Source organism: Taudactylus pleione, unplaced genomic scaffold (assembly GCF_031769625.1).
Source record: "Taudactylus pleione unplaced genomic scaffold, aTauple2 ptg000637l, whole genome shotgun sequence".
Lineage (NCBI taxonomy): Eukaryota > Metazoa > Chordata > Amphibia > Anura > Myobatrachidae > Taudactylus > Taudactylus pleione.
In genome coordinates this window covers 1,063,179-1,135,267 of record NW_028285039.1, presented here as the reverse complement: position 1 = coordinate 1,135,267, position 72,089 = coordinate 1,063,179, and the positions used below count along the sequence as shown (strand labels likewise).

Genomic DNA, 72,089 nt, shown 5'->3' with positions numbered 1-72,089 from the left:
CAAGGAAAGGACAGAGATACAGAGACTGAAAGACTACAGTGTCTAAAGGAGGATGAGAAGAGAGAACTGACACTTGGATTTAGCAATAAGCTAGATCATTAGTGAGCTTAGTGAGGGCTATTTATGTGGAATAGAGGGAGTGGAAGCCAGAATGTAGTGGGCAAAGGTAGGAGTGGTAGGTAGTGAGGTTGCTAAAGACATGTCTCTCCAGGATTGTGTAGGCAAAGGGAAGGACAGAGAAATGGTGATAGTTATAAAGAGAGTATGGGTACAGAAAGGGTTTTTGATGATGACATTGACTAGAGCATGCTTGATGGATGAGGAGAATGAAAGAGGTGAATGAGATGAGAACAGGCTACAGGAAAGAAAGAGCAGAAGAGGTGTCGAGGAGAGAAGGAGCAGAAGAAGTGTTTAATTTTTAACCCTCAAGAGGGCAGGTAGAGGACTATAGAAGGACATAAACTTCAGCCCCAGTAGTAGCCAAGAAGGAAGACAGAGTGGACAAGCAAAACAAAAAGATTAGCAATCTCTGAAACTTGCTCTAAAATATACATTGTATCAAAGGTTTGTCCCTTGGAAAAGCTAATTTGGTCTCGTTTAAAGCATGTGTTCCAATCACCTGGAGTAGGATACCAATTCAGTACCCACAAATGCATAAGAAAGAAGGGAGATATAGATAGTGAAGATCAGTTTTAATATACAAAAACATCAACAGATATAAGTTGCACATGAGAAGTGGTATCCTCCAGTGGCTGTAAAGGTAACAATTACCGAGTGAGAATAAGTCCTGACAATGGACAGTCCTTATGAGTGTGTGCTGTTATACAACTGTGTACTTTCCAGACACTGCAGTGGTCTCTCCACTCCAGTCACCCAATAAGTAGCCTTCTATTGCCACCTGGTGTCCCCTGTACCAATGCGTTTCGACCCCCACTCTGTGGTCTTTTTCAAGGTATGGTCATAAGTGGATATAGGGCCTGATTCAGAGCTGAACTCTCTGACCAGAGCGCTCGCTCTGAATCAGGGCCCTCCTACCTGTTTTTGGAGCGGCCTCATGGATGCTCGTATAGCTGTGGGTTACCACCCACAGCTATAGCAAGCGTCCATGATGATGGTCACGATGGTCTTGACCATCGTGACCATCGGGCTTGCGACGGAGACCCTGCGGTAGGGTCTCGCTGCCACAAGCCCTGGAGTGATTTTAGCTCTATCACTAGTCATGTCAGTGGGGCCGGCTTCAGACGGTAGGCATTCCCATGGGATTGCCTCCGTCTGGCAGGCACGCCCCTGGCACGCCCACCAAAGGGGGCGTGCTGTCAATTGACATCGACAGCACACCCATTTTGGTGCAAGACCCGGAGCGATGGAGAGCCCGTTGCTCGCCGGGTCTCGCGCATGCACATGACGGAGCTCTCTCCATTGTGTGCATGGGCAGTGGGGGAACATTGACCCACTTGTGAGCATCCTGCGCTCGCGAGCGGGTCTGAATGACCCCCATATTTCGCTCCCACAAGAGTCCCTTAAGAATTCCCAAGGTCCAATCACAGCAGCATTGGCATGGCTGGATCCCTATACAGTGGTCAATTACAAGTCCCATGATCCCTTGCCGTGCTGGGCCAATCATTGCACCTTGCTTCAGAAGACTTCCAGATGTGTCATTGTAACCACAACATCAACTTCCCCCTTTGTATCTCCATTTGATGTCTCCTGGTTTTTGTTAGCTGAACATCACTTACGGTTGGTAACTATAGGGATCAGCTGGATGGGGGGAATTCCATATCATAGGTGGATTACCCGGTTCATATGTGGGTTTCTTTTAAAGCACCCGTATATGGTGATGGCCATTTATGTTTCAGTAAAATAGATCCTCGATAGATAAAAATAAAAATAATAATACTATTAGAAACACCATTACAAAAACAGAATGATACAGTACATGTTATAAAAACATTGTAGTGTATAACGGTGCAGAGGCAAGGTGCAGCAAAAAAGTGCAAAGTGCCAAAGTGCAAATAGGAGGCTGCTAAAAATGCGGAACAATAGAGTGCAGACTGGGGACCACTTTATGAACCATTTAATCTCAAAATTGAGATTTAAATCTCCCGGATATAAAGAGCCTAGTTAAGAAATACTCATCATTTAGGCTTTAGATAACTGTGTTGCCAAATCCTTTCAGCGCCAGTGCCCTTTTACATTTACAATAAAACATTTAATTTCTTATGTATTACTGTTATGGTAATTTTTAAAATGGTTGGACAGAGCATGGGTCTCCAAACCTTACATGTCCCACACCTAAAAAATCTCTTGGATTTAATGCTTATATTACTATCTTTCCTGGTTAAAGCACTTCTGACTAGGCGGGAACCTAGGGGCTTTACTATAAATACAATTGGGTATCTGAGGGAGGTGAGGACCACTAACAGGATCCTTCCTCAGAATTCCCCAATGTTTCCAAGGGGATTTTTCCATGGTTGAGTGTTGGCTGTTATAGGAACTTATAAAGGCCCACTCAAAAGGGTAGTATGTCTCTCTCTCTTTCTCACATTTTTCTAATAGTTTCTCTCTAGGAACATTTTTAATTTTTCCCATGGTGTGTTCAACTTTTTTGTTGTAAATAACCCGATGCCATGAATTTTGCTTGCATCTCCTTAGCTTGTACCTCATTTGTAACAGGATTTGCACAGTTTATTTTCAATTGGCTTAATTGTCCTCCTGGGATTGAGTTCAACCAATTAGCATGATGACAACTCCCAGCTTGATTATAAGCATGGGAGTCTGTGGATTTGGAATGATTTGTTGTTTGAATTTGTTTATCCTCTATTAGCACTGATATATCCAGGACGTTGACCATATTTGCACTAGGTGTAAAGGAACATTCTATATTTTAAATGTTAGTATTAAGATAGATAAAGAAAATTGTGCTTTCGCCTTTCCATATAAAAAATGCATCATCAATATATCTGGACCAGGAACCAGGTTCGCTCCAAAGGGATTATGGTCCCAAATGAAATCATTCTCCCATTGCCCCATAAAAATGTTTGCATAACTAGGAGCGAACCTTTTGCCAATAGCCGTCCCAATTTTTTTTAAATAAAAGACATAATTAAATACAAAATAATTGTTGGTTAAAATAAATTGTACACCTTCTATCAAGACATTATGGAAACCTTTACTAATTTCGTTATCTTTTAGGCATTATGCCACTGCTTTTATGCCGTCTTGCTGATTGATGATGGTGTATAGCGTAACGATACTGCCTTTGAACCTCTATACACCCCTGCCTATACCTTCTGATATCCTGCCTATAAACCTATAAGGATGGAGCCGAAATCACTCCAGGACTTGTGGCTGGGAAACCCTACCACAGGGTTTCCGTTGCAAGTCCAATGGTCGCGATGGTCAAGACCATCGCGACCACCTTTTTAGATGCTCGTATATGCTGTGGGTGGTCACCCACAGCTATACGAGCGTCCAGGGGGACGATCCATTTTAATGGAGGATGGCCCTGATTCAGAGCGAGCACTCTGGTCAGAGCGTCCGGCTCTGAATCAGGCCCTTAGTTCTGCTCTTGTCCATGCACAGTGCATTACCACTTCCCTCGTGGGCACTACATCGTTCGCATTTGCATTTCCATTCAGAGCAGTTATAGTCCGAATGGGATGCAGACCGGCAGCGCTGCTACCTTTGACCTTGCTACCTGGCTGGGGTTTTAGTCTGCTGCTGCTATGTATGATATTAACAACTTTCTCTATGGGTGCAGAGGGGGCTAGCACTTCCCTTACTGTTACTGATGGAGATGACGGCAACACTCATGATTGTTGTGCTGCAGCATCTATCATCTGTACAGTATGGGAAATGGCAGACATTACAATAGGCTCATCATCCACATCATGAACATTTTCTTTATGGTTGCTTAAGAGAGGGTACAAATTGCTTGATACATTTTTATGGGTATTTTTGATAACTGTACTTGCACCTCCATCCACATAAGGTGGAGGTGGTGTGCGTGAACTGCTGGCTATAACTTCTACAATGCTACCTTGCTGCACTAGCGCACCATTTTGCGGCTTGCTCGTATTGCAATTTAGCGTCTCAGATTCATTCTCTGGCAATGCGCTCACAATGCTAGTTTGCGACGCTTGCGCATTTTTAAGCTACGCATCCCCTTCATGCTGCCACAACTTGAAACATTCAGAATATTTTACCTTTTTACCTCGAGAGCGCATCAGACTGATGTGGTCTCGGACATTACTCAATACATCTTTATCAAAACTACCAATTCTAGGAAATGGTTTAACACTCTTCCTCGTCATATTAAACCATAAATCACAATACCTGGTTGCATTGGCACCATACCTAATATGCATAATATGCCGCACCAACCCAAGTGGCGCTTCCAACAGCAGCAAATCATTTAACATTTCTACCATTTGCTTGGCCCTCATCCTGGGAGAACCCTAAGTTTTTCAATAAAGATTTAAATTGGTGAAAGACAGTCTAGATACTTTCACTTACCTACGGATGAAATTTCCAGATGCCCCTGCTCACCTACGGAAGAAATTTCTAGATGCCCCCGCTCGCCTACTAAATAAATTTCCAGATGCCCCCGCTCACCTATGGAAGAAATTTCTAGATGCCCCCGCTCACCTATGGAAGAAATTTCTAGATGCCCCCGCTCACCTATTACCTCTCAGCTCACAATCACAAGTTTCCTAGTGTGGCTCAACTACAATGCTCAAATAACCCAACCTAATTATTGAACACTGCAATTACACTGAGAGCCGGTCCCTACAGCAAAGACAACATGTACACCTGCTGATGTGTATAGAATGGTAAGCTACTTACTGAGCTACTAGGCCAATGCCTGTGCCTAGTACTTAAGGGTCATACAATACCTTTAACCTTTAGGTCCCGTGTTACACCCTAAACAAATACTCACAATCACACACTCTTTTTTTCTGCGCAGAAAACTACACGTTAACCCAATTATTGGCAACAATTGATAATGTAAACTCCATGGCTTTGTTTAAAAATGTGGCAGCACATCCGGAAGTATGTATACGCTATTGTGCGACCAGTTGCATACACAATAATGTGACTACCACACAACCGTATGACAATCTTTAGCTGCATACACAAAAGTGCATCTTTACTGTGCGCAAAACTGCGACTCAGCCGCGTGTTCAATACTGTGGCACCCCTTTAAATGTTAGGTTCTATCAACAAGGGAAAACAAACTTTTTCCTCTCTTGTCCCTGGATTCTAGTCAGCTTTCCTGGCTCACGCGAAAATGGGTAGTGATCTCTCAGCACTGAGCGGTTGCAGGTAAACCCTGCATGCGGCAACTCCACCCTTTGGTGAGATATCGATAACCGTATGTGCCGTGTGAGTGGGTAAGTGAGTTCACTACAAGCCCCCAACTAACGATACTGTCTTTGAACCTCTATACACCCCTGCCTATACCTTCTGATATCCTGCCTATAAACCTATAAGGATGATGCTATTTTGCGTATGCAGTTATACAGTAAATAAAGACTCCAGAGCTAGAACCTGTGGTTCCAAAGCACAAATTATTATTCAAGTAAAAGTACAGTCAGTTATACGCTGGTTATAAGTACAATTTGGTGCAAAGGAATTAAACAGACCCAAGTACAGTTATACATACGCAGCGCTCTGGACCAGATGTAGGCATCAGCAAGAAACCCCTCGTCAATCAGCATTCAGCATGAAGACTAGGAACCCAGGGTCAGAGCACACATATTTATACCCCCCAGAAATAAACAACACAATAGAGAAGTTTGTTGCTAATACCATTGGTCCTAAAGGAGAGGGCATATGTTACAAGGCATTTAACAGGTTGGTTCAAATAGACACAGTCCAGCCTCTAACAACTGGTGGTCTCTGGTTTTCCGCCTCATGCAAATCCTAACAGTTGGTCATATAATGTACATTTTGTTGCTTGAAGTCTCTGCGGTCCATAAGTTGAGAATGCATGTTGCGATCTCTCCATCAATATTACCGGAATACTGATGAGAGAGTACGCAACAGTACAATACCAAACATGGCTTACTTATCACGTATAAAACCTTTGTTACGAAATAATCTTTATTTCCTAGCAATTATAATAAATCTGCATACTTGAATCTCATACCTTAAAGCTTATGGAACCTTGTATGTGAATATGTAATGTGTGAGTATGTGGGGTTTGATGTAAAGATGCTAGTTAACTTGGGGCAGATGCGTGTGCATGAAGCTAATATGCAACGTTTTCATACAGGATCTTATGCATTCGCTAATATGCAGCTAGTTAACAGCGCATTTGTGCGTATTAATCTGTGTATGAGAAATGGTGAAAGATGCAATCGCATGATGCTAATAGTAATATCGCCACATGTACTAAAGTGTGAGTTTATCTAAAATGGCGCTTGGGCGGCCTTTCACAAAATGGCGTCTTGCGATCTCATTTCCAAGATGGTGTCTTGCGGCCAGTCACAAGATGGCGTCGCTGTGATCCAATGTTAAACTGATCTTGTCTCAGCCAATTATCCAGCTTCGACAAACGACTTTACATCCGCTGTAACCATAATATAGTTCTCTTTCCATTCAATGGTCTTAAGCAAGTTAAAGAAGGAAATAATACAAAAATAGAGGGTGCTGTGGTATAAATAATAAATTCTAAATGCAGCTCACCAAAAAGGGTGGCTAACCCCTGATTGAAGGTAGAAATTTGCAAGAGATGGGAGCACAAATGGAATTTTTTAACATATAATAGGAAATTTGTATTGGGTAAAATGAAGTATAAAATTAAAACTAAAAAAATAAAGACATGGAATACACAATGGTATAAGTATGAACCTCAAATCTGCATAAATAGTGAGATCAGAAACAACAATATATATTGCTGTACAAACATAATAAGTAGCACATTTGCTAGAATGGTGTACACTGTTACTAATGCCTCAAATGATTAGTGTTGTGATCGATCACTTGAATATATGGATATTTCAGTTCCCAAATGGCATAAACAGGTCAGACATGGTTAGAAAAGTTCAATCCATGAACCATTGCTACCCTTAGAGATATCCCTGCAGTTAGACGGTAGGAAAAAATATCCAGAAAAACCCGGTATAATAAAAAGGGTTTGAGCCAGTAAGAGTGGTGTCTGTCAATTTTAAAAAATCAATCAATGGTACTTAGTTTGACGGTGTTGTTTGACCATCTGTGTGAGCCTGATCGATATCCCTCCCAGTCTCGTCCTGATGTAAACAGAGGGCAGTGTCTGGATTGCCGCTCTGAATGGTGGCCATGTGGAGGGAATCTGATCACCTGGTCTGTGCTGGGAAGGCTCTCCCCTGTCTTGTACCAGTGTGTGGTGTGGTAAGACAGGGATGTGCTACCACTCTAAACCTGCTGTGGGGATGCAATGAGGCCGACAATGAGACAACTCGTGGGAGTCTGTGTTGTCTAGTGTGGCAAGTTGTCCATATGAAATAGAAGTAAGTGTCCTAAAATGCGTTTCTCTGCCCAAGATCATTTGGCAGTTTCCTCAGAGGAAGTCTTTAGTGTCTTTTAAATGTGATTGGTTCTGTGCCACTAGAGGCTGCAAATAGCAGTTAATAAACTCTGACAAAATTGTGGTCACAGATTCTATCCCAGACACTATAAGCCTACCTGGAGGATGTAAGGTATATTTGTGTATTTTTGGTAACATGTAGATCACTGGAATTACTGGTTCCAGATTATACATAAACTTATCTTCCTTATTTTCAAGTGTACCATCATTTTTATATTTTTTTAATAAGGCCCTCATTTTATCTTAGATTCCCTGAATGGGGTCTGTTCTTAATTCATGGTAAGTCCCTCTGACCTCTACTTGTCTGAGGACTTCTTCCACATACTTACTTCTATTCAAAACAACAACCCTGCCGCCCTTGTTGGCGGGTTTAACTACAATATCTGTGTTCAATTCTAAGTCCTTTAGGGCTTGACTTCCCTTGTACATATGTTAAATTATTTTATATGTTTTAGTTGGCATAGATTAAATATCATCATATACCATTTAACATTTATCATCATATACCAGAAGCACTGGAATGTACTTACAAACGACCCAGTGCTAAAACTCTTTATTAAAAAAACACCAAGATTCACATATAGGAAAGCTTATAATATTAAGCACAGTTTAGTCAGAAGTGCCATTGCAGTTCCCACCTTATCTTCTATAAACCAATCAAAAGGTTTTTATAGCTATGGGACATGTAGCATGTGTAAATAATGCAAAAGTCCAGTCACCAAAATCACCCAATACAAATCTACTCAAACAAATAGAATCTTTCAAATTGATGTTTTTAATTACATGCCATGCTAAATATTGTGTTTATCTGCTGGAATGCTCCCATGGGAGCCAATATGTTGGCAAGACTACTAGAATGTTAAAAGATCGTTTATCTGAGCATGTGAGAAATGTGAAAAAAGGCTTAGACTCACACAATGTATCATTAAATTTTAAAACAAAGCATCAATGTGATATAAAACATCTAAAGGTAAATTTACTAAGAATTATGTTTGGGCGAGATTAAACTCAAACAGATTCCCACAAACACACGTGACTTTCCCAGACCAAACTCGCAAATTTACCAAGAAGTGAGTTTTGCAAATTTGTGTTTTTCGAAGGTGAATGCAAACGTGTTTTGTCATGTTAGTTTTAGGCAAAACACGTGTGAGAATGGATGTGTTTAAAAAACACGTATGAGAATGGGTTTGTTTGTAAAACACGTGTGAGAATGGATGTGTTTATAAAACACATGTGAGAATGGATGTGTTTATAAAACACATATGAGAATAGTTGTTTTTATAAAACACACAGGAGAATGCATGCATCATCCTAGAAACATGTTCTGATTGAAGCAGTCACATCACCTACACACTGTCTAAGCATATAAAAACATCACAAACAGCCCAACTTTTGAGTGTTTTGTTGGTTGGAGGTTGCAGAGAGACAGTGAGGAATGTATTTAGTGGTGTAGGAGAGTTTTTTGCTACTGGAATAGCTTGCTGCTTGGTATGTGGAAATAGTTTTGTGCTTATTTATTCTCTTGTCATATATCTGTTTGTCACATTTTTCTGTTTTTCTTGATTGTGTTTTTTTCTTTTGCCCTTTCAGTGTGTTTTGCATCTGTATATGGAGAGGGAAAGGAATATGTCCAGCGCAGAGGAGAGGCAGGGAAGAGTGAGATGGAGGAGGTTGCATCTCAAGAGGCCCTATAAGGTAGTACAGGCAACAGTGATGAGTCTCCCAGGCAGAGGGGCAATACCAAGATGGGGTGCAATATGAATGTGGAGTAGAACCATGGTCCTTGTGCAGGAGGTCATGAAATCCCACCATGTGCTCTTTGGACGAAAGGCTGCCAGCAGATTGACCAACCGCAAGAATGCCATATCACCAAGGACATTAGACATGCCTGCAATGCTAAAAAACTACCCTGACTGCATGCCACATTGCCTCCTGGCTAGGGAAGCAGATGTAGGTATCCATTAGTGGTTGAAATGCTGCCATTACCTGAGTTACCTCTAGGTACTATGAGAATGTTGACTGGGATATCATGAGAACACTACTGGTCACAGACTAAAAATTACCAGCAGCCAGAGACAGAGTGGGAATGTGCTGTATTAGTGTCTAGGTCCAGTTTTACTTGGTCATATAAATTGAATATATTGTTACAGTTCATCTGAAACATCTGTTTGACTTTGCCATCGGCCAATGCGTTCAGGTTTAAACAATTCCCAAAAATTTAGCCTGAGCAGCCTTTGTGATACCTGTATCACCTCCATTTCTGCTCAGTGTCTTTCTCCTGGGTCCTTCCAGCCTGGTGGTAGAGCCTCTGAAATTATAGCCACATGCAATGAATACCAATGGTAGTATATTTTGCCATTTTTGCTTCACACAAATCAATGCAGCTCATTTAGCCCCTTTAATAGATATCATCATTTTTTCCCACTAATTGCAACTTGAAACACCTGTGAACACACGCAAACACATCCAAACTCACACAAACACTCACCTCAGGAGGTCTTCTATTTGAAAAGTCTATTTTGTTGAGAGTTCGGTAATTTCTCATGTGAGTTTCAAAACTGAATTTTTTTATTAAATTTGTGTGTTGTATTACTTTTTATGGAAAGTACTTGCGAGTTTGGGAGATGGTGTATTTAGTCATGGTTTGTAAACTCATGCGAGTTTTGATGTCTGTTTCCTGTGAGTTTACATGTGTTTGCCCTTAGTAAATTTGCGAGTCGGGAAAACAGGCAAAACTCGCATGAGATTGCAATCTCGACCAATCTCAAAGCTTAGTAAATTTACCCCCTATTCTCCTTTTGTGGCATTCAAACAGATAAATCTGATTGGAGAACTAATAACAGAGATAACATGCTTGCCAAGATGGAAATTAAAACTATCTATTTGTTAAAGTCACTGACTCCAAAAGGTTTAAATGTAGATTTTGAGATGAAGAAGTTTTTATAAGTTTGTTTTTTTAATTATTATAACCTTTTAATTGTAATGAGGTTTTATTCTTGTATTAATTTAATTTATTTTATCTTGCATGTATATCTCAATATTTATAAGGATTCCCGATCAATTTACACCCATTGACCTATGAACACTCAGGATCTTAGTGTATCATCTTTGAAAGAATTTTGATTGGCATTTGTACTCTGCACTTGTCAATATTTCCAGTTAATGCGTTCCAAAGATTGAAGTATCATCTTCCTGTTTCCCACTATGAGGAGTATCCTACTCACTTGTTATGACTGAAGGAACTAGATCATGGCCCTCCTGTATCCAACGGACCAGATTTAACTTTGCACGGATGGATGGGGGGAGATGTGGACATTCTGTTGTGACTATATGAGGACTTCCGGTAATACGCTCCAAACACAAGAAGTTAGGAGTGATTGTGTCTCTAACAAGGGATACTTCCTGGTTTTGTTTTGCACACAAATATACATCTAATAATGATGACAAGAATAAATCATGGTCTTAATGCACTGGATCTATTTTAAAGTATTGATTGAAATGTATATTTTATGGTTATTTTTTGTGGGTTTATTTTACAGTGGGTATTTTTGCAGTTAATAATTGTTAGAATTATATCTTAGGGATTTATTTTATTAATTTTAATTACTAAACCAGAGTTTGATGTGAACCTATTCCTTATGTTGGTCATGTGACCCAAGTATGGGTATATATACCCTTCCTTGTGCTGATTCTCATTACACCTGAGGAAGGACCTAAGGTCAGAAACACATTGGTATTTAATGAAAAAGGACTTTCTTCTACCTCTGGATTTTTCTTCCTGTTAACATCTTGTACATTTCTATCCAATATACCCATAAGTGGAGGAGGTGACATGTTTTTTCATTGATCCAAACTGGGAATGTAGAGAATTTCCAATTAATTACGCTTGCTTGTTTTAAAATATATATATTTTTTTGGAATTCCCCATGGTATTTTTTACTGTTATAAAATAAAACCAAATTTTTATTTACTCTTGTTTGTAATACATTCTCATACAATCCATGTGTGGAGAAAATCTTTTTTTGATCAAGAAGGATCACCCACAAAGTTAAAAGAAACCTAGGTGAGTGTTAATTAGAGATGTGCACTGACCCTCATGTTTTGATTTTAGTTTTGGATGTGGATCTCCCCTGGTTTTGGATCTGGATTGGTTTTGCCAAAACCTCACCTCCGTTTTTTGTTTTTGGTTTTGGATCTGGATTTTTTTCTTAAAAGATCATAAAAATGGCTAAAATCACATAAAATGGGCCTTTTTTTTGATCCTACAGTATTATTAACCTCAATAACATTTATTTCCAATCATTTCCAGTCAATTTTGACCACCGCACAGCTCACAATATTGATTTTATCATCTAGTTTAGGCCCCAAATTTGCACCAAAATAGCTGGCTCACTAAGCTAAGCTGCAGCAGTGGGCGGCACAAACACATGGCAGTTCAACTTCAAACATGGCACATCAGAAAAAAATGTTTATTTATTTTTTGGGCAGCAGCCCTTTGACAGACAGGAGCACAGCACCCCTGCGCACCTACTCCAATGTCAGGTGTGGCTAACATGCACACACGCACACAAAATATTTATTTTTTGGGCAGCAGCCTATGACAGATACCAGCTACACAAATGACAGTGACAGCAAGGTCTGGCTAACAAGCACACACAAAAAAGTGTTTGTTTATTTTTTTAGAACACTGGGGTGAACTCCTGAAAAGAGGCAGCAGCCCCTCAATAGACAGCAGCACAGCACTCCTGCACAGATGTGCAACACTCATTTTTTTTCACACTGGGGGTGGGTGAAGAGCACCCCTGAAGGACAGAGCACCCCCTGGACAACACAGCACTACTGCCAGCCAGCCCCTCTGGACAGGACAACAGTCAGCCCCTATTGACAGGACAATGACAGTCAAACAGCCCCTGTGGACAGGACAATGACAGCCAGCCAGCCCCTATGGACATAACAACAGCCAGCCAGTCCCTCTATAGACAACAGCCAGCCCATATGGACAACAGTAGCCAGCCCCTGTGCACAGCATCAGCGTGCAATTAATAATAATTAATAACAACAGGACAGCACAGCTCCCAGCTCCTTCTCTCTTCATTCTCCACATGCGGAATTAAAAATGGCGGCGAATCGCGGGACCTTTATAGAAGCCAAAACCCGGGAGAATCCGACAGCAGGATGATGACATTTTGCCTCGCTTTCAGATCCGAGTCAATCGGGAAAACCCGAGCCGACTCATATTTGCCTCAGATCCCCGAAGTTCGGGTGGGTCCAGTTCTCATGAAACTGGACCCGCTCATCTCTAGTGTTAATACCAAAGGTTTCAAGTGGGGAATGTATAAATAAATACTATAGAACTATTGGTTGACCGTGATAGAAAGAAACTTTTATGTGAACGCATTTCTTTATTAAGAGGTGAGTCCCTCAAGGAAGACTCCAGACAATTGATGTGTTCCTATCCATTGGCATATTTTGATGTATATTTCTTTTCTATTTTTGAGGTGTAGTCCATATCAAGGAAGACATCTACTCACTATTTCCAGAAGACTGCACTTATTTGGACCACTTAATTGTTTGTTACATCTTATAAAACGTTTTGTCCAGATTTTATAAAATGTATCTACATAATTCCCCTTCATATGGACTGGATTGAAGATTGATTTTGGCTTAAAAGGTGTTTTAGCAGCATAATTATTCTCAGCTATATTTCCTTCATCTTTAGTAAGGAAAACCTTTTCATGGTCAATTTTCTATGAATGTTGAAAACTTGTTTAAGGGTATGACGGCTGCATATTTCAAGCCCTTTTCTAATACTTTTATTTCTTCTATTTATAGTATGTGGGTGCTAAGATTGAAGATTTTAACTTTACCCCATCATGATTCACTATGTTTGTTTCGTTATTACTATCTTTTCTATTTGCTATTGATGTTTTCTTTTTCTTAGTCCATTCACATTTCTGGATTTTCTTTTTTAAACCTCCCCTACAGCATCTCCTATTTATTGTAGATGGTATTTTGTTTTCTTCTTGGAAAAAAAAAATGGAGAAGGGATAAATCCCTCATCTGGGAGGTTGAAGCAGCCTCCTTTTTGCACTTTGGAACTTTGCACTTTTTTGCTGCACTTTGCCTCTGTTCCTTTATGTTATGTATACACTACAATGTTTTTATAATATGTATCATTCTGTTTTCATCATGGTGATTATAATTGTGTTATAAACGGTCATCACTATATATGGGCGTTTAACAGAAACCTGCATATGAACCGGGTAATCCACATATGATATGGAATTCCCCCCTTCCAGCTGATGAACAAAAGTTTACTCACATCACTATAGTTACCAACCAGAAGTGACATTACACTAATAAAAACCAGGAGACATCAGATGGAGATACAAATCTTTTTGTTTTACTTTGGTTATGGTGAAGGAGTGGGAACACCTTCTATAGTGATTTCTAAACCTGCTGTCGTCTTTTCCACACAGTTAATTCCATCTGCTTTACTTGTGAATAGAGTTGGCAAGCAATTTGAGTTGAAAGAGGATGAGACAGAGAAAGAATGAGTGGAGTAGATGTTCTTGTGGATAACATCTATTTTGTAAGTGAAATGTTTGTCAAAATCAAAGGCACTGAGGGTGAAAGGTAAAGGAGGAGGGGGCCAGTGGTGTGTATTACAAGGAGCAAAGAGGGTGGGGATTAGAGGACTGCAAGCAGATGTGTGACTTGATGTAAGGTTGTTTGGATAGATAGCGGGCTGCATGAGGATATAATTAATTTGAAATGAATGAAGTAAGCAACAGAACATGACTTCCTCCAGTATTGCTCAAAGCTGCAAGAGCATTTCTGGAGGTAAGGGATGAGTTTAGAATGTCAAGGTTGGGGAATGACTGGTGGAGGCTATGAGTGACAGCTGGGTGGTGGAGCCCATGGCAGATGAAAGGTCTGGTTCTTTACTATCCAACCTCTCAGTGCTATTCAGTATTGGCTTGGTTACCTCCATGAAGTGCACACATTAATTTGTTTTTTTCCTAAAGGACAAAAACTGAAATAGAAGTCTTTCAGGTCTTTTAAATGTAATAATGACACAGATGTGTTTGTTTAGTAGTCTATATGGCTACAATGTCAATCAGTAATTTCCCTGCACAGCTAAATAGCTTCCATCTTCTTTTGGTATTTTTAAGCATTTCTTATATACAGTATTTTCAGTATTTATACTTACAGTATTTTCCAATACCTAGCATCACAGTTGATAATCTTGCAGCGCAGCATGTGATAGATGAGACCAGGATCATCTAATAAGGAAGACAGTTGCAGTAACAACTTTCCAATTCTTGCCTGACATTTTCTCTTTCTCAGTAAATAGTTGCAATAATTTGCTGCAGCTCTCTGCTGGCACCCTAGGTATGTAGAACTTCCATTGCCAGTTCATATGAATTACATACAATATTTGGATAAAGTGCCACTCAGGTAGAAAAAGGAGGGGGGTTTAACCCCCTAATGTTCCTCAGCACACTGAATAATACTTGCAACAATATATGAAGACTATATGGTCATAGAAATTCACAGATATTGGTTGCATGCATTTGCAAATACATGGGAAGCTGCTAGGGGTTAAACCCCTTCCTTTTTCTTTTTAGTATGACCCCTCCCTTTCATGCACCTGATTAGTACTGCTAGATTGATTGAGCAGCTGCCATTTTTGTTTGTTTGTTATGAGTTGCATGAAGGAACCAGCATTAGTAGGGCATGCTGGTTCTAGTAGTACTAGTTGGAGTTCTCAGGGGTGAGTCCCAGGGAAGCTGGCTCTCAATTTGGATGCATTTATGTATGTGCCTTTATCAGGAGGCCTTACATTTGTCAAAATTTATATGTGCCTTTATCATGAGGCCTTATAATTGGTATATTTTAAATTTGGGGTGAGCATTTGGGGGTAGGGCCCCCAGGGGCTGTTCTGGCTGGTAGTCCTCGGGACATCACCACTTAATACTCATAGTTGCTTTTCACATCACCTGGTATGTTTGTATTTTATTCATGTAATATTTCACATATATTTTAACCCCTTTTTTCAACACTTATTAATTAGTCTTACATATCTATACTTTACACTACACTGTCTCTCTTTTTCCATTTTTTGTGTGATGCCCTGGGGGGGTCCTGGGCTGGATGTTTTTCGGGGTGCACTGTGCCCTGGACATGAACCCCTTAGTGTTAGGGACTGCTAGTGACAGAGAAGCTGTGAAGTGGCCTAGCAGCTTCCCATGTATTTGCAAATGCATGCAACCAATATCTCTGAATTTATATGACCATATAGTCTTCATATACTGTTGCAAGTATTATTCAGTGTGCCGAGGAACAATAGAGGGTTAAACCACCTCCTTTTTCTACTATTGGGAGCATGCAGCAGGGGCCTCAAAGTAGAATATAGTCAAGCATGGCAATGGTCACAGATTCCCAAAATTGCTGCCACCTGGAACTAGCAGTCTCAAGGCAAACTGCTGCTAGGGAGCTAGCGACGGCATGCATTTCAAGTGAGCATCAGCAATGCTCATGCATTTTAGTACATGGCAAAATACAGGCTGTATAGAGTATGATTTCATAAATATAAATACTTACAGATCGAGTATGAAGAAACTGTAGAAAAGAGCTGGAACAGGTACTGTAGAGTCAGCAGATATTCAGACAGCAAAATTAGCAGGAGTATTCTCAAAGGCTCGAGATGATAAAAACAGCAAGTCTGCACACGAAGCAGAGTGGTTTACTGGCTGCATCTGAGCTGCCTTTTCAACCTGATTCAAACAAAGGAAAATCTTCCCGCTGAAACCCTACTCTATGATTGGTGCATGCGAACGTGCATTTTTCAAATACACCAATCACAGGCCAGTCACTTTTTTTTTGTTTGAATCAGGATAAAAAAAGCAGCTCAGATGCAGCCAGTAAACCTTTCTGTGAATCTGTTGCTTCGTGTGCAGACTTGCTGTTTGGATTATCTCGAGCCTTTGAGAATACTCCTCGTGATTTTGTTGTCTGAATATCTGCTGGCTCTAACTGTTCCAGTGCTTTTCTACAGTTTCTTCTTACTCAATCTGTAAGTATTTCTATTTAATATTTATTAAATCATATACAGCCTCTGTTTTGCCATGTACTAAAATGCATGATCAGCATTGCTGATGCTCACTTGAAATGCATGCTATCGCTAGCTCCATAGGAGCAGGTTGCCTTGAGGCCACAAGTCCTGGACAGTGGCCATTTTGTGAATCTGCAACCATTGCCATGCTCAGCTATATTCTACTACGGGGTCCCTGCTGCTTACTGTATACTCCCCATAGCCTCTGTTTGCCATGTACTAAAACACATGAGAAGCATTGCCAATGCTTACTTGAAATGTATGCCATCGCTAGCTCCATAGGAGCGGGTTGCCTCAAGGCCGCTAGTCCTGTGCGGCAGCCATTGTGTTAATCTGTGACCATTTTTTTACTGTTCACACTGTATCATATACCTTAGATAGACAGTCGTAGACATACAGTACGGTACTGTACAGTACTGAGAAAATACTTCTTTTGGTAACTTGTCTAGAATATTTTATTGTCCCATATTGCGCTTTAAATGTTTTTTTTACAGTACTGTACTTTGTGTTTTTCTATTTTAGACTAAAGTAAAGTGAGAAGATGAAGACTTCAAAATTCTACAGCAGTGCCAAATTCCATGCACCCTCAATGGCACAAAGACTGGGTGCATCAATTCCGCAAGCTCCAAAAAAAAAGTGCAAAGAAGATAAAAAAAGAAAATGTTGTTAAAGTTAGAAAAAATGCAAAGGCCAAGGTAAGTGTTTTGATGCAGGAAAATGGGAAGATAGCAAACAAATTTCAAGTGTCTTTTGTTGCTGGTACAGAAGTTGAGACTGCAATGGGCATGGAGACTCCAGTTGTCAGTAATATACCACCAATGCTACTGGATGTGACCAACACACTCAATCAAGAAGTTTTCATATTGGAGCTTTTTCACACACCTATGCAAGACATTGCCCATTCGCCCGTCAAAAGCTCAACTTCACAGATGTGAATGACTGCCACTGCAGTTGTGCTGGAAAGAAATACTTTCTGCACTGTATCTGGGAGATGCTCTAGAATTAATTAGTTAGAATTCAAGGTGTAATTGAGTGCTAATGAGATGAAGGTTGCATAATAAACAAACACACATTTACACTTGTACTTCAATGTTTTTAGCATTTTGCGACTAATTGTAGGGCTGGAGGTGTAGCGATGTTCCCCAATATTGTCCACAAAGACAGTCCATATGGTGAAACTAAAGCCCTATCTGTCCCTTACTATACCTGTCGGTTCCCGGTCTTCTCCCTGCTTAGCAGATTGCTCTTACTCCGGGTTCCGACTTCACGTGTAGTGCTCAGATGTGACGCTCAGATATGACATCAGTCTCCGGGTGCAGTGTGGACTTAGCGATAGGGTGTGCTCGATGTGGCTCCAAAAACTCTTACTTCTCCTCCACCACCGGGAACCATCAGGTAAAGTATGGGACAGATAGGGCATTAGTTTTACCATATGGACTGTCTTTGCGGACAATATTGGTGAACATCACTACACCTCCAGCCCTACAAAATTAAAAAAAAAAATACAAAAGCACATCATCTCCATCTTTGACAAAGGGCCCAGCGAGGTCGGAAATGCATTGGTGAAGTATAGTAAGGGACAGACAGGGCATTCGTTTTACCATATGGACTGTCTTTGCAGACAATATTGGGGAATGTTGCTACACCTCCTGCCCTACAAAAAGTTGCAAAAGACTGTAAACATTGAAGTAGAAGTGTAAATGTTTGTTTGTTTATTATGCAACCTTCATGTCATTAGTGCTCGATTACACCATGACTGCAGTTGTGCTGGGCTGGTGAAATAACTTTTATGCAAGGTGAGCAATCTGCAGGCATAGATTGGTATACAGGTAAGTCAACTGCAGTCAGAAATGGCTGGTTTGAAAGAAGGCCTAAATGATAATCTAATAGAAGCCATGAAAGAAGCTCTATGCCATACCAAGGAATAATGAAAAGTTGCTGTTGGCCATACCATTAGGAAAATGAATAACCAAGCTGTACAATTTGATGGAGACCTGGATGGACTTGGAGACCTGGATGGACCTGGAGACATGGATGAACCTGGATGGACCTGGAACCCCGGATGTACATTGTCATGGCAATATGAATTTCAACACTAAATCGGTTCCATTGGACAACTTGCCAATTGAAGTTCAGACACTTGTCAACAATTCACCTGTTCTGTCACCTGGAAGGTCCATGATGTTCAGCACACCAGCACCAATGTCAACGATCAGAACATATGGGTAAGCTATGGATAATTTACCCCAAGGTGTCATCTCCATGGACCTGGACAACAGACTGTACAGCGCAAGCAAGGGGTAAATTCATAAATATGCACAAGCAGTCTTCCAACAGCATGGGCCATTTGACGTTTACTTGATTTATGCCAATCATGTTAACTATGATTGTGCCATGGGTAAAACCTAGATGCCCAACAATGTGAGGCAATACATGGTGTCAAGATGCAAATGGCATGTCAGGATTGGGGATACTGAGATGAAGAGGATCAAAGATACACTTAATTGTGTGCTATGGATGAAGAGAAAACTACTATGGAAGATGGGTGTCCAACATACAGGATTGTTATTCAATGATCTTCCTGGCCTCAGCATAACTTAACATGGCTGGACTTAAAAATGATGTTACAGTATACAGAGAAGGACCTACAGTACCTGTACAGTTGATGGTCTTTATTCTCTCCAAAAACTGTATTGTATCAGACTGTTATCCTTTATTAATTAATATTTTAAGTACTGTATTATACTGGTGTATTTGCTAATGACACATCTTAACAACTCCACAGTTTCTGTTGCAATTACAAATTCACTATTCATTGCATATTCTCTACTGTATTTTTAAGTTTGAATTTGCCACAAATTTAATCTGCTGTATATAAAGTAAATAGTGTATCATACAATAAACCTGTTGTGGTGTCATATTTGGAATTATGAAATGCTGTAGTCTCATACAGTACAATACTGTATACAGTATTACCATGAAGGATGGGATTTAATTAGGGGGAGGATATCTACAGTATTATAGAGTATTTGCTATTAAATTAAGGGAGAGCATATCAAACAAGGTTACTTCTATACAAATCGCAGTGTCTTTTTATCACAAACCACCAGAGCAGGTAGGTGACAATTTTGGAGCAAATTAATAAAAGCCATTATACTGTAGTCCTGTACTGTATGTCATCATACACCTATATAAAGTACACAACACACAGGCAAAGAAACAAAACTTTAATAAACAAAATAATTAAATGTTAGATAACAAAAAAATAATAAATTGGTCAATTATCCAAATTTAAAAATAAATTAAATAAAAAGATGCCCCGGAAAATGCGAACTGTGGGCAAAAAAAAAAAAAAAACAGTATTAGAACAGTAATACAGGATACTATACAGTAACTTCACCATAAATCCTCAATTGTCAACTTATTGTATTATCTCCTGTAGGAGCATGATAAATTTGCCATAAAGTACTGTAAACCTGTACATGTGTGCATCATACTGTAGTGTAATAAAGACTTGGACTATGATATACTACTGTACTGTGGGATGGAAGGATACAGTACTTTCCTGATCCTGACATCCACAATACCAACAAAGTAAAACTGACACATGAAAATCAGAACCTTTACAATACTAGCGCATTTATAATACAGACAAAGGAAAATACAGTAAACACTGTAGGCTTACAGTATATTCTGCAGTACAGTATAAAGTAGTGTACAGTATCAAAGCTGTTTTAAGGTACAGTAACTAAGAAGTACATAGTGTACCTTGGAGGGCATTTTTTTCCTCCTCCTCCTCTTCCTGGGACCTACATGGCGGTGGAGTTTCTGTGGAAAAAAATAACACTCATTGTCAGCTTAAGATCAACATTAGAATACCGTACAGTACTGCACATGGAGCCACAGCCATAGGTACTGTAGTGCTCCGGGTGCAGGCCACACACCCTCCTTATGACATCACATGGAGGGGCATGCCCTGAACCCAGCACCGGGAGAGGGAGATTACAACAATGCCTGGAGCATCCTCAGGATGCTCAGGGGTGCTGTAGGGGCAACATTGTGACTGTCTAGAGCATCATAAGGACACTCCAGGTGGCACTGCTGCAGAGATTTTGGCAGCAGGGTGCCATTACAGGCAACCTGCTAGCCAGAGACTGTAGCTATGGGTGATTGGCAATGCTGCCCACAGAGCACTGAGCATCCGCACAGCTCACACACCCCTAGTTACAGCTCTGCATGTACTGTAGCATTGTGTTAAAATACTGTACAGTAAGTACAGTACAGTATAGCACTGTAGCACTGTAGATATTTTTAAAAGAAAGAGAAGTACTGTACTACTTACAGGCTTGTGGATTAGTGGGAGGCCCTCACCATCACCCTCTAACAGCCAGGGAGAATGTACTGTGAATAAAAACATTGCTCTTTCAATTTGTGAAGTAAACATGTGAATACAAATAAAATACTGTAGAGGAATTTGTGTACTCCATAGCTGAATCTCAAAAGGGCCACCTCCACACCATTACTACTACAAAGGCCCTTAGGGGAGCAGGAGTAAGAGTGAGGGGAGTGAGAGCAAAATGAAGAGGGTGTCATGTGTAGAGAGGGTGGAGGAGCAGTTGTGTAAGTATAGAGGGAGCAATAGGTGCATTTGCTATTGGGACCGGCGGCTTAGGGAGCCCACCATCCAAGCAATGGTTGAGATCTGAGTTGGGGGTGCCTTTAAAAATGTCGCTATTAGGCTCCCAATTCTCAAGTTACACCCCTGGTGAGGAGAGAGAGTGAGAGTTAGAGAGAAAGTCAAGGAGGGAGGGAGAAAGAGAGAGGAGAGAGTGAGAGCTAGTGTGAGGGAGAGAGAGTAAGGGTGTTAGGAAGAGAGCAATAGACAGTGTCAGGGGGAGAAAGTGAGAAAGAAGGGCAAGAGAGAGTGTTATGGAGACAGAGGGAAGATAGAGGGAAGTATTGTAAGTGCCAAATCATCTGGCCTGGTCCAAGGGTGAAGGGATAGTGGGACTGTTGCTTCCTCAACTGCTCACTGGTCCATCCACCAGTCGCTGCTGTAGTGAGGTTCAGTATGGTTCCTACTCGTATCTCATTGTGTGCATGGAACCAATAGAGAGACTCATGGGAGGATGATGTCTTTATTTTGCAAGTCCTGCTGCATGCTCCATGTACACAATGAAAGGAGCTACTGTATAAAATCCTGGTGACACCCCTTTTATCCCCTTTTATATCACTAAACAGCTGTGCCCAGAGCCCAGCGCATGGGCGCACTAATAATAAAAAATACAGTGGGATTGCTTGCTGGGTCTTGGGCCCCATAGCAGTTGCATCCCCTGCACCCTTTATAGTTACACCACTGTTGGCTAAGTAGAGGAAACAGAAGCAGGAAAAAACAAAGTACAGTACAGTTGTAATGGCACTAGTGTCCTGTGCAGGATATGCATTGTAAAAGTTGTATAGTACTTACTGACTGGTGGTGGGGTGGTGTATCTCCCAGAACTTTATCACTCCCTGTCCAAGCCTTGATAAATCTGGCCGATAATCTCCACAGTTCAGTAGTAGCAGCATTAACTTAAGATACCTGTATGTATTTGTATAAAGACAGAACTCTCACAGACCAAGTGATTTGTTTTTAATCCTATAGTGAAGATTTAAAAATAAAATGTCCCCTTCTATGGTTGGTATTCAATTAGGAATGTGCGAAAATGAGAGTTGGCGGAAAGGAAAGTTTCGCAAAAACCCGGAATTTTTGGGAATTGTCCCTGGGTCCCCCCTAAAGATGTCCAGACATAGCGGATCACTATGGGTACCCCCATTGTGGCTGCTGAAGGGAAGTCAGGGTTCTTAAATAGCCTTGGCAGGTGCTTTTTAGCACCTGTGAAGAAGGGATGAAGAATAGCACTTAGGTTTTTAAAAAAAAATAAAAAAAAATATGTCCATCAAATTTGGGGTACAGGAATATGGGTGCAAGCATATTTGTTAGTCCCTAAAGTGCATTTTGAATATTCTTCAAAAATGCACCTGCCGCTACCACCCGCATTCTTTAAAACACCTGCTGCATACTTGGGAACCCCCTGGAATTAATTTGGCTATTTAAAATCTGGTTCCCCATAATATATTTTTTGGGCTGTCCCTATTTTTTTTTTTTTTACTTTTTTTTGACACAGTTCATTTTTAGGGTCTACTGCCAGGGGTGCAGGCTATTTTTTTTTAAAGCCTGCACCCCTAAACCCCAATTCTGCACTTTTTTTCACCATGTAAAACATGGTGAAAACTTATTCCGTTTTTTTTCAAAGACTTCGCACTGGCTAAAAGTCTTTGAAATTGAATACGGAGATAATTGAAACATGCAAAAATGATGTCATCAGCGATAATTTATCGCTGATTCCAACTTTTTGCAGCCTAATTGAATATGGCCCTAGGTCTCAACCCCGAAATGCCCAATCTGAGAAGCGCTCACCCAAACCTCTAACCCACACACACCAATCCTATGTTGAGTGTCAAACCTGTCATGTATGTGATGTGACGTGTGAATTACAGCAGGGAATGTGTAAAATGTCTGACCCTGCCTGACCCATTCTATGCATGTGCAGAATGGGTTTGCAATCCCACACGGAGACTGGCAGCAGACTGTTATTGATTGACAATCTGCTGCCATTTGTGGGTGAGGAGTGGATGGGATGTCACCGCCTTTGGGGGGAGGGGAGAAGCCAGGATTTCCATCATCTGATGGAGATTTCCTGGCTTCTTCCTCTCATCTGCAGTGGCTGGCAGCATGACCCCATGGGTCACTTTAGCTGACCGATGTTCTGCAGTTTATCTGATGCTGTGTTGGACAACACAGCTTGGATAAGTAATGCAGCAGGAGGCATGATGCCTCCTGTGCATTAGCATATCTGCAAAGATGGAAATGCAAAGCTGCTTGCGAGCTGCTTTGCAATTCTGTCCAAAGCTGAAACAGGCTCTTAATATATTGCTCCAAACTTGCCACCAACTTTCATTTCTATGTTATGCCACCCAGCTGCATTTCAATCTAAACCCCAATAGACATTGTATTGTACTTGTTGCAGGCTGTCTGTATTGTATACTGTCACTAAATGGTGTAAAGAAGCCTGGACTAAAGATGCACGGGCAGTTTTTCAAAAAGAGAGATCATTTATTTTCTGGTTTAATATTCTTAATGTACTCTACTCAACTTTATGCATTGCTCCACACTTTCCTCATTCCTTCATCGCTATGCAATTTCACCCAGCTGCATTAGACCCAAAATTGCTATAGATATAATTTTTGTACATGTTACTTGGAGTAAAGATGCACACTTAACATGACATACACAACAGGCATGAAGCCTGCTCTGGCTGGCTTGCATGGGCAAGTGTGTAAGGTGAGGGCTTTACATACCTGGCACTTTGGGTTTGAGGCTCGGAAAGATTTACAACTTGTAAATCTATATTTTTGTTTAATCTCAATACAGGATTAAATAAAGGATTAACTGATTTGATGTGTGTGTTTGTGAGTGTGTTTTATAATAATACATATCTGCATTGGTGTGAAGATGCACACAAAGTATTTTATAAAGATGAATCATTCAAGTTCAATTAGGGACGTGAAATTAGGGCCAATTATGACTGGTCCCAGACAGTCCGCTCCCTACAAAGGAGCTGAAGCAACCTTGTCTGGAGGGACACCTGGTGGCTTCAGAGGCTGAGGGACTACCAAAGGAGTAGTAAGTACAGTAATGTACATTATTACTGGACAGTAAATGAAGTTAAGTTTAGCCAATCAGTATCTGCTTTTGCAGCATACTGTTTGGCTTAATGTAAATGACAGTGAGGTGTGGTAAGGCCAATAGCTGAGGAGGCCCTGGTGGATACAATCGGGAAACCGGCTGTCTTAATCCCGACAGCCAGCTTCCCAACTGCAAGTGGACAGCCGTGGGGGGAGGGTTAGGTTTAGGGCACCGGGGGGGACTTAGGGTTAGGCACCCCATGGGAGGGTTAGGGATAGGCTATGGGGAGGGAGGCTTACGGTAAGACATGCCCGGGGGGAACTTAGAGTTAGGCACCCCCCCAGGGTTTAGGCAGCAGGGAAGGGGGGGTTAGGGTTAGGCACTTAGCGGGGGGATTAGGTTTAGGCACTTGGGGGGGAGGTTAGGGTTAGGCACCCCTAAGGAGGGTTAGTGGGTTAGGTTAGGTTAGTTTTTACTTACCTACAGACATTCAGGATTTCCAGTGCTGACTGGCTTCTGCTGCCGGGAACTCTGCTTCTGTCGGCCTGCCGCTGCTGGGATGTGAACTGCCGGCCACAGGGCCAGCAGTATTTCATACCGATCCCGGCCCTGGCTAGAATCAAATACACATTTACTCTAGCTGTAGCAATATGTCACATGTAAAAATTTGCTCCTCAAATTTCTAATAAAGTACAGTATGCCCTCCTGAATGATTAGGTGCATGGTACTAGAATGAACACTATAAGGGTTTATAATGAATCTAAGGGCACTAGTCATTTGTGGCATACTGTAATGCATGTCATATTAAGTGTTTGTGTTAACATGTACAATATGATGTCTAAGGACCATGAACATGGTACAAATCTCAGTGTGTAACACTTTCATAGTGTAGGCAGCTTCCTCGCCCCAAAACTCCTGTGAAATTTGTGATGAATGACTCATGCTGGCTTAGGTTTGGAAGGAAGGGACCCAGATAGCACAACAAGCCTATATGCATCTTTACTCCAATACAATGTCTATAGCAGTTTAAAATGCAGCTGGGTGGCATAACATAGAAATGAAAGATGGTGGCAAGTTTGGAGTAATGCAATAATTTTGGCAGAGTATCTTAAGAATATGGAATTTGAATGTATCCGTCTCTATGAAATTCTGCATGTTTGTCTTTACACCAACGCTGATATGTATTCTTATAAAACACAGGACACATACCAAATCATTTATTCCTATATATTAGAGTTAAAATAAATTTACAAAAAACTGATTTACAAAATACTATTGTTATTTTCTGCTCACCTTACCCAGTCGCCCATGCAAGCCAGCCATAGCTGCATTCAAACCTGTCCGATGTCTATAGTGGCTTAGAGTCTAATGCAGCTGGGTGGGATAACATAGAGATCAAATGATGTGGAAAGTGCAAATCTATATATAAAGTTGAGCAAAGTACTTTAAGAATATTGAACTTGAAATTATCTCTCTTTATGAAAAGCTGCCTGTGCGTCTTTAGGCCAGGCATCTTTACACCATGTAGTGACAGCATAAAGTATGGACAGCCCGTAATTAGTGCAATATAATGTCTAGATTGGTTTAGTCTTGACACAAATTGATCATTTCAAGCACCTGGAGGAGTGACTGTGTACACTGCCTGAATGTGATTGGCCAACCTCTCATGGATCATCATCCACTGCTACAGTATTGTTTTCAGTAATGTAGTTTTCATCCGGGGAACATTCACCACACAGCAGTTAAACTGTGAGCATGGCGTGTGGTCTATCATGGAATACAGTACACCCTGGCACGCCATAACGCATATTGACATGTCATGGCAGGGAAGCCAGAAATGCTGCACAATGAGCAAAGATATAGAAGGACACAACTGTACATAAAATACACAGATTCCTGACTAAAGGTGCACTCAATATAACACAATTAATACAGATATGTCCTCATACACCTTTGCAGTAGGTACGCCAATTAGGCCCTCTTGACACAGTAGGCTCTGTGTGACTTAGCCACAGCAAGCATTTTCAAAAGATATGTCTTATTTGTGTTGCGTAAAAAACTGCAATAAGCAGCAAAATCACATTGCTAGCAAACACTGAGCACTGATGCTTGTGGTACTTGTACAGTTCTTTTCGGCTGAGTCATAGTGGCTGCTGCCGTTGCTCCCAACATGTTCCTTTATGCTGAATCAGCGATTGGTTGTACCAATTATTTTGCGATAAAAATGACAACCTAGCATCTCTGGTAAACTTGGTGTAAATATACTCGATTTTGCATTATTATGCAATTGCAGTCTCGTTTACAAAAGTCACAACCAATACTAAACTGACCAAAAATCTGACTTTAGAACATTGGAACAAAAATCAATATTTTTGCATAGACAATTATAGAAACCAGAGATTTACGACAAACCCATCTAAACAATAGATTTTTCTGAGCTAGGCAAGTTTTTTGAGATGCATCATACTGATCTGTGCAGGCTTCATTGGTTAAAAGAAGTGAAATAGTTAAATAAAATGGTGCAGGGTTCCCCCTAAATACATCATCAGCTCTGGACTTTTCAGCCTGTTCTCAACATTAAAAATGGGAGGAGGGATTTTGTGGTGTTCCCCCTATTAACCAGCACTAGGTGACCTTGTAATAAACTGATTCTGTTTGTTTCTTGAATCACATATGTTGAAATGTCCTGAGCAGTTCTATTCTTTAAACTGTAGATTGCCTATTTGGTATTGTGGGTTGCACCTACCATTTCATTGTGAGTAGAGCCATTTTAATACATTTTATAAGACCACTGGTGCTGATCAAACCTCCTTTCTGTATTCTAATTTTGCAAATACAATGGAGAATGTACTTACATTGTAAAGGCAATATCATTACCTTTCTGATATCTCTGTTAATGAAAGTGTGGATAGTGAGTATTGAAGCATAGGTCAGGTATTTATCAATCTACAGTATGGCTTGAATTTTTTCATGAATTGCATCAAAAGCAAAACTTCACACCAAATTTAAAACTAAGAGATGGAAATTGTGTTGGCAGATTAAGATTATTATGGAATTTGCATCAGTATTAGAATCAGAAGCAACACAGAAGAGATGAAGGGGAAGGACTGTAGGAAAAGTAGATCAAATAATTCTCCTAAACCCAAAAAACTATATGTATATATGTATATTGTGGTCAGAGTGGTTGTATCTCACCTGAGGCTGGAGTGAAACCTCTGCATTCTGCATTATCAGTGGATATGTGGAATTCCAGGTTTTCACAGTTACACAGACCCAAATGGTATAATCACTGGAGCACAGCAAGGGTTTAAAACTGTCACACACCTGATGCTTGTTGACCTGGTGCTGAGTAGCAGCCAGGAAGTAGGGACATGGTATTGTAGTGCCAGGGTTCAAGGGTATGCTGGGAGACCATGCCCAAATTGTGGCTGCAAGCCACTGCTGACTAATTAGCACAAGAAGTACTGGGTCTTTTATGTTTGTTTATTTTCTGTTATGTGCCTGTATGTGTACAGGCCTAAACTCATGTATGCTAAAAGACATTGCTTTACCAAGTACAAGCCTGTCTGGATTCCACATCTCTATACCCCATGTTACAATATAAATAAGTATAAGGTCTTAGTGACTACCATACTTATGTTGTAGAATTATGATAAATTAGGAATATATATGCAAAAAGTGTTGTGCAAAAATATACCATACAAAAAATGCTATGCAGTGCCAATGTGTCATGATAAAATTATCTTTTTAATCAACACAGCAATATATGTAATAAAACAAAACAAACACATGTAACAAATAATGAGCCTCCACATGCTCTGATGAGCTCTATCAATGACCCTCAGGTCTGACTAGTCCCCTGTGCAAATGATGCATACAATAAAGTGCAACATTTTATAAATAATACATATGATAAATGTCAAAAGGGAGGATGACTCATGTGTGGACTCACACATTTGTCATTAAAAGGACTGCGCTCCAGACAGGGTAAATAAATTCATATACACAACACTGAGTCTGAGAAATGATGTGTCCTAACGTGTATTCCTTTTATTGATCTTTACGTGCAATAAACCACAATTGGGATGATTGCAGATAACATGTATATTCAGGAGGGGGAGGTATTGTTGAGTTTATAATTGGATATGAATGAGATTAGTATTGTTTGAGGGGGCAGTGATAAATAACGTACAGTAACTGGCAAACAGGTAAGTGTTGGGTACAGAGGGAGGGCGTCCCTCACCCCGCTGTACCTTGAGTCCAAACAAAAAAGTCAAGTCTGAAGAAGAGAGTCAAATCTTAAAGTCGATTATAATCAGACCATACGTGGTCCATGAGCAGTCTAGTGAAATAAATGGTCCTGGTGAGGCCTCACCTTCTGATGAACTCAAACGGTTCCTGGTTCTGTCTCCGTTCTGCCTTAGTAGTCCCGGCTTCCTATCCGCCTCCGCCGATGGTAAGGCCGTATTCCAGCAACCGTTATCTGAAACAGTTGCAGGCTTGGTCCCCACAGAGTCCACGCGCCGAATCCCGTGCAGCACCACGATCTTGCGAGAGGTCGCGGGCTGTAGGGGAAGCTGACGGCCGGAGACTGCTGTGCACTCAACTCACCCAATCGAGGAGACTCTGGCGGGCAGAAGGGGGCGCGGGTCACAGTAGGCAGAGATGTATGATGATCCTTCAGTTTCTTCGTGCTCCTACGCGTGTCGGCTAAACAGCCTTTCTTAGGGAGTGATAATGGCGCCATCTTGGAGGTGGAATATATAGTGTGTTTGGGCGTGGCTCTATCTCTGATGCTGCCCTTCGTCATAGTGATCACCTGTTGCCATAGTTACTTGCGTGTTAGTGAACGGGAAAAAGAACCTTGGGGAAAGGAAAAAGGACTATGCATTCTTGGAGTCATAAAGTCGGAGTTTTGGGGGAATGAAAAGTACCCTTATCATAATTAATGGTGGTCAATCGTGTTGTTAAGCTCATAAAAAAAAAACCAATAACAAGGTAAATAAAGGATCTACTGTGCTGCAATGATGGGTGTATCTGTGATAAAGATAGTAGATGGTGATGCACTTTAAAATTATAGTACATACTATGTTACACAGTGGGATATGTTGATAAACCTACCACATGGTATAGTAAAAATAGTATGCAGGTATATTGCAATTAGTCTACAGATACTTGACAATTTGTAGTACAGAGAATTAATTGCAGTGTCTGGGAATCAAGGATAATGACACGAATAAATGAATTGGATTTACAGTTTAGCCTGTTATGATCGCTTTTATTTCATTATCTATATTTAGCCCATATGGGGTCAGAGTCTTGAGTTCCATTATCCATTTTAACTCTTCTTTGTTAATCGTTTTCTTGTAATTGCCTCCCCTCCAGTTCTTTCTAACTTGCTTGATTCCTATAAAGCACATACCCGTTGGATCCTGATTATGGTTATCCCGGAAATGTTTGGATAAACTATGAGAGTCTAAACCCTTCTTGATATTCCTGATGTGCTCTGATATTCTTATTTTTAGTTTCCTTGTTGTCCTTCCCACATACTGCTCTCCACAGTGACATGTTATAAGGTAAAATACTGTTACAAGTGAGGTGATCTTTAATGTCATAGGTTGTCTGTCTCTGATTGGATTTGAAAGAGCATACTTTCTTTGTGGATGAATGGTTCAGTTTACAAAATTGACATGCTCCACAGTAGTAAAAACCTGAATCTAATGTGTTTCCTAGAAGTGTTTTCTGAATAGCTGTTTTTTTCTTCTTCATGTGATTGTGTATCAGTTTCTGTTTCAAATCTGGTGCTTTTCTAAATCTCAAATGCGGCTTTAGTGGGAGCAGGTCATTCAAAGTGGCGTCTTCAAGAAGAATGTGCCAATGTCTCCGGAGAATATTATTAAGGCTTTTGTGATCCTTACTGTATTGAGTGATAAATGGGTGATTCGGTTTCTTCTGTCTAATGGACCTATCTTTGTATGTAAGTAGGGAATCTCTATTCTCTAATTCTACTTGTTCGTAAGCGTGTTCTACTGCTTCTTGTTTGTAGCCTTTGTCTATGAATTGTTGTTTCATTGTTGTACCTTGTCTGTGGTAATCTGACAAAAGGCTGCAGTTTCTCCTGACTCTTTTAAACTGACCTAAGGGAATATTTCCCAACCAATTGGGATGGTTTCCACTACTTGATAGTATGTAGCTATTTACGTCTACTGTTTTTTGGTATGTTCTTGTCCCAATTTGACCCTGTTGTACATGTATTGTTAGATCTAGAAAGTTGACTTCCAATTTACTATATTGGGTGGTGAAACTGAGATTATTGGTATTCTGATTGAATAGCTGAGAAATTGTTTGAGCTTGTTTTCCTCACCTTGCCAGATGAACAGCACATCGTCTATATATCGACGCCATAGGACCAGGTTTGCCCCGAATTCATGCTCCGACCAGATGTTAACGTCTTCCCACCTGCTCAAAAACAGGTTAGCATAACTCGGGGCAAACCTGGTCCCCATAGCTGTCCCTGAGTCTTGTCTGTAAAACGATCCTTCAAACCAGAAATAATTGTGTTTGAGTATGAACATAATACACTCCATTATAAAGTCAACCTGCTTTGTATCCATGTCTGGATCTTGCTCCAAGAAATGTTTAACTGTGTCTCGTTCCTGCTGGTGATCGATAACAGTGTAGAGAGATGTTATATCGCTCATACATAGCCAATAATCTGCATGCCAATTGAAGGTTTGTAGTGACTAGAGGATATCTGTGGTGTCTCTAATATGGGATTTTTGTCTCTGTACATAGATCTGTAGAAATGAATCTATATATCTGGACAAGTTACTGGTCAATGAGTCTATGCCCGATATAATTGGGCAACCTGGCGGTTTCGTGATATTCTTGTGAATTTTGGGTAAATAGTATATGACAGGAACTACTGGGTGTTGGCTATCTAAAAAATTATGTTCCTTGTCTGTGAGGATACCCTGATTGTGACCATCCTTCAATAGTTTATGGAGTTTCTCTTGATATTGGCTAGTGGGATCTGTTGATAAGAGGCTATAAGTGTGGGTGTCACTCGCTATTCTCGTGCATTCAGTGATATAGTCTTGTTTATTTAAGATAACTACTCCCCCTCCCTTATCCGCTGGTTTGATCACTAAATCACTGTTGTTACTAAGATCATTTAAGGCTTTTCTTTCCTTACTGCTGAGGTTCATGGTTTTTGGTTTTGGTTGTGTATTCAGTTTATCGATGTCCTTACTCACTAATTTTTCAAAGGTCTCTACCAAAGATCCTTTCATGTATGTAGGGTAAAAGGTGGAAGGTGGTCTTAAATCAGTGTGTTTAAATTTACTACATGGTGGATCAGTGCGCATACATGGATTCTTGCTGTAATACTTAGCTAGTGCAAGTTTCCTTGTGAAGCGGTGTAGGTCCAAATATGTCTCAAATTTATTCAAACCTGTAGTTGGTGCGAATTTTAAGCCTTTGTCCAGTAGAGTAATATGTTCTTTTTTCCAATGTTACACTGCTGAGATTGAAAATACCTTGTCCTATATTGTGACTTTTTGATGTTCCTAATGGTCTTTGTTTTTTTGATGTTTTGCTCATCCCTCCTCTACATCCCCTTTTACCTCATCTAATTTCCTTTTTGTTTGTGGTGTCTGTAAATCTCCGTAGGCTAGGATGCCTGCCTCCAGATCTAAAAAATGAGTCCCCCATGTTTTTGTGGCTACAGTGTTATCATGGGGTTCCTGTGTTTCTCTATTGGGAATTGAATGCAATTCTTTGTCTGTGTTTTTTGTATGAACAGTTACTCCAAAGTCAATGGATTGTCTTGCTAGTTGGTCGTACTATGTGTCCTCACAGATACTGTATGTTGAAAAACTGGTGTCATTGGTTGTGTCCAGTTCCTGTTTATGTTCTGGATCTTGAGTCACTGTTTGTTGGTTCCTATTGGTGTTATTTATGTCTTTGTAATGTGTCCTCGTCATATATTGTTGATAAGTTAAATGTAATTTTTTATATATTGGAGTCTTAGATGTGTTTTTTACCAGAAATGGATTTGGTGTGATTTGATTTTTAGTGTGTATTTTTTTCTTTTTAAATGCGAGGTTGTTTTTGTGATCTATAGCCTGTCTCTTCCCTACTTTGTCCCGAATGATTTTTGAGGTTTTTGTTAATATGATCTCTTCCTCATGTTTCCTCAATCTGTTCTTGGTCACATCCTCTAAATGTATGAATTCTTTATCATCTTTGTACTGATCTAGTTGTTCATAAAGTGTATTAATATCTCTCTCCAGAGTCTTCAATTCATTGTTATGTGTGTCTATAAAAAACTCAATCAAATTCCTTGAGCAGTCTTTAATTATGTTGTCCCATTTGGCTAGGAAGGTGGGATCATCTGTTTTGTAAGCGGGTGTTTTCTTAATCTGTAATCCCTTTGTTTTTTGTTTGGACTTAAGGTACAGCGGGGTGAGGGACGCCCTCCCTCTGTACCCAACACTTACCTGTTTGCCAGTTACTGTACGTTATTTATCAATGCCCCCTCAAACAATACTAATCTCATTCATATCCAATTATAAACTCAACAATACCTCCCCCTCCCAAATATACATGTTATCTGCAATCATCCCAATTGTGGTTTATTGCACGTAAAGATCAATAAAAGGAATACACATTAGGACACATCATTTCTCAGACTCAGTGTTGTGTATATGAATTTATGTACCCTGTCTGGAGCGCAGTCCTCTTAATGACAAATGTGTGAGTCCACACATGAGTCATCCCCCTTTTTGCTATTGATTTAGTTAGACCTGGGTATTCTGACATTGGGACTTGCAGCACCTTGTAGATTTACACTTACCTATAAATAAAGCGAGCGCCGATCCAAAATCCGATCCATATGATAAATGTCCCTTACACACATAAGATAAATATAAGGTAAATCATACAATGCAATTAAAGGAATTGATAAAAATAGGCACAGGAGAAACTATAATAATCTTTAAAAATGTTCTAATAACACTCTAAAAAGATTAAAAAACAGAGGTTCCAAAAGCAATAATTCATTAGGTGTTTACCTTAATAGTTCTTAAGGCAAGAGGCAGCTTCCCAACATGTTCCACAAGGGACTTCTTCAAAGGGTGCTGCTAGCATGGGATGACTGCTATTTATAACCCATTCAATCAGGACTGGATTCATCCTTGTTACACCCACTCATGATCTCACTTCTGGTTTTGCAGTCTGTAATTAAGCCCTTAATTCCACTATGAACCTTTCTTCACAGTGTTTACCATAAAAGTTGAAAGCCTTTAACCATAAGGCCAGATATACTTTGGAGTTGTGTTAGAGAGAGTCCCCAGGTTTGATACCAAGTCTTAATGACACTTCCGCCCGGCTGCATCGCCCATCCTAATATAACTTCTGCCCAAGGTTGTCATCATATCTGCTCATGGCTCTAGGCACCGCTTCCCCTCTTGTACTGCGGCACCCTCTCTCAATGTGAGGATCATCACCTTGCACATGCATGGATGGATTCCCGATCACCTCCGCTTTTTCCTCTCATAGCACTTGCAATCCACAGTTGTCATGGCTACATAGTTGCCATTATGATGTAGTCCATTATAGCTCCATGGGGTCATCCATGGGCTCATCTATTGGATTTCTTTAACAGCCGCCATGTTTGATGAGATTAGTATTACTAAGGTAGAGATGGAATAGTGTTAATAGACTTATTACATTTATATATATATATATATATATATATATATACCCAACCTCAAACTTAAATTCATTCAATAACTAATAGCCAGATATAGTAATCTGAATAAAATAAAAATAATGATAAAAATAACAATAACCATTTAGAAGGAAAAACAAAGAAACAAATCATCATTCGTGGCATATTACTTCCTATGGTATCCCTACCAGAGGTAATCAGGTCTTTGTGGATATATCATTTGAATAAATCAAAGAAAAAGTAGGATACATATAAATTGGATAGTAGTCTCAAGATCACCAGATAATCAATAGACAAGAGGACAAAAATGTCCTACTAATACAAAAGTAAAACCCACTGCATAGGTTGTTGGCAACAAACTGACCAGTATATAAGCAGATAGCATCAATAGCCAACTAAAAAATGTTTTTTTGTGTATAACATGTAGATATTTGAAATAATCCTGATATCATATGAATAATACAATCATATAACATGGCTTTAATGTACAGCGTCTAAATCCCTAATAGGAAAAATATTACATGAAAATATGTAAAACAGATATCATAATAAACGTCATATATCTCCATACTATGTGTGCCTCAAGTGTGTAGCATATGATATCACTAATATAAGTAGTCATCCATGCCAAAAATGTGCCTCCAGTATCTTGCACATAATGAAGCTGGTCATATGCATCTGTCCTTACAGCACCTGGTACTCCCACGTGGTCTCCCATCCAAGTACTAACCAGGCCCAACACTGCAAAGCTTCCAAGATCTGACAAGATTGGGCATGACCAGTGTGGTATGGCTGTAGCTATGTACTGCATTTCCTAATTTATAGCATGGTTGCCGAGTATAGATATTAATACTCGCACCTACAGATATCATATCGGTCAAATTTAGAAATATAAAGAAATATATAAAAAAATAAAAATCAACTTTAGTTTGTGTTTCTAGGATCAGACAGGACTACTATCCTCATTATTCCATGAAATAATAATGCTGACTGACATATATCAATATCATAAAAAGGGAATGTAGTTGATATATTCATTAAGTCCCCCCAGGGAGAGTGCTCCCAATCTAAAGGTCCAGAAACTCTCACCTCTCAAAAGTTCTTTTGTGATGTCTCCTCCCCTTATCCCGAGCCGTACTTGTTCCAGACCAAAGGTTTTAAGATTTTTAAGGTCTCCTTTATGCTTATAATAGAAATGCTTTGCTACCACGGTAAGTTGTTTAAATTTGCTAATATCTGAGGCAGCATTTCTTACATTCCCAACGTGCTCTAATATGCGTTCTTTAAGCATCCTCATTGTCAAGCCTATATACTTCATATCGCAATCACATGTTATGCAGTAGATCACACCCTTTGTTCTGCAATTGATGTAATCCATAATTTCCATATTACTTCCATACTTGTCTGTAACTTCCTTCTTTTTAATCATAAAAAGGCAGGCTTTGCACGAGCCACACGGAAATTAACCCTTGGAAATTATGGATTACATCAATTGCAGAACAAAGGGTGTGATCTACTGCATAACATGTGATTGCGATATGAAGTATATAGGCATGACAACGAGGATGCTTAAAGAACGCATATTAGAGTACGTTGGCAATGTAAGAAATGCTGCCTCAGTTATTAGCAAATTTAAACAACTGACTGTGGTAGCAAAGCATTTCTATTATAAGCATAAAGGAGACCTTAAAAATCTTAAAGCATTTGGTCTGGAACAAGTACGGCTCAGGATAAGGGGAGGAGACATCACAAAATAACTTTTGAGAGGTGAGAGTTTCTGGACCTTTAGATTGGGAGCACTCTCCCCGGGGGGGCTTAATGAATATATCAACTACATTCCCTTTTTATGATATTGATATATGTCAGCATTAATATTCCATGGAATAAATAGGATAGCAGCCCTGTCTGAACCTAGAAATGCAAACTATAGTTGATTTATATTTTTTTATATATATCTTTATATTACTAAATTTGACCGATATGATATCTGTAGGTGCGAGTATTAATATCTATACTCGGCACCATGCTATAAATTAGGAAATGCAGTACATACCTACAGCCATACCACACTGGTCATGCCCAATCTTGTCGGACCTTGGAAGCTATGCAGTGTTGGGCCTGGTTAATACTTGGATGGGAGACCACCTGGGAGTACCAGGTGATGTAAGGACAGATGCATATGACCAGCTTCATTATGTGCAAGATACTGGAGGCACATTTTTGGCATGGATGACTACTTATATTAGTGATATCATATGCTACACACTTGAGGTACACATAGTATGGAGATATATGACGTTTATTATGACATCTGTTTTACATTCTTTCATGTAATATTATTTTTTCTATTAGGGATTTAGAAGCTGTACATTAAAGCCATGTTATATGATTGTATTATTCATATGATATCTGGATCATTTCAACTATCTACATGTTATACACAAAAAAATCATAGTTTTAGTTGGCTATTAACACTATTTGCTTATATACTGGTCAGTTTGTTGCCGACAACCTATGCAGTGGGTTTTACTTTTGTATTAGTAGGACATTTTTGTCCTCTTGTCTATTGATTATCTGACAATCTTGAGACTACTATCAAATTAATATGTATCCTACTTTTTCTTTGATTTATTCAAATTATATATATCCACAAAGACCTGATTACCCAGTGGTAGGGATACCATAGGAAGTAATATGCCACGAATGATGATTTGTTTCTTTGTTTTACCTTCTAAATTGTTATTGTTATTTTTATCATTATTTTTATTTTATTTAATTTACTATATCTGGCTATTAGTTATTGAATGATATTAAGTTTGAGGTTGGGTATGCTAAGTGATTATATGGTACTATTTCTATTTGGTACTTATATGGCAGCCAAATATTCCTTTTAGTTCTGTACCTTTAAACTAATATTCTGTCATGTTGAGGTAGTATGCAAAGCTGATGATTCTTAACAGGAGTGACTTCTGACACATACTATGCCACAAAAAAATTTTTCTTAGCGATAGGAGTATGTGTATGTATAGATATAAATTTATTTTTAATTATGTGTATACTTCAATTGGTATAACCCTAGAGTCATTCTTTTAGTTATTCATTTAGGATCTCCTTATTTATAATATTATTACTCTATATATATATATTTTGTAGTAGAACAGTCATATGGTTAATCTACATACCTTGTGCATAGTCACTTAATTCTTTTTATTTTAAAATGGTATGTTTTATAACATGATATGACCTGTGTATATCTAAACTGACAGGGTATATTTATTATTATTTATATCTGCTATAGGTCTATTGTACTCATGTGCGGCTTCAGCCTAGGGGTTCAACACTTATCAATTATATGCGGATTTCTGCCTACAAGATAATGTAATAACTAATTCTGTCAGATGCAAGTTTGTTCGTTTCATTCTATTTATTTATTTATTTATTTGATTTTTTCTGATGATTCTTTCTGATGATTTTTTCTCGTAATTTTTTCTCATGACTTACTGGGAAGCATTATCAACTAACATGTAACTCCAGATTTCTTTATTTAAAATTGAGTCTTCATTGATAGGACAACGACTGTCATCAGAACAGATGACAGTGATTAGCGGCTAATTAAAACTTGGTATAGGTTCCCCAGGATGGTCTTCACTCAGGTGTGATCAAGCCCTGGCGAAATGTACGTCATCTGACTACTAACAAGACGGATGGTCGGAAGCGGCCAGGCACCTTCCTCTAGCGCAGCATGGAGTGTTATTCCCGCTGCTGTTACTGTGTTCCCTGATCCAACTATTTATCAGGCAGATGACTGGTAGCGGCGAGGTACCTTCCTAGTGTGCAGTGTGGAGGGATATTCCCACTGCCGATGCTGTGTTCCCCGATGCCTGTGACTTATGTACCTGCCTGAATGCATCTTACTCATGACGGAGTAGCCTGGCGGAATGACCGGACTTAGTCTGGGATACAGAGTGAGGTGATATCCCTCACTGACGCTGTTGTGGCCTCCGGAGTCTGTATACTCCATACCACAGGCACTGGCGACTGGATGGCAATAGTGGATGCAGTGGTTAACAGAGAATCAGCATAAGATAAGTTACAAACTGTATCTCATTATCATTTACTGGCAGCCTCTCTTTTCTTGCCACATGTTTTAATTTGTTACATTGTTCAATCTCAATGTGTGATATGTATTGATACAAGTTGTAATTTGAGTATTACTGACACAGTTATGGATGAAAGATACATCTTTAAAGAGTCTGTGCCTATATGAGAGGAAGATACTTTTTGGTATTGTAGGGTCTCTGGACCTTATTCAGAGTCAGTCGTGAGCGCCGAGCGCTCGCAACTGACTCGATGTTGGTCCACAGGGCATGCACACGACGGAGACTGCTCTGTCGTGCGCATGCGCAAGCCCCCGCTAATGACAGATCACCCATCATTAGTGGGCTTGAAGCAGACGGAGCAAGCCGTCGATGTTGATTGACAGCTCGCTCCGTTTGCTGGGCGGGCAGGGGCCATGCCCGGCCAAACGGAGCGGCCAAACGGAGGCGTTCCTTTCAGAATGCTTGCCATTTTGTGGGCATCCCCACTGACATCATCAGTGATCATCATCAGTGATGACAGTGGGGAGCTTCCTGCTCAAACAGAGCAGGAAGCAACCTGGGGCTTAAGGATGACGAGACCCTACCCTAGGGTCTTGTCATAAGCCCCGATGGTCACGATGGTCTTGACCATCGCGACCATCTCCCTTAGTGGTCGTTAAAGCTGTGGGTGTTAACCCACAGCATAACGACCAACATGGAGGTGGCCGTTCAGGATGCAAGCGACCGCCCTGTTTCTGAGCGACCGTTTGCATCCTACGACCGCCTCTGAATGAGGCCCCCTGTCCTCAAGGAGATATTGTTTCCCTTCTTTTTCATCTTTATTTAGGGGCTTATTAATAGCAAGCCTTGTATCATTTTTGTTATTTTTAATATATCATCGACAAGGCTGAGATACCATGTGTACAGATAATTAGGTGTACATGTCATCCTGACTTTATATTACTGCATCCATAGAAATATAGAGTTTTGCTGTAATCATCAGTCAGTGTAAATGTGTGTGTTCAGGCAAGTAAGATAAAATATATATATATCCTTTATACTATACTATTATAGCCAATTCGGCTTGTGAGTTATAATATATTATTTTGTCTTTCAAATATTTGCATGGATTGATCATGGACTATTAACACATTATGGTTATCTGACCTTGTGTAGGATATATTTTTCCTAGATAATATTCTCCTTATTGAATAAAGTTTATATATGTATATTTGTATTGTGTATGTTTGCGTGTCTAGTTCTCAATTTTTTAAGTGTCATTTATTAAAAGTTCATTTTTAATTAGATCGTTTATCTTACTTAAGTAGTGCCCCCCAAAAAAGTCTTCTTTCATCTCCTGGTCTATTTTGAGTTTTTATCTGACTCTGGGGAGCACCACCAACAAACATTGGTATGGTCCACTGTGTGGCAATTAATATTTGAAGTTGGTAATTGTCAAATGTCAGATGCTGATATTATGTCTGTTTAACCGGGTTATCTTGGATCCGAGTTTACATTTTCTTACCAGTCCTGTGCGATTCTCATTTCCTTGTGTTCATCTAGAGAAGACACTTATCCTAAAGGTAACCCTGCTTATACAGGTGCACAACTGGGATGCCAGAGTGCACAGAACAGCAGTTTACAGCAGTGTATTCACTTAGTGCTTTTTTATAAATGTACAAACCTGCACTAAATCAGTGAGTTTATTGAATAGTAGATTCACACTCTATCCTGAGATCAAACAAACGGATCTAAAAGAATCAATTTCATGAATATAGTTGCTCTTATATTGCAACATAATAGTAAATTAACTGTGTGGCTAGGAATCACGATACAACTTAGAAACGTATGTTTCAGTTTTATTTGTGAATGTAATTTTGCTGTTATGTAATGATTTGTCTTTTTTACTATTTTTTATTATTCTATATAAAGTATTTGCGCTACTGAGTAAGCCAGTGATTTATTAAACAAGTCTCAAGTGTTTATATTAGAAATCAGACTTATAGATCTATATTAAAACATACTGTGGATTTAAATTATATGTATCTCAAAACCTGGCACAGTAATCAATACACATTGGATTTATGCTTTTGAATTAAGAGATTTTTCTCTTTGGTCCTAACCAGACCACTATTACTTGCAGCCAGTTTTGTGGTGATAATACTACTAATTTATTTATTCAACAGCACCAGGAACTGTAGCAGTTTTTCTCCTCATTTTTTTGCATTAACTCTAAATCCTATTATCTCATATGTTGGATTTGTTTACCATTATATTCAGCTTTAAGGAGACAGAGTAAAATGCTCATAAGCATGTCTGTCCCCTACCCAAGCAGATATCTCAGAGCTATTGCACTTTCATGTTTCATGCTTTTTGTTTTATGTTGTGAGTATGTATGTCCCCTTTTTTATTGATATACCGGTATTAGCCATTTTTATCATTCATTCATTGTAATATTACTGTGTATCTTATTAAATCCACTACTATATAGTAATATTAAATTGCATTGTGTTAATTTCACTTTCACTACATACGGGTACCACAGGAGGTGCCAGAGGGTTTCCTGTATTTTACATAGCTATTTAGGGAAGGTGAGCCCCTATCTTTTTCCTCTTAGGCAGCATCCTGTGCCCATAGGTGCTAGCACTACCTTCAGCCCTTTTCTTTATCTCCTATAGGTTAACACTTAACAACATATTTTACCTTCATAGTACATTATTGTTCATTTTAATTTTGAGGCTTACTAGTTCTTTAACAATTTTTAGGGGAAGGTTTTGTCAAGTAGACAAAACAAAAAAGAGAAAACCGCATGTGTAAATAAAACCTAGTCCCAGTATATGCACAAGAGGCTGTATGTGATCAAGCCCAGCAGGGGTGAAACGCGCGTCATACCTACGTCACTTCCGGGTACGGTGCGCACACGAGTCCCGGCAACAGGCACCGTTACTGCAGGAATCAGCTGCTGAGATCAACCCATTATACCAACAACTTTACACAGGTACATTCTCTCTTCAACGCTCTCTCATCCGGATGCGCACCGCCCTGACCGCCCTGCAATGTTTTTCTAACAACAGGGTGGTGGACGATAGCAAATCCCGACAGCAGAAGCGTCTCTGCACTTTACTTCTGTCTGCCCTACCAGCTGCTCTCTCACCTCCCGTTCTCTGGAATTAGTATCCACACGGGATAGAAGCAGAAGCAGTTGGAATTTAGGTGCCAGGCAATCTTTCATCAAAGTATCTAATATTATATCCAGATACTCACAATCACTGGAGGAGATGTGCCAACTCTGCTATTTCTTTATAAATTATTGGAATGATATGTAATGATATCTTGAAGAATTATTAGAGATGTGTATAGTATGTGTTTATTTTAAGTAATAATAATTATTATTAGTGTTTAAATCAGAAAACCTGGTACTGCTATCCTTTGCAGATCTTTTTGTATTATTGTGGCTAAACAGCTGTCTAGGAAAACCAATTTTTATTTAAACAGGGTGACCATATGCAAAAAACAGAAATATTGGAAAACATGGCACAGTTATAGATGCACATGTGATATTACACCATCTCTATGCAGCATCTGAGCTTGGATAAAACCTGTCATCATAGATAGATTCTTTTGAAGATTACTTGTGCTCCGTATAGCCTGTATAGGATTTGTATTTAAAATACAATATGGAAAGCCTGGTACTGTCTAAAATGAGCTATGTATGAGTACATCATAGGCTCTTGATTTCAGTGCATTTTTTCTTCTGATATCTGTGGAATCACCTGTGATATTATCAATGGACATATATAATTTGCTCATCAGAAAAATTTATGGTCGAGACCACTGCATCTTTATATAAATATATGTTGATTTATATGCTGCGCATTTATGGGCATAATAATATCTGACACTATAACACCACCTTATTAAGATCATCTAATTTGTTAACAGGTTCGTTTCTGACTACACATGATCTCACTCTCTCTGATTACCTGCGAAAATTGAAGATATACGTATTATATTTATCTTAACATATGTGCCTTTATTAATATTGTACTAAGCACCTGTATTTGGAGCAGAGGTGCTATCTACACATAAAAACTTTCGCCCAATTATTAAGGACTTAATTCTGGGGACATTTCCCCATTATCAATATTGATAGAGATTTCTTGTTTATTTGTAACAAAGATAATACAGAAAAGTCCTTTATCTTTATGCTCTTTCCTTGTATTTTTGTTTTGTGTGTTTTTTATGTGTCTATGTTTATATCTTTTTAATGCATATCTAATAAAATATCTTCTTTTAATAAAACTAACAATTACACAAGAGTGCCCCCAAAAAGTGGTTTTCTCTTTTTTGTTTTGTCTACTTGACAAAACCTTCCCCTAAAAATCGATTAATATAAGCCCTGGGGAGCACCACCAACACCTTAAGACTTAACTTGACACTGTTCTGTCAAAAATTATTTAGACATGTTGGTAAGCGATATACTAAATAAACAGTGCTGAATATATAGAAAATAAGAAGTTTCGTGCAGGTATTCTCTTCCTCTTTCAAGTTCTTTAACAATATAATCATATTACATTCAGGCACTCATATGAAAGTGGAAATTTTTTTTTAACAATCACGTAAAAAAAGTTAGAACCTACAAAGCAGGAACAATAAGAGGCAGTGTGGTACTCTATATTATTAAAAGTTATCTTAATTTAGATTGACTCCATAATACTGTTTTGATGTTCTATTTCTCAGAGACATTTTGTAACATATATGCATGTGTATTTTTATCTTTCCTTTCTTTCTCAAAGGGCTGATAGGTCCATCTTTAACAGTGTTTTTTTTTAATATGCACAACATCAACCGATTAATAGGGCTTTGCTATGAGCAAGGGTATATATATATTTACAGTATATATAATGTATGTACATATTTTTAGCTAGCACTATATTAATCTCATGGATTTACAACAAGATGATGTATGATTGCACAAAAATGTCTTTGAGAAATAGAACATCAAAAAAGTATTATGGAGCAATTCTAAATTAATATAACTTTGAATGAGTTGAGCATCTCTAATATCTCTTATTTTTATCAATGTATTTATGTGCACATATATTGTGGAATATGAACACATTAGCTGGACCTGGTAATTTTAATGGAAAGTGAAATAGATTTTTGAAGAAACATTTAATGAGATCTATTTGCCTTTACATAATTGCACTGACAGGGATAAATATTGCATGAAACAACAGGTAGACTAATTACAGAAAGGTACACACCTCAACACAAGGATTTAAACACCTACAGATGGCTACAAGATAATACATCCTTCTAAGGATACTGCCAGTTCTGTGAGGCAGAGAAACGCATCAAGGACAGCTATTTTCTCACCGTCTTAATACATGCAGAGATACTCTGCAGGATTACCAGAAGCCAGCTGCTATCCACAGCACTATCTGGGACATGTCTGTGGGGAATGGGATTGAAATATTGGCAGAGATTTGAACAGGTTCAAGTCCCGACCATGGAAGCCCAAAAGGAGGAGATCCCAATGAAGAAAGGTAAGTATCTAAATCTTCCCCTCTCCTCCCCCTAACCTACCCTTGGTGGTGCCTAACCCTAAACCTCCCTGGCAGGGGCATATCTATAATGGGTGCAGGGTGTGCAGGGAATATGGGCCCCTGGGTCCATGTATGGCCCCGCACTGCACACCCTGCACCCATAGTATTACTTACCTCTCCAGAGTCCCACAACAACACAAGGGTCTGGTGCTGTAAAAACGACTGGAAAATGGCTGCCGTGGCTATTTTCCCATCATTTGGCCACTGCAACCATTTTCCTGGTGACCAGCGCATACTCTGTAGACTCTGGGTGCTCTCTAGTGCCCAGAGTGTATAGCTCCGGTGCTGGCCGTGCACAACTCAGTGCGCTGCCGGCCGGCAGACATAGAGGAGGGGGCCCATGTTGGAGAGTGCACATGGGCCCCCTCCTCTCTAAAAATGCCCCTGTTCCCAGGTTTGCCTATACCTAACCCCTCCTTCCTGCACCCTAAACCTAACCCTCCCGAGGGGTGTCTAAACCTAACCTCCCCATCAGTGGTGCCTAATGCTAACCTAATGCTAACCCCCTCTTCCCCGTAAACCTAACCCTCCCTGGGGGGTGCCTAAACCTAAATCCCCCCAAGACGTGCCTAAACATAATCCCCACAATTTACAAAAGATACTCTGTTATAAGATTAAAACATTTTCTGCGTTTTATTGTATATTAGTATATGAAACTGAAATACATTAAATTTTTATTTTTTTGTATGTTTCAGTTAAAGTTTTTCAAATTAGTATAGAGCACCACTTATTTTCCCCCCTATTTTCATTTCTATCTATTTGCACGGAGAGCCCACTTATCTCTGAATAGTGAGCTGCTAATTGGTAAACTACTTAATAGTATACATTTGTGACACTGTATAATTACTGAGTGCTCGGTATTGTGTGTATACAGTATACTTTCCTTTTCTTTTACAGTATATAAAAAAGTGACAAGTTAAAAAAATATATTTACTTTATAGCATTGAGATGTGGCTTTCACAAGATAAACTAGTGTTATTAATACAGGCAAATGTAACATTTGGATTATAAATTAAGGTAAATGAATACAAATATAACAATTAGTGTTGTTTCCCCTAAAAGTCAAATGTGAATATTTTTTTCCTTTAGTAGTCCAAATGTAAATGTTAATTAAGTATAGCAAATAGACAGCAGAAACAAAATATAATTAGCTGCAATAATAATAATAATAATAATAATAATAATAATAATAATAATAATAATAATAATAATTATAATAATAATAGTAATAATAATAATAATAATAATAATAATAATAATAATAAGTAGAAGTAGAAGTAGTAGTAGTATTTGATTTGTAAATGCAATAGTTTAGTGGGTTAGAGAGAAGAAAACCTAAAGGGGAAGGGGGTCTCTAAACCAAATCTGTAAATGTGTCTCTAATTAACTGTATCATGAATGAAATTACATTAGGGGATACATTAGATTTTTGCGCTTCTGTTATTAATTTTTTTTAGAATTAATCATTTTGAGAGCTAGTAAGTTCATATTTATTTCTTTGATTTTAACTTTAGAGAACAAAAACTGATAATGGTAGGGTGAACAAGGACAGAACAGAACAAGCAGAGCTGTTAGTTGTGATAGAGAAGTGATTAATTAGTGATGGAGTAGCAGAAGAAGTGGACACACCTGTGTACTGTTTATCCTAAGAACTAATTAGATATAATAAGAAGAGCAGGAAAAATGAATAGAGATATGTGTCTGTTGATGCTGAAGAGAAGTTACTGATTGGTTATGAGAAATATTTTTGTTACAACTAGTGATTTCTACAGATAAATCAATTATTTCCTCTAATTGAAGTGAATCATGGTCCTCTTCTACCACTTTTCAAAATTCAAATATTTTTTATGAATATAAATGATTGTGAGTCGGGGTGGTTACGAAAAATGTGTACTCTCTATTTATATAATACTAGTAATAACACTCCAAAAAGTTCTTGCTTATTTTTTGCATGGGTCTGTCCACTTAGGCATTCTTATTTTGTCCACACTTTTTACCTGATTCAGAGATGGACGAAATGCTGATGTTTATGCAGTTTCAATGATTATCGATAATATGTGCATGCATATAGGTAACACTGTGCATGTGTCAAGTATCATAACCGATGTCAATCACAGTGATGATTTATGCACAAAGTGATTGACAGGCAGAGACCATTTGTGAGCAGCAATGGGGCAGTGGTAACTTAAACACAGATGTCTTTGGTGCATGCTTATGACTGTGATTCTTGGCACAGGAAAAAAGGCTCTGGGGTTACACAGAAGTCTGATAATTGACTGATCTTTTACTGAGCTGAGTCATTGTATGCAATTGCTTGGATTTGTGAAACCACTGGTGGGTGACTCAATACAATCCTGGTGGCTGCTACATTTGCATATGTTAATGCAGCTGCTGCATACAAATTTGCAGCTGCAGTGGCATTAGCATATATTTTTAAATCAGCTCCTTAGCAAATAATGCGTAGTTCCACTCAACTGTTTCCATTGTTATTTACAAGTAGCACAATCTTCCCCTCAAGTTTTATAAGCCCATTGATTTTTTTTCTTTGAAATAATTGTTTCTTGATGAATAAATTATTGAAGAGTTTATGTAAACAATTATTGGTAACATGCAGGAACTCCTTTGCTGGTCCGTCATTTAATTTTGTCTTGTGCCAGAATGTCATTACAAAAAAACACTATGGTTGTAACTGTACACGTAAATAATAATATTTATGCTAATACCAAAAAATATTTGTTTTGAACAAATCAAGGAGATTAATTATCATTAGAGTAGCTGTCATTTACTGTCCTCTGGCCCTCCCTACAAATTCCTTGACAACTTTGCTTCATGGCTCCCTCACTTTATCTCCTCTGACCTTCCCTCCATTATCCTAGGTGACTATATTACAATTGATATCCCCACAGAATTCTCTGCTTCCAAACTCCTTACATTCACCTGTTCATTTGATATCTACCATATGGACCTCCTCACCCTCCCTTGTGAATGGGCATTTGCTTGACCTGGTCTTCACTCACTGTTGTGATACTACTGATTACTCCAATTTCCCATTTCCCCTCTCTGACCATCACCTTCTATCTTTTAACCTATCCCTCTATCCTTCCCCCCTCTACTTCCTAAATCCACCATTACTAAGTGTAACATTGAGGCTATCAATACCATTACCTTTTCTTCCCAGTTGACTCACTTCTCTCCCCTATACTCTCTCTCTACTGCCTTGAACAAGTCACTTCCCTTTACAATGCCTCCCTAATTTCTGCTCTGGACTCTGTTGCTCCGGCAATCACTACTCACCCTTGCAGATACACACCTCAACCCTGGCATTCCAAATGCACCAGATACCTGCAAAAGTGTTCACAAACTTCTGAGCAACAGTAGAGAAGATCTACCTCTAAGGAATAATATCTCCATTTCAAATTTATGCTCTCATCCTACAGTGCTGCCCTTTCCCTCTGTAAACAGTCATATTTCAAGAACCTCATCTCCTCTGAGTCCTCAAATACCCTGTGTCTCTTTACCACCTTTATCTCCCTCTTATGTCCACCCCCTCCTTGCCTCCCCTCCTCACTCTCTGCCCTTGACTTTGCTACCTACTTTACATCTAAAATTGATTCCATACATCAGAACATCATATCCCACCAGTCCACCAGTCCTCCAACACCTCCTCTCCCAGGTCAACCCTCCCCATCCATTTTACAGACTGAAATCCTTCTCCTCTGTGTCTGGAGAGGATATCATTGCCATCATCTGATCCTTCCCCCCTTCCACCTCCCCCATGACCCTATCCCTTCATGTCTCCTCTGCTACCTCTCTCCTTGTGCCTGTTCCCATCTTGCCCACATCCTCAATCTCTCCCTCTCATCTGGCACTGTCCATTCTGCATTCAAACATGCCCTTGTTTCCCCCATTCTTAAAAAACCTACCCTTGATCCTAACACTCTCTCCAACTACCATCCCGTCTCTCTCCTCCCTTTGCCTCCAAGCACCTTGAGCGTGTTGTTTACACCAGGCTTACAAACTTTCTTTCCTCCCACTCCTTCCTAGACCCTTTTCAGTCTGGCTTCCATTCTCTCCACTCCACTGAAACTGGCCTCACAAAAGTCAGTAATGACCTCCTAGCTTCTAAATCCAAGGGCTACTACTCTCTGCTCATTCCCCTTGACCTCTCTGCTGCTTTCTACACTGTGGACCACCCTCTCCTGCTGAAAATCCTTATCTCCCTTGGTATATGTGATGCTGCAGTCTCCTGGCTATCCTTCTACCTCTCTGACTGATCCTTTTCTGTCTCCTCTCATGACTCCTCTTCCCCCCACAGCCACTTACAGTAGGTGTTCTCCAAGGTTCTGTTCTTAGACTTCTCCTATTATCCTTCTATATGTCCTCTCTAGGTGAACTCATCAGCACTTTTGACCTCCATTATCATCTTTATGTTCAGATCTACCTCTCCTCCCCTAACCTCTGCCCTTACTCATATCTCCAACTGTCTCTCTGCTATCCCTTCCTGAATGTAATAGCAATTTTTTAAACTTAATATGTCTAAGACTGAGCTGATTATTTTCTCACCCTCAAAGTGCGCTGTCTTGGAGTTATCCTGAACTCCTCCCTCTCCTTCAAACCACATATCCAGAACCTCACAAAGTCTTGTCATTTCCATCTTAAAAATATTACCAAGATTAGACCCTTTATCATCCAGGATGCCGCTAAAACCTTCATACCCTCACTGGTCATCTCCAGATTGGACTACTGTAATCTCCTCCTATCTGGCCTGCCCAACTCCCATCTCTCTCCTCTCCAGTTTGTCCTCAATGTTGCTGCTCAGCTCATCTTCCTCTCCAAACACTCTACATCTGCCTACCCTCTCCTACAAGCCCTCCACTGGCTCCCCTTCCTTTTCAGTACCCAAATCAAGGTTCTCACACTCGCTTACAAAGTCCTTGCCCAGTCCTCTCCTATTTACATCTCTGACCTCATCTCCCTTCACTCTCCTGTCCACCCTCTTTGTTCAACAAAGCATGTTGCCTCTCATGCCAACTGATTACTTCCTCCCACTCCCGCCTCCAAGATTTTGCCTGCACTTCTCCCCACCTATAGAACTCTTTCTCTCTTTCCATCATACTCTCCACCTCTCTACAATCCTACAAATTGGCTCTCAAGACCCACTACTTCATCAAAGCCTCCCAGCTCTCATCTTAACTTGCTGCTTCATGCTCCTTCCTCTCTGTCTACTCCCTCTGTGTCACACCTGTTTTTCTGCCTCCCCCTTTAGAATGTAAGCCCTTATGAGCTGGGCCCTCTATCCTCTTGTGATTTTCTTTACTTTACTTTCATCTACTTCTTACACCCCACTAGGGCATCTAACACTTGATTGCTTATGCTCTGTTGCTTATCTGGGTGTTATTGTTGCTAATGTAGCAATGCATATTATCCTTGTCTTGTATTGTGTTGTACTGTAAGTCACTGGTCTAACTATTTGTTTCTGCACTTTGTAAGGTGCTGCAGAACACTTGTAGTGCCATAATAGTAATAATAATAATAATAATAATAATAATAATAATAATAATAATAATTAGGGATGTTGCACAAACTGCAGTGTTTTGGTTCTAAAACGTCAATGTGTTTTGGTACTAGCAAAACCACCCTCAAATGTTTTGTTTTTTATTTCTTTAAAAATTAAATGTGTGTGTGTATCTGTAATGGTGTGCTGAGAGACAACACAGAGGGGAGGTGATGGTGTGGCTGAGAGATGACACAGGGAGGAGGCGATAGTGTGGCTGTGAGACGATGCGGGGAGAGATGATGGTGTGCTGAGAGACAATGCAGGGGGGGTGATAATGGTGTGTGTCAACTCTCAGCCACACCAACGCAGGGGGGTAGGTGGTGGTGTGGCTGAGATTCGACACAGGGGGAGGTGATGGTGTGCTGAGAGACGACACAGGGGGAGATGGCGATAGTGTTGCTGAGAGACAACACAGGGAGAGGGAGGAAGGTGATGATGTGCTGAGAGACAACCCAGGGGCAGAGGCAATGATGTGCTAAGAGATGACACAGGGTGGTAGGTGGTGATGTGGCTGAGAGACGATGCAGGGGGAGGTGACGGTGTGCTGAGAGATGACGTAGGGAGGGGAGATGATGGTGTGCTGAGAGATGATGCAGGGGGGTTGGTGGTGGTGTGGCTGAGAGATGACAGGGGGGAGGTGATGGTGTGCTGAGAGATAATGCAGTGGGGTAGGCGGTGGTGTGGCAGAGAGACAATGCAGGGAGGGAGGTGATAGTGTGCTGAGAGATGACACAGGGGTGATTGTGTAGCTGAGAGATGCAGGGGGAAGGAAATTACATGGGGAAGGAGTCTCATTGAATCGCTGTTGTATGATGATGACTTTGTTAATACTCTTACACATATTCTTACGATGTGACCTACAATACATAAAAAGTGAATACCGACTGAAGACGCCATCGTCCCAGGGAGGATACATCTATTCAGAGGTACCACATAGTGAGAAACCACCATATAGGTAAGGTGCATATGGAATGGAAATGAATGTTCACAGAGTGATGACAAAAGGGTGGCGTGTCATGTCAGCACACCCCATTTTCAGTGACCACGGCCATTCAGTATGTGACCACACCCCTTTGGTATATGACTACACCCATTTTGTGCCGCGCACCATTCTTAAACTTGCCCTGGGCTCCAAAAACCATAGTTACGCCACTGCCAGCCAGCCATGAGAATGTAATAATATTTTGATTGTCAGATTATATTTTTTAATAACATTCACAGTGTAAATTGTTTACAATATTATTGGAGGGGCCCCTGCAAACTGTAATCCAATTTAGCCTTCTCAGAGCTTAGTTGCAAGCAAAGCAAAAAAAAAGATGTTTAAGCATTACCTGCTATAAACCCTCAGTGCAATTCTTAATGAATACTTTTGGGAACTAAGATGAGAGCAAATGTTCCTGATCATTAGCAACAAAAGAGTTAATATCACATATCTAAATGGAGCACTTGACATGTGTTTACATTTTCCAACAAACCTGAATGATTCAGATGAGGTGATGAATCAATCTGGTAATTGCTTCTAATTTGCAAAATCATTTGAGTAACATTAATGTAAATTCTTGCAAATTGACATGCTAATCCCTTTTTTGATAGTTTATCTCAGGGCACACACTATGCAATACAACAGATTATGCAACTGTAGTTTTTTCACATTTGTGATATCAGATGTTTCCCTTTAGTTTTCTTTAGTGCAATGAAAATAAAAACAATTGCATTTCAAAGCTTACTTTTGACTGTTTGTAATAGATTACATTATAAATAGATGTTGATATAAAATGAGGAATATATGCTATCAATACCCCTTAATCGCAAAAGTGAAATAATTGCTTTCTAGTCTAATTGTGTGGTTCCAGAGCACAAAAAGTTATATTATTCTAAGAAAAAAAGTACACGCTTTGATTTAAACAATTAGCGCAAAAAGCAAGAAAATACAAAGCTTGGTTTGTACCAATACATATGCATGCGCACTGGATCCAGTATCCAGCCATCACTCCTGATGTCTGTGGTCACTTGGGCATGACTGAATACTAGCTAAAATACACAAGCTATATACCTTACAAATTTTCAACAATAACAATAGAGACAAGCAAACAGGTTTTCATTGGTTCTTGCTTCTGGTCTGTCTGGTACGATGCAGGTCACAGGTCAGTTCATATGGTGTCATTATGGGTATGTCTCAGTTCCTCAGAAGTTGCTTTGTGTGGTTTTCCCACTGAAGAACTGGCTACAGACACTACATACAGAGATATACATTCTAACCACTAATTCCCTATAATCCATAACTTGCGGACACATGATGCGATCTCCTTGCCGATAGAACCGGAGATCTGCAAATAAACAGGGATTTAGAATGGTACCAAACATGACATGTCAACTAGTTTCTGTACCTTATATATCATATACATACATTTCACAACATAATTATTAGCTAACAAAACCTCTAATATTAAGCTTAATGTGAGGGAACCTCTTTAAAAGTTCATGCATGTGTGAGTGTGAGATAGTTGTGTAAATTCGCTAGTATGCATTGTGCATATTTTTATTTATATATGTCTTGTGTATAACGCAAATGTGCGTAGTGCATGTGTATGAATGTGAATACACATACAAACGTCTATGTGTGAGCATATAAGTCTATGTATGTGCATTAAGTGAATCAGTGTATGTGTAATATATATATTTAATATTTGGTTTGCTTAAACCAAATTCCAAGGTGTAAGGGTGTTCTTCTCAGAGGTGACCAGCAGAACTTTGCTGGGGTCTTGAAGTCTGCTAGCTCATCAAAGGCTTTTCTGTACTTGTTTGAAGTGCAAATATCAGTTCCTCTAAACTACAGTAGCATTGAACAAAAGGCATACAATTGCTATAGAAATGCAGGTTTCTGACAATGGCTTTTAACTCTGCATTCAGAACACTTCCTCTGAGCATACCAGTCTCTGTGCTACACTTCAATTGCCACAGACATATGGTATCTGTATGCGGAGCTTCTCAATATATATATATATATATATATATATATATATATATTTGCAAAACGAATGGCACTCAGTAGACTTCTTAGTAATTAAAATGGTCCTTTAATCATCCGACGTTTCGGGGTAACCCCCCTTCCTCTGGGACAGCAATACACACAAAACTTACACAAATACACAGACATAAATACCCTTACTAATCAAAATGTAAACAAGCTCACCTGTGTACCAGCGTGCAGGATCACTCCCGGCAGAGTGCCCAAATCAAAATGTGGCCTTTACTAATGACGTCACCCGCCTGCTGTCAAAGCCAATAATGTGTATCCACATGTAGCAATACATTGTGATCATATGACTCACAACCATGCAAGTCATCAGCGCACGCCGGTAGACATTGTGAGCAAAATTGGTTGCCTAGCAACCCATTTAAACAATGCGATTAAAAACAGAAAATAAAAATTGAATTAAAAAACAAATAATATCCAATCCAACATTAACATAGTTGTATCTCAATCCTAGAAATATTATGTATATATAGAGAATATAATATAATTAGTAATACCAACTATAAAACCATTTAATATAAAAGCAGAAACCCATACATCAGAGAAAACACTGTAAACCCAGGGTTTCATTTAACCCTTTTGGGAAAATGGTATCCAAAGTATGGATCCACTTGCACTCCTTCTGCATAAGAATTTTATTTCTATTGCCCCCTCTCAATAAGGTTGGCGTATGATCAATTATAATAGTTCTTAAAGAAGCGACTCCATGTTTTAATTGCGCAAAATGACGGGCAACCGGTTGTTCGCTACAACAGGTCTCAATGGCCTGTTGTATCGCCGAGCGGTGTAACGCCATTCACTCTTTAAACTGACATTGAGTTTTCCCCACGTATGCCAAGCCACAAGGGCATGTGAGTAAATAAATGACATACGTGGAAGAACACGTCAAAGCGTAATTAATTTTAAATCTTTTTCCTGTATGGGGATGACAGAAAGAGTTACCAATTAACAAAGACCTGCAGGTCACACAGCCCAAACATTGATGGCATCCCAACTTAATACTAAGAAAATGTGGCTGTTTTTTTTTACCCATACCTGTAATATCTAAATGTACAATTTGATCTTTAATACTTCTATTTCTAGTAAAACTAGGAAGCAATTTAGAATTATGTAGGGCCGGCAAGTCCCTGTCAGAACTAATAATAGCCACCAATGTTTAACTTTTTTCACCATAGAAGGGCTATGTAATCCAAAACGATTAACCCATGGAATTTTATTATTATCCAAATCGTTGACTTTTGTAAGTTTTGGCTTCAACAAATCATCTCTTGACATACTAAGAACCCTCTTTTTAGTATTGTCTAGTTCCTTCTGTGGATAACCTTGACAAATAAATTTTTCAACTACTTCTTGTAAGGCTTGTTCAACCTTACTTTCATCTGAAGTTATGCGCCTAACCCTAAGTAGCAGGGAGTACGGTAAACCCCTCCTCAATGGTAAGGGATGAAAGCTGTTGTTTATCAACAATGTATTTTTATCAGTGGGTTTACTATATAGTGATGTCATAAAGGAGTTGCCACTCCTGGTGATATGTACATCCAAAAAATTAACCTGAACAGAATCAATGTGATAAGTCAACTTTATTACACTGTCGGAGGAATTCTGCCCCTCCAGCAATGCAATAAGATCCAACTCAGACCCTGACCAAATGTACTTGAGGACCCACATAGTTGGGATTGTCAGATATCCTCCAATACATTTGTTTATCAAATTCCTTTGGCTAGTTCTTACCAGGAATTATTTCCTATTTAATGGTCGCTATTACCATCAGATAGCCGGGTGTGCGATGGGGTCCTCTGTGGCCCCATCGTATGTGAATGCATTTATGTATTCCATTGAAAAATCTTTGTTGTTTGACCATGATTGTCTTAAACCAGAAGTAGCTTTATATTTGAGATTTATTGATGATTGATTGATCTTTTGGTCAGGGTCTGAGTTGGATCTTATTGCATTGCTGGAGGGGCAGAATTTCTCCAACAGTGTAATAAAGTTGACTTATCACATTGATTCTGTTCAGGTTAATTTTTTGGATGTACATATCACCAGGAGTGGCAACTCCTTTATGACATCACTATATTGGAAACCCACTGATAGAAATACGTTGTTGAGAAATGACAGCTTTCATCCCTTACCATTGAGGAGGGGTTTACCGTACTCCCAGCTACTTAGGGTTAGGCGCATAACTTCAGACGAAAGTAAGGTTGAACAAGCCTTACAAGAAGTAGTTGAAAAATGTATTTGTCGAGGTTATCCACAGAAGGAACTAGACAATACTAAAAAGAGGGTTCTTAGTATGTCAAGAGATGATTTGTTGAAGCCAAAACTTACAAAAGTCAATGATTTGGATAATAATAAAATTCCATGGGTTAATCGTTTTGGATTACATAGCCCTTCTATGGTGAAAAAAGTTAAACGTTGGTGGCCGATTGTTAGTTCTGACAGGGACTTGCTGGCCCTACATAATTCTAAATTGCTTCCTAGTTTTACTAGAAATAGATGTATTAAAGATCATATTGTACATTTAGATATTACAGGTATGGGTCAAAATAAACAGCCACATTTTCTTAGTATTAAGATGGGATGCCATCGATGTTTGGGCTGTGTGACCTGCAGGTCTTTGTTAGTTGGTAACTCTTTCTGTCATCCCCATACAGGAAAAAGATTTAAAATTAATTACGCTTTGACGTGTTCTTCCACATATGTCATATATTTACTCACATGCCCTTGTGGCTTGGCATACATGGGGAAAACTCAACGTCAGTTTATAGAGCAAATGGCGTTACACTGCTCGGTGATACGACAGGCCATTGAGACCGGTTGTAGCAAACAACCGGTTGCCCGTCATTTTGCACAATTAAAACATGGAGTCGCTTCTTTAAGAACTATTATAATTGATCATGTGCCAACCTTATTGAGAGGGGGCAATATAAATAAAATTCTTATCCAGAAGGAGTGCAAGTGGATCCATACTTTGGATACCATTTACCCAAAAGGGTTAAATGAAACCCTGGGTTTACAGTGTTTTCTCTGATGTATGGGTTTCTGTTTATGTATTAAATGGTTTTATAGTTGGTATTACTAATTATATTATATTCTCTATATATACATAATATTTCTAGGATTGAGATACAACTATGTTAATGTTGGATTGGATATTATTTGTTTTTTAATTCACTTTTTATTTTCTGTTTTTAATTGCATTGTTTAAATGGGTTGCTAGGCAACCAATTTTGCTCACAATGTCTACCGGCGTGCGCTGATGACTTGCATGGTTGTGAGTCATATGATCACAATGTATTGCTACAAGTGGATACACCTTATTGGCTTTGACAGCAGGCGGGTGACGTCATTAGTAAAGGCCACGTTTTGATTTGGGCGCTCGGCCGGGAGTGATCATGCATGCTGCTTCACAGGTGAGCTTGTTTACATTTTGATTAGTAAGGGTATTTATATCTGTGTATTTGTGTATGTTTTGTGTGTATTGCTGTCCCAGAGAAAGGGGGGTTACCCCAAAACGTCGGATGATTAAAGGACCGTTTTAATTACTAAGAAGTCTACTCAGTGCCATTTGTTTTGCAAACATATGTGGGAGTGTGACTAATGCTCTGGAAAAGGCACCTTAGCAAGTATTTCCTACCCCGTTGGTGAGTGCCGGGTCACTTTCAGCTTTTTATATATATATATATATATATATATGCAAACACACACAGACATACATATGGAACCTGTTTCTCACACCCTTGACTAAACCTTGAATTATATATATATATATGTCTCCTAATCAGCGGCACTTGTGGCGACTTGATAAATGACACAAACCCCGTTGTAATGTCAACGTTTCAGGGTCTTTAATGGCCCTTTCGTCAGGATATTCAGGGCCATTAAAGACCCTGAAACATTGACATTACAACGGGGTTTGTGTCATTTATCAAGTCGCCACGAGTGCCGCTGATTTGGAGACATATTTAATCCTCGCCCTCATAGGTGAGGTAATACAGAGGGCACCGGGCGCAAATTACCTTTTAAGCAGCGGAGGAGTGCCGGCTATTTGTTGGATATATATATATATATATAAATAAAACCTGTAGGAGTCCGGCACTCTCCAAAGGATATAAGTATTGCCCCGATGCCACAACAAACCAAGAAGGTATAATATATACGGGGAAGCAAAACTGAAGGGCACTCAACAGGACTTCCACAACCTAGGTAGATATGATCAAGAAACCAGGCAGAGCCTGATGTACTGTCAATGTTTCAGCAGAAGGTGCTTTTATCAAGACATGAATACAAACAAAAATGTAGTGGAATATATAGCAGATCACTCACCCAAGTGTCCATCACCTCCACGATCACCCCAGCCGTGGCTCCAGCTGATGACATCACCGTCGGGAAACACCAGCGCGCATGTAGGCCTGGGGGGCGTGGTATACTCACCAAGTGCCATCACCATGGCTACCTAATACAACACAGGAAATAGTCTCAACAGAGCAATGTACAGAACATGCAGCAGTGCACAGTACTATTTATATATATACGCATCTGTACGCATCGGATTGTGCCAATGCAGAGTAGCATCCATGCAACTCATCATCAGACCAAAGATGACAAAATCATCAGATAATAATTGCAAACGATCACATCCAATTATTTGACTTCGACAATGCATAATTGATATATCAAAAATTAGACAAATAAAACTGAGATCCTTTTTGAATAACACAATAACTGAAACAAGGAATGTATACAAAGGAACATACAACTATATATAAAATAGACTGAGAAAATGGGGAAAAAGTGTATATACTGTAGTAATACTTCATTGAGATAAAAATAAGGCTACTCTCAATTAAAACAATTAGGCAAAAGACGTAACATATAATAGAGTAAATGAATCACAAAAAATTACAAGACAAATAAAAATACAATCTAATAATTCAACTATGCAGCTGCAGGAATACTCAAATTTCTACCCTATATTGGGATATCTCAATGTGAGCCCAATATAACCTTTATGTTTATAGGAATTTAGCTTTATTAAAACAATTGTTCCTGTTATAGCTGAGAAACATGTTAGTTAACAGTGTGCTCACTGAAAGGATGGAATTTTAATTTTTTATCCTCCTTTCAAGTCTGTGGGTATTATGAGATAAATTAGGATGGGAACTGATTTTCCAGTTTTCATTTTTTTGACAGCTCTTTTACACTTTCAGTGAGAAGGGCTTACATCATCATGGGAGGCAAAGAAAGATGCCTCACTGACATCAGTTACAGAAATACCACTCATAATTAATGGCCAAGGTCTGAGCCTTTCCTTGCCCCTGCATATGATGAATAGGATTTTGCCAATATTATGTTTTTCTGCACTAATCTTTCTCTTTATTAGAGGTGTTTTTTACAACTGTATAATATTAATTTTTTTAATTTAAGATGCCCTGATGCCTTAGTAGATGAAGGACTACTGTAGCATCGGATTTGTCATGACTGGTGGCCGCAGCTGCAGAGCTACTATTTGGTTGCTGCTCCTGATCTTCTCTCGGATGAGCATTATCCATATCATCAAATACACAGACATAGTATAAACAATAGAAAGCATCTCAGCTTATACTGCATGGAGACACAGCGCTTTTATATGTACATGAACAAATGCATTGAGGGACAGTGCAAAGAAATACAGTAGTACAAACAATAGAAAATATATATTTTTAATTTATCCTACTAATTTTAATTCACAGCTCAGCTCACACTGCGTGGAGATACAGCGCTTTTATATGTATGTGAACAAATGCACTGAGGGACAGCGCACAGACCTAGTACAATCAACTTTAACTATAAATTTTTCATTTATTCTACTAATTTTTAATTCACAGCCCAGCTCATACTGGGCTCAGACACAGTGATTGTATATGTATGTGAACAAATGTACCGGAGGACCAGGCACAGATGTAGTACTAACAATAGAAAGTATATATTTTTCTACTTTTCTAAATTTGCAGCTCACCTCACATTGCATGCAGTCACAGCACTTATATGTACATGAACAAACACACTGGGGGACAGTGCACATAGGTTGTATAAAGAAACATTTTTTTTCAACTTTTTATTAATTCCATGGACAAAGTGGATGGACACCACAGCAGCCCCTGGACACAGGGGGAATTGGTATGAAATACTGAATCGGTATGAAATACCGAACCGCCGGCCGCATGGCCGGCGGTTCAATTCCTGCCAGTGCCTGGCTGACAGATGAGCAGAGCCCGGCAGCGGAAGCCTGACAGCGCTGGAGATCCTGATCATCACTAAGGTAAGTATAAACTAACCCTACCTAACCCCCTAACCCTCCTTAGGGGTGCCTAACCCTAACCTCCCGCCCAAGTGCCTAACCCTAATCCCCCCTCTAAGTGCCTAACCCTAACCCCCCCTTCCCTGTTACCTAAACCTAAGTCCCCCGGGGGGTGCCTAACCCTAACCCTTCCTCCCGCTAACCTAACCCTCCCAGGGGGGTGCCTAACCCTGTCCCCCCGGGTGCCCTAAACTTAACCCTCCCCTCCATGGCTGTCCACTCACGGCGCCCGGCATCCCTTCAAACGTGATGCTGGGTACCAGATTACCGGCATCTGGGAAATGTCAGGCATCTACATCTAGACACCCGGCATTTCACCCTCGCCGGGGTATGACAGTCGGGAAGCCAGCTGCTGGTGTTAAGGCAGCCGACAGTGGCAAATGCAGGATTTCTAGAGGGGGTTTTCCAAATGCTTGATTTTAGAGTGAGCTGGGCCAGTCCTTGAAGAGGGCATAATTAGCAGTTAACCAGCTTTAATATGTGTCAAACAAAGTGTATTGTGTGTCATAATTCCAGCATATACAGGACCAGCGATCACAGTAAGCCATTAGATGCGGCAGTAGGTCCATCCTGCCTGAGCTGAATGTTTTTATTTTAAATGTGGGCACCATTCCAAGCACATGCAGCACTAGTAAAATTCTATTATATTACTATTTCTATTGTGGTAATGGTGTGGGCTGGGGAGGGGGGGCTTCCAGGCAGATGGAAACCCCCCCTGCGTTTGCCTATGGCCGGTTTCCCAATTGTATACCGACACAGGGATTGGAATAGACACAGCACAGCAGCAGCCACTGGAGGTGGAGAGGATGGACACAGCACAGCAGCCACTGGACATGTTAGCATAGCACAGACTTTAGTCTGTGTGAAATGGTACCCAAAGCACTGCAGGAGGTACTCATACAGAACTCCAAAACCCATTACAATTTGATGCCGGGATGATGATGTTTTGCATTGATTTGGAATCTGAGCAAATCAGTAAAACCCGAGTTGGTGCTCAGATTCACTCTGATCCATGAAGTTCTGGTGAGCTTAGTTTTCAGAAAACTGAGACCTCACATTCCTTATGCTGTAGATAGCATACCATCTAGGAACTAATTTGGGTTCTAGGTACACTACAGGCCCAAAAGCATGTTAAAACCACTTAATTCATTAATGTTTTTTTGCAATTCATCCAAACACATTTTCAGAGAAAATCAAGTATACATCCATGCATTCTCTAAAGTCAACCAATAGGAGTAGAAAAGGTCTGTCTAAGTGAATAAATTGCTGACTTTCATTGTGTCACTCACTGTTATCAAATTCTACCTAACAGTTTGACAAATTTATATCCTGCTAGAGCTGGCCCAGTGTCAGTAAGTTTTCTCCAATTTTTTATTGTCCAGTTAATATTTTATAATCTTATATGTACTGTAGTTGTATACTAAGATAGCTATGTGATTTGGTTCACATGCATTTATAAAGCTGCCCACAGGACACAAAAAGTAAGTCCTCAGAATTGGTGTCATTGTGCTTAGTTATTCACCCTTGGTGCTATAAATTGATTGAAAGGGTCAGAACATTCAGTACTAGGTAATTGCTTTGTCTTCATATAAACACCATACTCCAATATTGAACGTATGTGTTCTGGTTATGATTTTTAACTACTCTTTTTTATGATTCCTTATACTACAGTACTAATAATGCTGCTACATTTACCTGTTCTACTGTGTACAGTACCAAATCCAGGACTGTACAGACCAGGTGCTAACCTTTGGGTTACTCTTCTGCTATATTAGAAATACCAGTGCTCAGTGGCGTAACTTCATCCCAGGTGCCCGGAGGCAAGATAAATGTTGGTGCCCCCCCAAACTAAAATGTACCACCCCCCAGCACCTATGCCAGCCCCAGCTGCCGCCACCCCCCTTATGGAGTTCCATTTATATAATGCCCCCAGTAGTGGTCCGCCTATGTAGTGGTCCCCAGTAATGGTCCCCCTATGCAGTACATCCAGTAGTGAGCCCCTTTTAGTTGCCCCAGTAATGAGCTCCTTGTAGTTGCCCCCAGTAGTGAGCCCCTTGTAGTTGCCCCCAGTAGTGAGCCCCTTGTAGTTGCCCCCAGTAGTGAGGCCCCTGTAGTTGCTCCCAGTAGTGAGGCCCCTGTAGTTTCCCCCAGTAGTGAGGCCCCTGTAGTTGCCCCCAGTAGTGAGGCCCATGTAGTTGCCCCCAGTAGTGAGGCCCCTGTAGTTGCCCCCAGTAGCGAGGCCTCTGTAGTTGCCCCCAGTAGTGAGGCCCCTGTAGTTGCCCCCAGTAGTGAGGCCCCTGTAGTGAGGCCCCTGTAGTTGCCCCCAGTAGTTATGGCCCCCATCACGCGTGCGCGCGCACGCACTCAAAAAAAACAAACAAACAAACAAATACTTACCTTTATCCCCACTCCAGTGCTGCTGCTGTCCATCCCCGGCATCCGCTCCTCGGCACTATGGGAGTGATGTCATTATGTCACTCCCATACTGCACTGCGGGACCCTGAAGACGGAGCTCACTCCTGAACTCCGTCCCCGGCGACTGCTCCTCGGCATTATGAGAGTGATGTTATGACGTCACTCCCATAGTACACTGCGGGACCCGGAAGATGGAGGGAGCTCCGTCCTCCCGCTACCGCTGGGGGTTTGAAAAGGAGCCGGATGCCCGCTGGTAACACACTCAGCGGGCGCCCGGCAAATGGAGGGTGCAGGGGTGCGACCGCACCCCTTGCACCCTCCATAGTTACGCCAATGGAGGTGGAGTGCCGATCAGCGGTGCTCCTTCTCCATGCAGCTCCCGGGGACAATGGAGCCAGGTGCCCCTTCACGGCTGACGCCTGGCGGCAAATGACTCCATTGTCTCCTGGAGTTCCGCCACTGCCAGTGCTACTTACTGTACAATATTTCCTCAGTGTCTAGTACTTTTAGCTTACTCTCTGTTGTCATATAGGTTAAAACATCAGCTGCTGATGTTCTTCCTTGGATAATCTCATAGAAACACTACCCTGTTGACATGATAGAATCACCAAGCCTGATTATGGACTCTACAGAGAAATAAATGTTATGTAAAACACACAAAAAAAGAATCCATAACATAATGGAAAAACTACAATACACGTATTGACATGACATAAAACATACAGTAAACCCTAAAAAAAGACAAAAGCATACTAAGGCTGAGAACATTCAACAACCTATGAATATTTAAAGTGTTTTAAAAGGGACTTAAAAGTGACTTATAAGAGAAGAACAATATAGAGAGGGATTTGACAGCTGCAGTATTGGCAACAATTGCACCTTAATGCTTTATTAAGGGCAAAAGGGCAATTGTGTTCAAATGAAAAATCCAGCTGGCCTCCAATTTTCTAATAAAGCTGAATTAATCCAGTTTCCAATGGAACTCATTAAGGATCGCAAAGTTTGTGTTCTGTACATGCACGAACCGACTGCTGCAATCGGGAAGTGATGGAAGTGAGCATGCAGTCTAATCACATAGTGATTTACATGAAGTGACCATTTGGGGGTGGAGAGGGGGGGTGGTTAGCGGAATGCAGACGTGCCTATGCACTTGAATGCTGTTACAGGGCTTGCATAATTAAGCCCCTGCGATTGTATATGCTAGCAGTGGTCTAGATGATGACAGGAAGTTTAGCAGTTTATGAGGTAGGGTCAGGTCAACCACAACTGTTTGAATGGTTCTGATGTTACTCAATGTTACCAATTTTTTTGCTCATTTGTTGATGCATGTCATGGGAAGTGGTCTGTTTTTTATATAGTGGTGGGCGTCTTGGTATAGTGCTGCGGTTGCCGTGCAATTGCATTCATTAGCATATTTTCACAGTTAGCAGATACATGCGAACGGTGCTGAATCAGGCCCTTAACCCACTATAGGACACAAAAGATATTCCTTTATTAAGAACAAATAAGTCCATTTCACTTACTCCCCTATACGAAAAGTAGAAGAATATAATTTTTTCCAATGTCTTACTATTTTTCCATTAGACTCTCTTTCACTTCCCCCCACAGCATCTGTAAACTTTTAGCAGTGCCACATGATTTTCACCCCTAAAGGGGGATTTTGTGATTGTGAAATATTGGCTTCCAACTTAAAGATGTATACTCCCCACTAGAGGTTTCTGTGCCAGTGGGCTTAAAACTTTGCCATCTGGCTTTACTTCTAAAGCGAGATGGGTCACTGGTGTTATTGACCGAAGTGTAAACTCTGCAATCCTGATAGTCTGTATTTTGCATAGGCAAACAGCAGAAAAAAATACTTTTTGGGGGAACTCTTTTATGAAAAACAGTTGAAGGTATGATTATAATGATTAAAACGTAACTTTTATTAACTTATACCTATAAAATATATAGACATTGATAAATACCTTAGACGTTATAAGGTATCAAAATAATAGGCAAAAGAATCTATAAAAAATACAGTGTATATACACACACAAAAAAATTATGTAATGATACACAAAAGTAATCTGATATTCATGCAAATACTGTATGTGCTATGAAAAACGTCAGTTATGTACAAGATTGCCTATGGTCACAGATACATGGCAATATCACCTTCTGCATGCAAAGTGTCTTCCACTATCCCAATCTTGTGAAGTACCGTAATATATACGATAGCAATAAATATTATTATCCAAAATAGGCTATCTTTAAAAATGAAATTGCACATGTCCCATATTGACAGCTAAATAAGAGAACATGATGATACGTTAATTTCATAACCTTTAATCAGCAAATTGCACATATCCCATATCCTAATTTATCAGGCGTATATATACTTATAGTGAGTTCACACAGCTAATTTCATATCAAACTGCACATATCCTGTATCTCAATTTATCAGGAGTATATATAATCATGTTCATATGCATCAGGAAGGTCCACATGGAATGTACCATCCTTCTGCAAGGTAAACTATGATATAATTGGGATAAAAAATACAGTACTGCCGATTGTTGCTGATATCAGCACAATTGCACATGTCCCTTATAGCAGCAAAAAAAGTGCATATTATTTCAACATAGAATTCACAATTCATATCCTATCAACAAAAAGTTTTTTGGATGTATTGCACATATCCCATAGATAGCAGAATACCCACATCAATGTTATTGTTGGTTTTCTCTCAAGGAACAAACAGGTCTGGGTAGGGTTAATACAACAGTATGGTAGTAAATAAATTCCTGTATCACCTAATTGATTTCCTGGAATAACAAAATCATATGTAGTATTTGATAATACCTATAGCCAGGTAGCCAGTGTAATCAGGATAATAAAAAGGACAAGTGATAGAATAATAGTAAGACACTTTAAGTGACCCCACTTCTGCTGTTGGCCGTTGTACAGTGCCCAGTATTGGATGGGCAATGAGAGAGTAAGGGAACTAGTGTCTAATAAAACAACAGTAGAGAGGTAGATTGTTAAGGACCCTGTATCGGGAGTTAGATGGTCCTGATAATCGTGCTAGTCTCTCTCTATGCACTGGAATTAAACTTCCTGTTTTGTCACTTATGTTTTTTCGATGTGGCACTTCCTCACTTCTGATTATTTTTGTGGCACTTCCAGTTTCCTGGCACATCTAGTTTTGTTGATTCTTGTTGTTGATGTTTTCAGTTTCTTTCTGGCAGGCACTGTTTTCTGGTTTTTGGTACCATACAGTGTTTTGGCAATATTGGGACAGACAGATTAAACAAATAGACAACATAGAACAACAAATATAAATGTAACATAGCTATCTATAATGGGTGCAGGGTGTGCAGTGCACACAGGCCCCTGGTCCAGGGGGCCCACACTGCATACCTTGCACCAGTGCTTGAAATGTGCCAGTAGGAAAAGGTATGTCATATCAGCACTTCACTTCAGCACCCGTCCGGCGCTGGGATTGGCACTGTCCCAGTGCCGGTCAACAAGCAGCTGCTTGCTGTTTGTTTAAATTTGGATTGACTCTGGCCACGTGCCAATCATGGTTCATGGACTGGCAGCCAATCAAGGGCTGCCCCTGATTGTCTGCCAGTCTGCAAGCTGTCATCTACTCATGGCCGGCGCAGATTTAAAAATGCCAGTGCCACCAAGGACAAACGAAGATTGGGGAAGGGTCCAGCAAGGTGAGGTGGGTGTTGTGCTGTGGTCTACTTCACTAGAGGACCGCTTGAGAGAGAGGGGGGCCTGCTCTTAATCTGCGCATGGGACCCCTCCTATCTTAAAATGCCCCTGCTTATAGTAGTTTAAGAGCTATTTCTATGTGCATTTACAGTGATAGGTACAGTAAGTAAAGGGGGCACACATACCCATATGTATGTGTATTTACATATGTGTACACATACAACATCATGTGTATGTACAGAAATTGCACACACATAAAGTCAATTGAATAATATACTGGGAGGGTTGTAGTGTGGAGGGCAATAATAGCATGGGAGTTTCAGTATATATCCAATACAGTTGGTGAATGAGTCTTTATAGAGTCCAAGTGGTAGTCTTTAGTGCGGTTTTCTGTCTTACAAAAAGGCACTCAGTTTTAAATCCATATTCACACTTTTTTGGGGTAAGTTTAGCTATCTCATAGATCAGTGTTTCCCAAACTCATTCCTCAGGGAGCAATAACAGTGCATGGTTTCCATTTTCCCTAGTTGGTGCACAGGTGTATTCAATATTGGCTGACATATTTTAAAAGATCCACAGGTAGAGCTAATTATTTCACTTGTGACTCAGTGAAGAGACCTGTAAAACATGTACTGTTAGTGCTCCCTGAGGAATGAGTAGAGGAAACACTGTCATAGATCATTTTGGTTTCCTTTCCTCATAAACATTCTTCCATATTTTCACTTCCATGCATCTCTTTGAAATGCCCTGGGACACTATGGTGTTAATTTTTTTTTTCAATGTAACAGATGTTCATTTATCCATATGATGAGTTTCCTTATTGTTCTTCCAATGTACTGTAATCCGCATGTACATTGCAAAATTTTGATAAATCCTTTCATATGACACGTAATTCTCTCTTGACTTCTCATTTTGGTTTTGTACTATTAGGAATATTTTTACTAAATATCGATTTTGATTGATTTAAAATAGATGAAAACTGATTAAAATTGATCAACATAGGTGTTGTGATTCTGGAACTAAATCACACATTTACTAAAAGGCAATTTTTGATTTGACTTGTTAAGTATTAGTAAATGTGGGATTTAGTTCCAGAAACACAATATCGATGTTGATCAATTTGAATCTATTTTCATCTCTTTTAAATCGATCAAAATCGATATTTAGTAAAAATATAGTAAGTAGAAAACTTATTGATGATTATCTATTTTAAATTAATCAAAATCAAATCAACTTAACCTTTAGTAAATATATACCACAGTGTTAATTTTCTTAAATGCTACACAAGTTCTACAATTGAAGCCTGGTAGGTCATTTTTTTAAGGTATGTATTTATGCTTTCTCCTTTCATTGTGTCTTTGTAGCAACTTCTTACTGGCTTAGTTTTGATTGTGGGTGCCCTTTTGTAGACCATCCTTGGTATCTTTGGCAGCATCGAAAAAAGTTCTTAATCTTTTTGCAATATGTGCCAGTGTTTTTTACAGACTTTTTTCCCATTTGGTGGCATTGTGCTGAGTGCCACATTCACTGTGCATGCCCCCAGAAGTATGCTGGCTTTGAATTATCCTTGACTTCACACTCTCCTTCAAATCACTTCAGTACCTCTCACAGTCTTTCCATTTCCATCTCAGAAATATTTCCAGAATCAGACACTTTCTCATCTTGGAGGCAACTAAAACTCTCATCCACTCACTGGTCATCTCCAGATTGGACTACTGTAACCTCTTCCTATCTGGCCTCCCTGACTCCATCCTCTCTCTACTCCAATTTGTCCTCAATGCTGCTGCCTGGCTCATCTACCTCTCCAAATGTTCTACATATGCCTCCCTACTTCTACAAGTCCTGCACTGGCTTAAATTCCCCTTCAGATCCCAATTCAAGATTCTCATAATAACCTACAAAGCCCTCACCCCTTTTCCCATATACATCTTTGACCTTGTCTCCCATCACACTCCATCCCACCCATTTTGCTCTGCAACTGAATGCTGCCTCTCCTGCCAACTGATTACTTCCTCCTACTTCCGCCTCCAAAATTTTTCCCATGCTCCTCCATGCTTTTGGAATTCTCTCCCCCTCCCTATAAGTCGCCTTACCTCTCTACAAAACTTCAAATGGGCTTTCAAGACCCATTTCTTCATGAAATCCACTTAGCTCTTATCCTAACCCTCTGCTCCATGCTCCTTGCTCACTGTCTACCCCATCTGTGACACTCCTGTGTGTGTACCCCTACCCTTTAGAATTTAAGCTCTCATGAGTAGGAACCTCTCCTCTCATGTGCTTTTCCTTACCTTACTTATACTATCATGTACTCTATACTCCCTACCACAGCAACTAACCCTTGGTTTTTGCAGCTCTGCTGCTTAGTTGAGTATGATGATCACTAACTGTGTCCTTGTACTGCAATGTTTATTGCTGTAAGTCTCTGTTTTCTTGTTTTATTCATTCTATTTCTGGTTATGTACAGTACTTGCAGGAGTTGCAGAACCCTTGTGATGCCAAAATAACAAAGGATAATAACAGTAGAGTGGTGCCACAAAAAAACCTGTACCTCTTACAATGGTAGTACAGTAGTTCAGTTATTGTAGATAGATTATTTTTATAGAGAATTGTAGTTCTCCCAATATTTTATTTATGTTCCTTTCCCTGCTAAGGTAAAATGAACATGTTCTGTGAATTAAATCCTTAGGTTGTCTTGGCATGTAAAATGTTAATATTCTTCAAGTATAACATTGCATAAAGCATTATCTTTCAATAATCAGAGAACAATTTAAAACACTTGATTTTAAAATAATATGTTTCAGTGTAAAGCATTTTTTTAAAATTTCAAACATTTTTTTTTTAATTGAGATAGCACACTGGTGTACTTTAAAATGTCCATTACTGTAAAAAATAAGAAATAGTCTAATTTACAGATTTATTTTCAACATTGCTAATATAGCTTGCAATATTAAATCACCATTCCAATACTTCAAAAGTAGGACTTTTTTATTGTAGTCTGATTTAGGTCACTTATTCTCATTTGCTACGTACCCTAACATCTTGTTTTGTGTCTCCAAAATCCCAAAGCAAATTACTTTTTTGATCTTTAATCTATGGAAGATGATATATGCGATAGGCACAGCAGGATATTCTGTGTTGTACGTTATTATCTTGTTACTCTATGGGCAGATGATCTCAAACAGTATCTGTAAGAAATGCTGATCGTTGACATTGTGAAGTGTTTTAGAACTTTTTGAAATGGGTTGTGTTGAGCATTGTTTCAATGTTTTGAACTCGCTACTTGAATTAATTTGCCTTACTGGTGATTAATATTCTGTATAATATAGGGAAATATATTTTTTTTATTATATAAGGTATTTATACACTACATTTTATTTTCATTTATGATCATGCTTTTTAGCTCACATAATAGTATGTCTATAAATAATAGTATAAATCTATACTAAAATGATGATTTTGTAAGCACATTTATTTTTAAACAATTCTGTAGAATCTTACAGTGTTCTCTTAATAAAAAGTAATACAGCACTTTACTCTTTACAGTAGAAAAAGCTATTTCTCTTTGTTTCATGTGGAGAAGAAAACCCATTTATTACGTTGTGATTTCTATAATTTTTTACAGGGGCAGAAAGGTGACTTTACACTCTCAAAATTATCCTAAACTTATTGGCAAGGAACTCTAACCTCCATCATGCCGTGGGACTTGTGACATGATAGGCTATACACAGAGCTAAAAATACAAAACTCACTGCTGGAAAGCTTAATCAACCCCACTTGGCTCAGTGTGATATGACGATACTATAACCAAACTACTTCCTGTACCCATCTGGTATGGTGTGCATTCAAGTTAGGGGGGTATTCAATATTGGAGCGAAAAGTCCATGCTGGACTTTTCGCTCCACATCGGAGGTTTTACCAGCATAAAGTATCGGGCGTGCACCCACTTTTTCCCTGTATTCAATTTGAAAGCTGTGAAAACAGGACCCGGTGGAAAGGTAAGTATCGGAAAAAATGTGGGAATTTTTGGGAAAGCATCCAGGGAACCCCCCTTATGATGTCCTGACAAGGGGAATCAATATGGGTACCCCTGTTTTGGCCTGTGGAAGGTAAGTATGATTTTAAATAGCCGCAGCAGGTGTTTTTTTTTTACAAGGAAGAAGGGGTGAAGAAGAGCACTTAGTTTTTTTTTTACAAAAAACTAGGTGCATCAAATTTGGGGTACATGAAAATGGATGCAAGCATATTTTTAAGTCCCTAAGGTGCATTTCTAAAATTCATCAAACATGCACCTGCCGCTACCACCCACTTCTTTAAAACAGCTGCCGCATACTTGGCAACCCCTCCAGAATGTATTTAGTTTAAAACTTGTTCCCCCTTTTTTTTAACCCCAATTTGAACTTATTTTTTTGGGGTGGCCCTATTTTTTTTCGACACAGTTAATTTTGAAGGACCATTCCCAGGGGTGCAGGCTATTATTTTAAGCCTGCACCCCTAAACCCAAATTCTGCACTTTTTTTCACCTGCTAAAGGCTGGTGAAAAATTATCCCCATTTTTTTTACATTGACTTTTCGCACCGGCGAAAAGTCAATGTAATTGAATACGGGGATAATTGAAATAGGCAAAAATTACGTCATTGGTGATAATTTATCACCGATGACGTCATTTTTGCCTATTTCAATTATAACGACTTTTTGCCTCAAATTGAATACGGCCCTTAATGTGTTTACACAGTTGAAGCTGGGTATGGAACAGTGCACCCAAGGGTTTTAACTTGTCTCCTTGGTGCAACAGTGACACAAGCAATTCCAAACCCTATAATCTCCCATAGTGTGCTAGGTGGTGGGACAGTAACTGAACAGACACCTACCTAGTACTATACTGTGACCAGTCAAAGCTTATGTTGTAAGTAATTTATTGCATGTGAATTAGGGTGAAGTAACAACCGATGCCATGTTTTGGATCTGTAGAAATAGCTGAATAATCTACCTTACTATGTGTGGTGGGAACTGAGAAAATGCATGCTTAGTCCTGGTGACTCCAAACCAGGTCACACTGCTTTGATGAATCTTTATAAATCAAGTATATGTTAAAGTGCATGGTTGGTGGGCAAACTAAGTTTAGTGTTGTGGATTCTAAACAAATTTTTTCCAGGAACAATTAGGAAAAGGAATATTTTATACTAAGAACATCTAAGACCATGAGAAGACAGCTCAACTGTTATTCTAATTTTGTACCAAAGTAGGTGAGGCTCTAGTTAGCAACTCTTCCCAAAGGTGATGGCTTCTATTATCCCCACCTTCTTGGGTATAGGTAGGTTGTTTGGCTCTTAATTGTTATACATTTTTCTGGCTCCATCAGCAATACACCAGTAGCGAAATCTTTTAGTTAGGTTCTTACTGTACATGAATGATTTACTCATTGGTTCAGTCATTTTAAAAATAGATATAACCACATTGTCCACTATCCAGATGACAGGTCAACAGTAAAAAGGTTCACACTGATGTCAATGGCATGTGGTTGCGTCCGTTGTTAGTGGAACAGGCTTCTGAATTTTATTAACCAATTGTTCCATATTACCCTATCCCTTCACCCCATTCCAATTTTGTTTGGCAATTTTGACATATGGAGATCGGAAACTGATGTTAATCACCACCTCCCCATCTTCAAAATCATTGTCACGGTGGAAAAAAAAAATCTCCAAAAATGGGGTTAAGAAATCTACATCCTTAATAAGTGAACAACGATATGCTCTTGTTGATCTTATTTATATGGATTGTAGAGATACTTTTTCAGACTTGGGGCCGTATTCAATTGGGCACCGTGTTTTCGCAGATGATGGCAAAATGCAGTTTTCGCCATCATCGCATGTCGCAAAAACTTTCCGCCGTCGCCGTTTCCGCCTAATTCAATTTGAAATAGGTGAAGCACCCACAGACACGGAAAGTGGCCAATTGCGCAAATCCAGAGGAGGGGTTTTCGCCAGAGACGATAACTTATCAGCGGATTGGCGCTTTTTTCTGCAGGTAATAAAAGGTTCTGATTGGCAGTTGGTTATCCACCATTTTGATCAGCCTGCAGCGTTGAGAGAGTGCAGTGTCTTTGATCAATTTGGCTTGCTTACAATGGCACCTTTGGTGCCAAAAAGCCAGCAAGAGAGAGTAGCAGCAGCAGCACCACCACCATCCAGTGTGACCAGCAAGCCAGGATCCAAAGGAGAGAAGACAGCGTCTGGGAGCAGAGGAGCCAGCCCATGGAGGAAGAGATCTGGTCCTATTTCTATTTGTACAGGTAAGTGCAATCTGTCCCTATACCCTAGAGACCCTACCCTCGAGCTGACCCTACCCTCGAGGTAAGTGCAATCTGTCCCTATACCCTAGAGACCCTACCCTTGAGCTGACCCTACCCTCGAGCTTTTGCACTTCTCGTCCATCTCCCCTCCTTCCCACCCCACCCCCACACCCTACCCTGCTAGTCCATGCACAGTAACACCACCCTGACCATGCACTCACATAATAAACCAGGAAAATTATTAGTTACCTCTCCCTTGTAAGCCTTTCCTGCCCCATGCACTGTCATAGCCAGTGCTGAACACCTACAGTGCACTTGTCCATTGTAGGCACATGCACAGTAACACTAACCTACACCATGCACTCACATAGGCCATGCAGAAACCTATAGTGACCTATCCCCTGTAAGCACAAGCACTGTAACACCAACCCTATTGCTCCTTATCCTCTTGCAAACTAATTGCACCCAGACCCATGCACTCATACAAGTAGTGTTGCACCTCTATAGGTCCCTTTCCCATTTTATGCCCATGCAAACTAATTGCACCCAGATCCATGCACTCACACTGGGAGTGCTGCACCCCTTTTACCCCCCCTTCAATATTATTTTCATCTGAAAAAATGTTTTCCTTTAAAAAGTATATGTGCTTGTTGTTAGGTTAATTTAAAATGCAAGGTTCAACTCCTCCCAAAATACCCCCTCTCCTTAGTAAATTTGTTTTTCATTTTTTACTCTTACACCCCCATAGTCCACTACCCCTAGACCTGTAGCTAAATAAAATTCCCACTTTCAGACACCATACTTAAATTATGTCACTAGTTAATAATGTAAATTAAGAACAATATGTACTCCTTAAGGTAATTGTATTTTTATTTTTTTATCTGTGCAATTAATGTTTTTTGCGTATT

General features: G+C 39.7%; 2 pseudogenes; one reads left to right on the top strand and one right to left on the bottom strand.

The window, feature by feature from the left end:
• Positions 1–34,834: 34,834 nt before the first annotated feature.
• Positions 34,835–34,953, bottom strand: LOC148479101 (5S ribosomal RNA; annotated as a pseudogene).
• Positions 34,954–36,204: 1,251 nt separating this feature from the next.
• Positions 36,205–36,323, top strand: LOC148479100 (5S ribosomal RNA; annotated as a pseudogene).
• The last annotated feature ends 35,766 nt before the right edge of the window (positions 36,324–72,089 follow it).